The 72,089-nt window shown below is 43.7% G+C and overlaps 1 protein-coding gene across 2 annotated transcripts; it reads right to left on the bottom strand.

Moving 5' to 3' along the window:
* Positions 1-51,397: 51,397 nt before the first annotated feature.
* On the bottom strand, positions 51,398-63,914 carry LOC311120724 (1-acylglycerol-3-phosphate O-acyltransferase ABHD5-like). 2 transcript variants are annotated; one of them, XM_084195302.1, is made up of 8 exons: positions 63,700-63,914; positions 62,342-62,463; positions 61,402-61,481; positions 60,817-61,252; positions 59,996-60,150; positions 54,845-54,956; positions 54,597-54,777; positions 51,398-51,659 (listed from the first exon to the last, which is right to left on the bottom strand). In XM_084195302.1, exons 2-8 carry the CDS (start codon positions 62,380-62,382, stop codon positions 51,519-51,521), a joined length of 1,146 nt encoding a protein of 381 aa, XP_084051428.1. In that variant the 5' UTR covers positions 62,383-62,463; positions 63,700-63,914; the 3' UTR covers positions 51,398-51,518. The 2 variants fall into 2 exon arrangements, with proteins under 2 accessions (XP_084051428.1, XP_084051427.1); XM_084195301.1 differs by lacking the exon at positions 63,700-63,914 and having other exon boundaries at positions 62,342-62,573.
* Between the last annotated feature and the right edge of the window lie 8,175 nt (positions 63,915-72,089).

Here is a 72,089-nt window from a genome sequence, read left to right as displayed (position 1 = left end):
ACTTTGGGCTCCCGAGTGGCGCAGCGGTCTAAGGCACTGCATCTCAGTGCTTGAGGCGTCACTACAGACCACCTGGTTTTATTCCAGGCTGTATCACAACCGGCCGTGATTGGGAGTCCCATAGGGCAGCGCACAATCGGCCCAGCGTCGTCCGGGTTTGGCCGTCATTGTAAATAACAATTTGTTCTTAACTGACTTGCCTAGTTAAATAGAGAGAGAGAGAGAGAGAGAGAGAGATGGAGGAAGAGAGAGAGAGAGAGAGAGAGAGAGAGAGAGAGAGAGAGAGAGTTTAAAAGCCTTTATTGGGTCTGGGAACCCATAACACAATAAACATCAATTAAAAACACAACACCAAATCTTCCTCCACAGCAGCCTCTAAATACCCCATAACAACCCAATGTTATTAACCATTTTGTAATAAGCAAACTCAATCCTCAGTCTCGCTGCCAACATTCCCACCACATCCACAGACCCCTGTCAAATGTCTAAAACATCTCTTATTAGAAACAAGTTATCAACAATAGAGCGGTCAGGTACACAGTAATACTGGTCCTTGTGGACCAACAGCCCCAGATATTCTTTCAACCTGTTTGACAGACACTTACATATACTTTTATATTCTGCACACAGCAATGCAACAGGTCACCACTTTAAAAAAAATTGCCAAATCTCCCTTTTTTGGCAACAGTGAAAGCACATCACGTTGACAGGATACAGGAAGAGAACCCTCATGAAAAGATTCACACACCACTTCGTAAAAATCCCCCCCCCAAATAGACCCCCAAAAGTGATTATAGAAATCAGATGGTAAACCATTGATGCCAGGGGCTCGGCCTGATGAGAGCTGTATAACTGCAGTGGACAGCTCCTGCAGAGTAATGTCAGAGTCCAAAGCAGCTCTCTGCTCAGGGCCCAATTGAGGAAGTCCATGTAACAACTGTTCAGCACACAGAGGATCACAATCCTCCGCCTTGTAGAGGGCAGAGTAGAAATCCACGGCATGTTGGCGCATCTCACCGTCATCCGTGGTCAGCTTCCCATCAGGGAGACGAAGGCAGACCATCTGTTTGCGTTGCAATGTCGACTGCCCTAGGTTTAAAAAAAATAAAAAATAAAAGCACTAGGAGCATCCATATCCTTGGGGGTAGCAGCGAGACCTAATCAAGGCACCCTTCACTCTTCCCTGTAAAAACAACCTCAGTTCTTGTCCTGTAAGTTCATGACTCGTCCGGGGTCATTCTGAGTGAGCAACTTAAATTCAATAGATTTGATGTCCTGTTCAAGGGCCCTGATAGTCTCTTTAACTTCAATACTAGACAGAGCAGTATACTGTTGACAAAACATACGTATTTGGGCATGCCCAACCTCCCACCATTGTCTCAAGGACTCAGAATTCCATTTAATAACCCTAAATTTTTCCCAAAACAACAAAAACTTTTCACAAAACATGGCGTCATGTAATAACTTAAATCAAATCAAATTTTATTTGTCACATACACGTGTTTAGCAGATGTTATTGCGGGTGTAGCGAAATGCTTGTGCTTCTAGCTCCGACAGTGCAGTAATATCTAACAATTTCACAACATATACCCAATACACACAAATTTACATTTATATTTGGGTGGTCCTCTGTAGCTCAATTGGTAGAGCATGGCGCTTGTAACGCCAGGGTAGTGGGTTCGATCCCCGGGACCACCCATACGTAAAAATGTATGCACACATGACTGTAAGTCGCTTTGGATAAAAGCGTCTGCTAAATGGCATATTATATTATATACATTTCAGTCATTTAGCAGACACTCTTATCCAGAGTGACTTACAGTTAGTGAGTGCATACATTTTTTATTTTTTTCATACTGGCCCCCCGTGGGAATCGAACCCACAACCCTGGCGTTGCAAGCGCCATGCTCTACCAACTAGTAAGGAATGGAATTTAAGAATATATACATATATGGACAAGCAATGACAGAGCGGCATGGACTAAGATACAGTAGAATATTATACAGTATATACATACGAGATGAGTAGTGCAAGATATGTAAACATTATTAAAGTGACTAGTGTTCCATTTCATAAAAGTGGCCAGTGATTTCAATAGGCAGCAGCAGCCTCTAATGTGCTAGTGATGGCTATTTAACAGTCTGATGGCCTTGAGATAGAAGCTGTTTTTCATTCTCTCGGTCCCAGCTTTGATGCACCTGTACTGACCTCGCCTTCTGGATGATAGCGGGGTGAACAGGCAGTGGCTCGGGTGGTTGATGTCCTTGATGATCTTTTTGGCCTTCCTGTGACATCGGGTGCTGTAGGTGTCTTGGAGGGCGGGTAGTTTGCCCCCGGTAATGCGTTCGGCAGACCGCACCACCCTCTGGAGAGCCCTGCGGTTGCGGGCGGTGCAGTTGCCGTACCAGGCGGTGATACAGCCTGACAGGATGCTCTCAATTGTGCATCTGTAAAAGTTTGTGAGGGTTTTAGGTGCCAAGCCAAATTTCTTCAGCCTCCTGAGGTTGAAGAGGCTCTGTTGCGCCTTCTTCACCACACTGTCTGCGTGGGCGGACCATTTCAGTTTGTCAGTGATGTGTACGCCAAGGAACTTGAAGCTTTTCACCTTCTCCACTGCAGTCCCGTCGATGTGGATAGGAGGGTGCACCCTTTGCTGTTTCCTGAAGTCCACGATCTTCTCTTTTGTTTTGTTGATGTTGAGTGAGAGGTTATTTTCCTGGCACCACACTCCCAGAGCCCTTGACGTCCTCCCTGTAGGCTGTCTCGTCATTGTTGGTAATCAAGCCTACTACTGTTGTGTCGTCTCCAAACTTGATGATTGAGTTGGAGGTGTGCTTGGCCACGCAGTTATGGGTGAAAAGGGAGTACAGGAGGGGGCTGAGCATGCACCCTTGTGGGGCCCCAGTGTTGAGGATCAGTGAAGTGGAGGTGTTTCATTAACTTTTAGCCATGTGTACTGCCTAACTTTTGCATTCCTTACTCTCCACACATCAGAAAGCTCAAACTCAGTTCGTAGACCAGACAGACAAATTGCTGACCGCAGGTGAGGTTCTTCAGCAGTGCGATCAACAGTAAAATCCACTGTACAGTTCCAGTCCCCCCCTAAAACCATACACCCCATACGCTGAGTGGTGCAATGGTCTAAGGCACTGCATCGCAGTGCTAGCTGTGCCACTAGAGATCCTGGTTCGAGTCCAGGCTCTGTCGCAGCCGGCCGCAACCGGGAGACCCATGGGCGGCGCACAATTGGTCCAGCATCGTCCAAGGTAGGGGAGGGTTTGGCCGGCAGGGATGTGGGTTCGTTTCCCACGGGGGGCCAGCATGAAAAAATGAATAAAAAAATACGTATGCGTTCACTAACTGTAAGTCGCTCTGGATAAGAGCGTCTGCTAAATGACTAAAATGTAAATGTAAAATGTTGGTCACACTGTCTTAAGGTTTCTTTTATTTGATCAAATACAGCAATATGCTCTGTACCCTCATTAGGAGCATAATTTTATTTTTATTTTTTATTTAACATCCGCCTTGACCAATAAAACCTGACCCTTGACAATCTCTGTTGTAGATACCACAGTCACCCCAAAGCCTGAGGAAAACAAAATTGCCACCCCAGCACTGAAATTAGTACCATGACTGAGTATACGCTGCCCCTGCCACCACATACCCCAGTCAACCTCATTAGCCTCATCACTATGTATCTCCTGCAGAAAAACTACATTAAGCTTTTTCTGTTTTATTACTTCTAATACCCAAGCCCTCGGATTATTGTCCCTTTCTCCATTAACATTGAGAGAACCTACCCTTAGTACCTCCATATAGAAAAGAGAAAGGAAAAACAGAAGAAACCACAGAGAAACCAGACAAAGAGAAAGAAACACTGTATGAGGCATGATAATCATCATTGTTTTAATTTTATCTTAACCTTACCACGTTTCCCACCACCTTTTGCTGCCGTGACAGCAGTAACACATTTTCTGAAGCGGAAACGCTTCTTCACGCTCAACTGGTCTAACCCCACCGTCTTCTGTAACACCACAGCTGACCTCACAAACTTAATCAACATTTTTAAAAAATCAGCCAATTTAACATATTTCCCAAAAGTCTGATCCAGGAACCAATTTACCTCATCTAGATTGTAAATTGAGTCATCGCCAGCTGCTATCATATCAACAGAGATATCAGAAATGTCCATATCCTTCTCCTGATCCTCCTCAACTGAGGCCACAGACCCCTGACTCCCCTCTGCCACATCCCTCTCAACACTCCCCACTTGCACCCCATCACTCGTTCCGGGCATCTCCTCCACTACCTGGGAGACTAGCTCCACCTGAACCTCATTACTCGTAATGGACATCTCCTCCACTACCTGGGAGACTAGCTCCACCTGAACCCCCTCCTGTACTCCATCACTCATACTGGGCATCTTCTCACCAGTCTGGGGAAATGGCTCCCCAGATCCATCCTTACCTCCTACAACAATATTTTTCTGCTGCACATCAGATGCTATGTTCCCTCTGGTACAAGCTGCAACTCAGTACCCTCAACACAAACAACTTGTTCCTCAGCAACAGGTGCTTGTGGCTGCTCTACCACTGTCGGCCCACTTCTCCCTACAACAGCGGGCCCAGGCGTTACGAGGACCACCTGCGCCCCTCCCTCCGCCTTCTCCCTTTTCGGGCAAGCATGTCGATTATGGCCAACATCCCCACATTCAAAACACAGTTGACTACCGGTACTAGAATAAGCCATATACAGTCTGTTGTCATACTTGACTTTAAACGATAACTCTAAAGTCTGCTCCGGTGAGTCCAAAAACATAAACACGTGTCGCCGAAACGACATAACCTGTTTCAGAGCCAGGTGTTTGCAACCCAATGGGACAATCTTAATTGAACTTGCAAACTTCCCAAACCGCAATAACTCGCGCTCCAATAGCTCATTTGGAATAAACGGCGGTACATTCTAAATCGTTACCCTTGTTGACGGAGAAAAAAGCGGCGTAAGTTGAATAAACATAACTTTAAGAAGTACGCCATGCTCAACCACCCGATCGACAAGACGCTCTTCTTTAAGAAAAACCACCCCCGTATTATTCATCCGCGACGCATAAGCAACATTTTCATAGCCTACCTTCTCTCCTACGGCGACCAGAAACTCCTCCTCAGTGACAGTAGCTTCAGTAACACACTTAAAGCCGTGCCGAAGTGACAGGGACGGCGTCCCCATGTGGGTCGCCATCCCCACCAAAACCAGGGAAATTCCAACAAGAAATACAATATACCTAATTATTCTACTAAAATAAATAAATAACCTTAATCATGCATAGAAAAAGGAAAACCACCAAGAAAAGGAAACAAGAAAGAAAACACAGGCGATCTTAACTCCAGACAACACTCGCTCTCGCTCATCAATTCCCAGCATGCACCAAAACACTCCCAGCATGCAGAGAGAGATAGCAGGTGGAGAGCAGGATATTACAGTGAAAGATATGAAAGATGAGAAATTGGTAGATGCATGAATAACACAGGGTTGGAAGACGAACACTCCACACCTTCTCCACGCAGAACTAGGAGAAAATCAATTGAATGGTGAAGACATCATCCCAAACGTTCACCAATCCTCATATGGAAAGAATTCACGAGCCAACCAATGTATACTATTATGTCTGTTAATCCCTCTACTTGGCATGAACATTACTACCGAAGTTTAAGTTCTTAAACACCAGCAGGGGGTGTTCTTACACTAGCAGTACCTCACAGTGTTATCAATTTGGACTATACAGTAGCTACATGTATTTTTCCATTCCAAAAGTTTTTGCTACGGTGCGCCCCAATGAACAGCACCCAGGTGATTGTTGGGAGTAAGGGTTTTAAAGTTTTTGCTAAGGTGATCCCTAATGAAGAGGACCCAGGTGATGGTTAGAGGAGCCAGCCTAATGAACAGGACCAGGGACAAAAATTGCATTTTTGGTCCACCAGCCACTGTGGAAGGTAGATAACAACACATTATGGATGAGCATGCTTTGTGATGCTTTTGCGCCCTAATGAACAGCAAATGTATCACTAGTAAGAAGTAATGTGATATATTGCTCAATTTCAAATCATTTTTGTGACCCAAGTCTTTTAACCAATTAATGAATGTTAAAAAAAAAAATGATGGGATGTTCCAAAAAAAAAAAATGATGGGATGTTCCAAGTCCACAACAATGCTTAAACCACATCAGCAGACCACTTTTGAGGTCTGGGAAAAATCTAAGACATTTAGATTTTGGACTGTAGTAACCCTTTAATTCAAGTGCACAACAGTGCAAGATACTTGTGTTTGGCTAGTGGTGTTTCTGTAGCCTGCTGAACATGTGATGTCAGAGTTGGCAAAAACACTGATTGATGCAAATTAGGGTTGGGCGATATAACCATAGTATCGGATATCGAAGATGATTGACCGCCATCGTCGATGTTGACGACATCATGATGTGACAGACGATGTATGTATAGCCTATTTCAACTTGACTGGCACCACGCAGTAAAGAGCTGACCCGGCACGCCAAGTGGCCTGTTCCTTTGCTATAGTCTGCATAACCTATTTCAATAAATATGTTGTGAACAATTTACAGAACGCAAGAGAACAGTGTAGACAAAGCTAAGATTTTCACCAAAGCAGCGCTAAATGTCCCAGTCATAAAATATGTTTGGTGTTTTCTCTTTCAATGTCGGATGATCCGGGCCAAATAGCCGAATCCAATATATATATATATACATTTTTTTTATATATAGCGGACACTCTTGTGTCATTATTTTAAAAGCCTCATTATTTTTTTCTCTCCATTTGATATGAATGACTTCAGTTGTTATGCATGCTGGCTTTCTCCCGCCGCGCTACTTCATAACCAAACAATGAATTAATCGAACGAAGTTAACAAAAAGTGTTTTAATAATCTAAAAACATGATGGGCCTAATGTAATAACGAGAGGTAGAACAAGCAATAGCAATATAGAACAATCGAACGAGTAGTTTGAACAAACCTTACAGTTGAGCAGGGACGGCTTGTTCAATAGGGCGATATGGGCGACGCACTGCCAAACGGGAAAAGGAAGGGATTTTTTTTCTAATCAATTATAAAAAATAAAAAATAAATAAAAAAATATATTTTTTTTTTATAAATTTATAAAAAATTATATCACGGCAACAGCAGTTATCAGTGTTCACGTCTGATCTGACAGCCACTAAATGTCAAATCAGGCTAAAGTCGTGCTTCAAATGGCCCCGCCCGTTTTTTGGGCGATTTCAGTCAGGTTGAAAATCGCCCAGAAGTCTCTCATAGCCTGTCATGTAAAATCTATTTTTTTCACATTTCAAAGCTTTCAATACATTCTCTATGGGTGTCTGTGGGCTTGCACTTACGCGCTTTCGTCATACATAACGTAACCACGAATGAACGTAACTAAGAAAAGACCAGGTAGCAGCCTCAATCAATTCACTACTACTATCAAAATGGCTAGGCTTCAGTCCAACTCGATTGTGTCTTTGAAAGAAGTTCCTTTTTGTCGGCGAACAAATTAAGATAAATTGGCAACGAAACAATTAGGACCTCCCAGACCAAATTTAATAATTCAACAGGTTTCTACTAAAGGCGGAAAGTCCTACACCCGAGGATTTTCCAAAAATTGGTACGAACGAAAAAAGACATTGCCACTCACTCAACTGGATGACGAGGGATACAGGCTAGCTGTCCGCCGCCACAACGATGAGGTTAGTGTTGATAATCACAAGTTTACTGGATGTGGATATGGTGTAATAAAGGCAGTTTATTCAGAGGTAAATATATCTGGAATCGCGTTCACGGACCCGTTCGTCAAACTCTTAGGGAGCTATAAATTAAGCCCCATTACTTACCATATCAGATAAGAGAAATTGCTGCAGCTACATATATTTTACATCCTGGCCCTACATAGTTCACTATTTGCATCACTTACCAAAATATTACATGTGGTCATATATGCTTGGAAAGTGGAGATGCCATAGAACGTCAAAAAAGTAAACATTGCTGGAGACACATTGTCGTTTTGGAGAAGACATCGCGTTTGCTAGCGAAGAGATTTGTTGTGGCAAATGAACTTGGCCTGGGAATTGCCAGGAACCTCACGATAAGATATATGCATCAGCATTGCGAGTCTCATGATTCTATACGTATTGCGATTCGATACTGTGATTTTATTGCGCACCATATGTCTGTTGCAGAGGGATCAGAAAGCCATGAGAACGAGTTTTGATCAGTCATGGAAATAAAAGTGCTGAAAACTAATTGGCTCCCAATGTGAAAAGATTGAGAACAAGCTATGAAGGAACAATAATGGTGTTTTGGTGCAGGTACAGCCAACTAGCGCTAAAATATTGCGATATTGTCAATACAGTATATCGTAAAGTATCACTATGTAACTCGATTTCTTTCACCCCAATCCCTCAAATTAACGGTAAATAACTGAATTGTTTGCCCCACATTTAGCTAAGATGATTAGCTAGCCAGCTAAAATGTTTTATTTAGTTAGCAGTCGCATCTACAATAGTTTACTGTCAATAACATGTCTCCAAAAATGACGTGGTGTCTCCAATTGTGTTGACATTTTACAATTGCAATGCGCATCCATGAGTATCCACTTTCTGTAGCTCAGCTGGTAGAGCATGGTGCTTGTAACGCCAAGGTAGTGGGTTCGATCCCCGGGACCACCCATACACAAAAATGTATGCACGCATGACTGTAAGTCGCTTTGGATAAAAGCGTCTGCTAAATGGCATATTATTATTATTATTATTATTATCTGAAGAGAGCCCCGAAACATTGTGTGCAGACATTTTATGCAATAAATGAAGTAGGTTCAATCTAGTAGTTCTGATCTTCTGATTGGTCCTGATGAGTTGGGCGAGGTCACCTCCAGGCTACTGTCACTGTTGCATTGGCTCTGAGTCGGGTTCTCTGTCTTCAAATGTTCAGCCTAAGAGAGGGGATTTTTTTGTGTGTGTGTGTGTGTGTGTGTTTAACAGTGATGATGTGTGTGTGTGTGTGTGTGTTTAACAGTGATGATGTGTGTGTGTGTGTGTTTGTGTGTGTGTGTGTCCTCAGAGCAAGAACTCGTGAGTTGGAAGAACTGAGAGGCCTATGGCGTGGGTGTTGTCCTTGGCCACCTGCTGACAAGGCTGACAAGATAGGACCCTTTTGTCCATTGTTATTGGATAGGAACAGAACTTATAACCAGCTCCTGACCTAAATAGATCTTAGCACAACATTTTACTCAACATATCATATTCCATATTCACTATAACAAATATATTTACTACGACATTAGCAAGAACCGCCACATCCTCAGCCGGCTAATCCAGTGTGTGAAGTTTTGCGGAGTGTTTGAGTTAGCTTTGCAAGGCAAAGATGAAACTGAGGGCTCCACCAACCCTGGTAAGCCAACACTTTTGAGATCAGTCAATAAATGCTTCTGGTATTGACTTATATGCTGCCCCTGTCTTCATGTTGTTGCTGGACATATCTTTTTTTTAAATGTGTGTAGGTCACCTAAATCATCAGAAAAATTGCCCCTCCTGAGAATTTTTTCAGGAGCCGCCACTGCAGTTGAGCAAAGCTTAGTCTAAAATAAATGATGACGCATCCCCCCTCCTTGCCGTTGCAAACCAAACGGCAAAAAGCCAAATCCTACTTATTAAAATAGCCTATCAAAAGCATAAGGACAAGTTAAAGTAATGAAGAGCATTTCCCAAATAGGGTATTCTAATAAAGTGTTTAATGTCCTATAGTTGCAGCTTTCAAACTGGAACAATTGTGAAAGTAATTCTATAGGCGATTCTCTATCACAGCTTTATTTTGAATGACAAATATTACAGGCAACGAGAAGTGAAATTGAGCAAACAATATCAAGATGGAAAAATCGAATGAGAATTCAAAAGAAAAACTTACAGTTGAGCAAAGCTTACAGTATGAAAGAAACGATGTGTAGAGTAGGCCAAAATGTACCTGCATTTGACAGGTGGTAGATGTTTAATTTTAGGCCCTGAACAGGAACCAGGTGATGGTTAGAGGACACAGCAACTTACCTTTACAAGGTGCGATTTTGAAATGTTGTTATGCATAAGCAGTTTTTCTCCTTATGTCAGTCACTCACAGTCACTCAATTAGCCCACGCGGCTAATATTTTCTAGATTGGTAAATTAGTCTAGCGGCCAGCTATCTGAACTTGTAGCAATCATGGTTGAATTATCGACCACGGTCCAAAAAATTGATTTTGTTAGTCACTCAGACATCATACTAAAAACCACATTTCGCTTAGGGCCCCCAAAAAGGCAATGGCCTGTATGTGAGGGTATGGATGTGGGTAAGCAGACCCGCGAGTCACTGGGGCCCCTCATGATGCCTAGTTAAATAAAGGAAAAAAAATAAAAAATGAGCTCAGATATTTTTGTGGCTCTCACCCCCATCAAAGTTGAACCCATCCCTGTTCTAGTTAGTTAGCTAGCTAAGGAGTGGACCCGCTAATGCCACACTATCAAGAGCATATATAGGATGATAAAACGAAATGTTCCCCTGTAGCTCAGTTGGTAGAGCGTGGCGCTTGCAACGCCAGGGTTGTGGGTTCGTTTCTCGGGGGGGGGGCAGTATGAAAATGTATGCACTCACTAACTGTAAGTCGCTCTGGATAAGAGCATCTGCTAAATGACTAAAATGTAAATAAGATACAGTTTGAATGCTGAGGATTATTCCATACTCAAATGTTGTGGATGGATGCACGTTAAAGCACCAACCAGACACTCTCCTGGAGTTCTAACACCTCATATTGATGACATGGTATAAAGACAAAAATGGACACAGGACTATTACTACAATTCAGTACTTACTGTATTTATTGTCCATGAAAGGCAATTTACAAGACCATTGGAAAACAACAAGTAATACTTGGCCAGCAGTAGCTGACAATCAAAAGTATTTAGTAATTCAATTGTATTCCATTTCATTACATATAACCACAACATACATTACACAACACCAGAGGTCAGGGATAGGGAGAGCCCCTTGTGTTGGGAAGTAGCCGCCAGCCTCGTCAATGCGGAGGTAAGGAGGTCAGGGGTTAAAGTTGAGGGTCGTAGGTGAGATGTGAAGGAGAGACCCTGGTGTTGGGAAGTAGCCGGTCTCAACACCACAGCGGCCTGATTCACAACACCAGCTGCCCCGCCCTACCAGACCTGACCAGTAGATGGCGCTCCAGCGGCCCCGCCCTACCAGACCTGACCAGCAGATGGCGCTCCAGCTCCAAACACAGTGATCTTCTGTCCTGAGGAAGAGAGAGAAGAAAATAGGGAGAGGGATGAGTGGTGCTATGAGAGACAGAGAGACAGAGAGCCAGAGAGACAGAGAGACAGAGAGACACACAGAGAGAGACAGAGAGAGAGACAGAGAGAGAGAGACAGAGAGGGAGAGGGAGAGAGAGACAGAGAGAGGGAGAAAGACAGAGAGAGAGAGAGACAGAGACAGAGAGAGAGAGAGAGAGAGAGAGAGAGAGACAGAGAGAGACAGAGAGAGACAGATAGAGACAGATAGAGAGAGAGGGAGGGAGAGAGAGAGAGAGAGAGAGAGAGAGAGAGACAGACACAGAGAGAGAGAGAGAGAGAGACAGAGAGAGAGAGACAGAGAGAGACAGAGAGAGAGAGACAGAGAGAGAGAGACCAAGAGAGAGAGACAGAGAGAGACAGAGAGAGAGAGAGGGAGAGAGAGGGAGAGGTGAGATGCCCAACAACGCAGAGTGCCATGGCGCTGCTTGATTTGACCCAAATAATTACAGAGGAATTTGCGTTAACAGCAACTTGGGGAATATTCTCTGCAGTATCATAAACAGCAGACTACATAATTTCCTTGATGAACACAACGTCCTAAGCAGAAGCCAGATTGGATTTTTTTTTAAATAATCGTACAACAGACCACATTTACACCCTCCACACTCTAATTGACAAACAAGTAAACCAAAACAAAGGCAAAATCTACTTGTGTTTTGTAGACTTCAAGAAAGCATTTGATTCAATTTGGTTGTCTTTTGTACAAACTAATAGAAAGTGGCATTGGAGGGAAAACATATGTTGTCATTAAATCAATGTACACTAAAAACTAATGTGCGGTTAAAATCAGCAACAAACAAACAGACTTCTTCTCTCAGGGACGTGGAGTGAAACAGGGCTGCCCAATAAGTCCAACACTATTTACCATCTACATTAATGAATTGGCAAAAACATTAGAAAAATCGTCAGCACCTGGTCTCACCCTACACAATACTGAAATCAAGTGTCTGCTGTACGCAGATGACATGGTGTTACTGTCTCCCACTAAGGAGGGGTTACAGCAGCATCTAGATCATCTACACAGGTTCTGTCAGACCTGGGCTCTGACCGTTAATCTAATTTGGACACAGTTCTATTAGAACACACCAAAAATTACACGTATCTAGGACTAAATATCAGCAACACAGGTAGCTTTCACATGGCTGTGAATGAGCTGAGAGACAAAGCAAGAAGAGCATTCTATGCCATTAAAAGGAATATTAAAATCGAAATTCCAATTAGATTCTGGCTCAAAATGTTCCAATCTGTTATAGAACCAATTGCTCTATATGGCAGCGTTGGGCCAATACCCCCTCCTTATTCGAATAGAAAAAAGAGCTTTCAAATTTTACAACCATCTAAAAACAAGTGACCTCAAAACATTCCATCACAGAGCTCTACTGTGTCAAGAGATGAAACAAGAGAAGAGTCCCCTCAGCCAGCTGGTTCTGAGGCTCAGTTCACTAACCAAAACCAACCTCATAGAGCCTCAGGACAGCACTCAGAGAACCTGGCCCAACCAAATCATCACAAAGCAAAAAGCAAAATATATCACCTATTGGAAAGACACCACAAAATATCAAAGTAAACGTCAATGCTATTTGGCTCTAAACAGACAGTACATGGTGGCAGACTATCTGACCACTTTGACTGATAGAAAACTGAGGAAAACAACAATGACTATAGTCTGGCTATAGAGACCGGTCGTCACAGGCCAACCTAGCTGCCCAGAGAGGACAGGCTGTGCTCACTCTGCCCACCGGGGAGAGGTAGAGACAGAGCTGCATTTCCTATTACACTGTGACAAATACTCAGACCTAAGAGAATCTTTCTTTCCCAAACGTATCATTCAGTACAAAGAATTTGAAAACTATAAAAGAGGAAGAAAAAATCAAATATTTTATTGGGTGAAAAGCCAAATATGTGTCCTCCTGCCACATCCCCTTGCTCTAGTGCAATCAGACTCTGAGGCCTGACACGACACCCACCGCTGCCTATGCAGATTTTATAATCAGGGTACAGAGGTGTGTGTGTGTGTGTGTGTGTGGGAGAGGTTTATAGGGAAATATAAGCCTTTACTTTGCATTTCAAACGATTTGGGATTAGTAGGCTACTCGTATGAGATAAATGGGAAGAGAGTCAGCTCAAAGACACAAGTCAGTCAGTCAGTCACTCGTCTTTGTAGTTGACTTTCATGCACCATTTCATGTACCATTTCATGCACCATTTCTAATCTCATGACTTAAAGGAAAAGCAAAGCAGCACCCACTGGGCAAAAACTGGTTGAATTAACGTTGTTTCCGCTTCATTTCAACAAAAAATTCAATGTGATGACATTGAATCAACGTGGAAAACTGATTGGATTTGAAAAAGTCATCAACAAAAGGGAATTTCGTATTTCTTTCACCCAACTTTTCACCTAAATCCAATGACGACATTGTTTTGTTGATTTCACGTTGGATTCACGTTAGTTGACAACTCAACCAAATGTAAATCAAAACTAGATGTTGAACTCACGTCTGTTCCCAGTGGGCAGTTTTTGTCTGCTGGGGAGAAACTTAGTTAACGGGAGTTAAGTTCTCATAAGCCTCCATAAAATTCGTTTTTTTATGTTCCACCATCCTTACATTCTCTTCTTTCTGTCTCTCGCTTCCTCAAGCACTTCTCAAACTGTCTCTGTGTCCACAATGAGGTCCCTAACATTGTTGGATGTAAACTGATGGGTCTTGGTGCTTTATAAATGTTACAGTCTTAAAGGGGAGGCTGTCAAAGAACCTTCACATATAACAACTAGGGCCCAGAGGTTTTCATTTTCAGGTCAAGTGGCCCTAATTTAAAGAGCAACAGAGCTGCAGGGTATTGCAGAGTAGCACCATGTGAATGATGACTTGTGTTTCTATAAAGGGGACTATCACGTCTCTGCTCTCCTCTCAGGAAGCAGAATCAATCAGGGAACTTCCTGCTATTCCGTTTGTGTGTTGACAGTCTTTTCCTAAAATCAATCCAATCTGAACAACTCATATATTCTGATCCACACACGCAGGCTGTTTTCAGTGTGTAGGAAGCAAAATGACCAGTAATCTTGCCTAAGACCTGAGGACTGGGAAGCAACATGACCAGTAACCTTGCCTAAGACCTGAGGACTGGGAAGCAAAATGACCAGTAATCTTGCCTAAGACCTGAGGACTGGGAAGCAACATGACCAGTAACCTTGCCTAAGACCTGAGGTCTGAAACAAGAGAATGGTCATAAGACCAGAAGATTATAATAACAGAGAGTAGAAGACAGAATGATTAAATAGATACCGAAAAGGAAATCAAAATGAATCCAGAATAACACAATGTCAAGATGAAAGGGATGCTGCTGTCTGGTGATAGTAGCTGAGTAAAAAGAGAGGGAGGGACAGTTAGAAAGACAGAGTTGATAATTAGTCGTGTGTTAAACGGAGAGATGGAGATACAGGAGGTCAGATAACTGCAGTTGTCTCAGTGGGGAATGGACTGTAATGATCGCTCACACACCCTGTAACCAGGGAGAGAAACAGACATAGGAAATATTTTCCCTGCATTCCCTTTATTGTATTGTATCACATCATATTGCATACTGCATTCTATTTTATTGCATTCAGTTCAATTAAATGTCATTCAATTCAATTTGATTCGATTCTATACCTGGTCAGTGTAGAGTTGGAGAGAAATGGAACAGACAATGAACAGTTCTTGAATTCCATTCAATCACCCTGGATTCCACATTCTATGGTTGTTATAGAATTCCATTCAATCACCCTGGTTTCCACATTCTATGGTTGTTATAGAATTCCATTCAATCACCCTGGTTTCCACATTCTATGGTTGTTATAGAATTTCATTCAATCACACTGGATTCCACATTCTGTAGTTGTTATAGAATGTCATTCAATCACCCTGGATTCCACATTCTATGCTTGTTATAGAATTCCTTAAATAGCCCTGCCTTCCACATCCTATGGTTGCCATGGCATTCAGCCTCCAGCTTCAAGAGAATGTCCACAAGCTTTTAGAGATGTTGACCTGTACTGTATAGATTCACACCGGTGGTGATGATGGTTTAATGCATACATTTATGTTTTTGTCATTGTGTGTGTGTGTGTGTGTGTGTGTGTGTTTGTGTGAGTTCTCTCTCTCTCTCCCTCTTCTTCTGAAGAAGAGGTGAATAGGTGATGAACAATGTATAATTGCAGGGTGCATATAAACAAAGTTTGTCTGGACTGTGTGTGTTTCTCTCATGCCGAGTTTGTCCTGAATATCCCCTAATAACCTTCCTGCAATGCAGGACATTTTTAAACTTGTAGTGTTTTGAGGTTTGAAAAGGCTTCTGAAGTTTGTAATTTCCACACCAATTTCTTGATTTTCCCTTACAAAAAATGTATCAACTCCTACAAAAAGAATCCACATAATAATTCTAATTTCCTGTTGCTGCAAGATTATTTTCAAATTAACTGGCTCAAAATAAGAAATCCATTAGTGTGTGTGTGAGAGAGAGCAAGACAGAGATGTAAACATATGTTTCCCATTCCAATAAGCCCTTTGAATTTAATTTAATTGAGAGAGGGAGAGAGATCGAGAGAGAGCAACTTCCTGTTATAAAACTCTCCATATTCTTTCAGCTCTCATACCGACTGGGTTTGAACCAGCTGCACGAAATAAGAGTGCGTTAGCCCACTGAGCTAAAGCCCTCCGCATTGGGTCTAGGACCTTACACAAGTCTTCAGGTTTCAGGCATTGCGTGATACACAGGAGAGGTGAAAATAACAGTCAGAGACTTACTAGGACATTTCCTTTACCTATCTGGTATACATTCAGTCCTATCTGGTATACATTCAGTCCTATCTGGTATACATGCAGTCCTATCTGGTATACATGCAGTCCTATCTGGTATACATACAGTCCTATCTGGTATACATGCAGTCCTATCTGGAGTACATTCAGTCCTATCTGGAGTACATTCAGTCCTATCTGGAGTACATTCAGTCCTATCTGGTATACATTCAGTCCAGATGAAAAAGATGAGACGAGGAGAGGAAGGTACTTTATATTTTCCCTTCAAACACTCAGAGACAGACAGACATATATACAGACAGACAGACAGGGTGATTGTATTGGGCACGCCTCAACACTAATGCAACTGTAGATTGAGTTGGGAAAATAGAGATGTCAAAGCTGGGAGCGAGCTAGAGAGCCAAAAAAGCCTCTTTAATGGAGAAAGCAATCTCAAGTGTTCGGCGTGTGTCAGAGTAGAGGGGGGAGGGTGGTGACTGGATGTGGGTTTCACGCTCAGCTAAAGACACACACATGCATGCACGCCAAGGTTATTAAAGTATACGAAAATAAAAACTAAAATTGGAAAAACAATTTAGTAAACTGAAATAGTATTATTAAGAAAAACATTTGAAAAACAAAAACTACTGAAACTAGTATCTTTGACTGCAAAACTACTAAAAGAAAATAAAAAACCATATAAATTATGCTTTAGTTAATTAAGTTTGAGGTTTTTTTCCCCTTCTAAACTTTGGGCAAAAATCAAATGTGGTTCTAAAGCTTTTTTTCTAATGGGGTTTTCGAGCTTCTGAATCTGGCAGGTAAATGCTGCCAGTAGATGGCGATGTTTCAAATAGACCTAGCTTGTGCATCACTATCACCAGCTATCAGTAGCTAACAGGGAAGAATTCCGAGGGCGAGCGCAGAGCCCGAGCGGGAACCACAGGAGGCTGGAGGCACCTTCATTGAGGAGGACGGGCTCGAGGTAATGGCTGGAGCGGAATCAGTGGAATGGTATCCAATACATCAAACACATGGTTTGATGCCATTCCATTTTCTCAGTTCCAGCCGTCATTACGAGCCGTCCTCCCCCTCAGCAGCCTCCACTGCCGTGAACCATAGGGGTGAACAACGGCAGCAGCAAACCCAACACCAGCAGTGGTTGGTCACAAAAGGCAAAGCCCCTTATGGGATTCATTTGAGTACATTGCTGGAAAGGACAAAAGCAAACGTATTGTAGTGTCAGAAGATGGCGGCGTGTGTGGAACAGAGATACAAGGGAAAAACCCCAACCAACCTCAAAGTTCATCTGAACACAAACAATGTCAGGATAAAAGCAAGGTGAGACAGATATTAATTTATGTTTGGAATTCAGTCAGGATTCGACTACTGGTATCATATGAACACACATACGACATGTAACATTTTTTTTGAATTGCAGGACATGAGCTTTAAAATGGCTAAATGTTCTCTTCGTTCGATGGCATAATGTGTAGAATTGTAGAAAATGATATTTAAAACTGCACATTTTTCTCTTTGCCAAAAAGGGTGTGAACAGTGTGAACAGTTTGGGGTCGCGTGGGTTGTGAGGTGGCGGTTTGTTACTACGCCGATAAATGACAACATCCATCTGGTTCTTTGCCACCTAGGACATTTGTGTGACCGGAACATCTCAAATAGTACTTGAGTACCCCTGTTAGAGGACTACAACAAATACATGTATCCCAGCCTCCCATACATAAGGCTGCTTTCTGTCTCCAACACTAAAACTTAAATAAAATAATTTAAACAAAAAACTAATGTTTTCATCAAACTGAAACTGAATACCAACTAGTAAATCAAGTCTGAAAACTAACTGAAACTAAACTAAAAATCTAAAAACTAAAAACTAATAGAAATAAAAATTAATAGAATATAACAAAACTATAATAACCTTGATGTCCGCGCACTACACACGCACAGATTTATAGCTGCCTCATGACCCCTGTTGTCCTCATGACCCCTGTTGTCCTCATGACCCCTGCTGTCCTCATGACCCCTGTTGTCCTCATGACCCCTGTTGTCCTCATGACCCCTGCTGTCCTCATGACCCCTGTTGTCCTCATGACCCCTGCTGTCCTCATGACCCCTGCTGTCCTCATGACCCCTGTTGTCCTCATGACCCCTTCTGTCCTCATGACCCCTGCTGTCCTCATGACCCCTGCTGTCCTCATGACCCCTGCTGTTCTCATGACTCCTGTTGTCCTCATGACCCCTGCTGTCCTCATGACCCCTGCTGTTCTCATTACCCCTTCTGTTCTCATGACCCCTGTTGTCCTCATGACCCTTTCTGTCCTCATGACCCTTGCTGTTCTCATGACCCCTGCTGTTCTCATGACCCCTGTTGTCCTCATGACCCCTGCTGTTCTCATGACCCCTGTTGTCCTCATGACCCCTTCTGTCCTCATGACCCCTGTTGTCCTCATGACCCCTGTTGTCCTCATTACCCCTGTTGTCCTCATGACCCCTCCAGAGAAAACTGGAGAGAGAGAGAAAAAGACACAGAGGTCACATCTCCATAGGGAACCTGCTCTCTCTCTCTCTCTCTCTCTCTCTCTCTCTCTCTCTCTCTCTCTCTCTCTCTCTCTCTCTCTCTCTCTCTCTCTCTCTCTCTCTCTCTGAACTACTTAAGAAGTCACAGTATTTTCATTAATAGCAAAACACTGCGGCTTTGACTTAAATAGGGCTATTTTCATAATCTAAGCCAAGGCATGTGTGCGTGTGCGCGCGCGCTTTAGAGGTCTGTTCGGGGCAAGTCGAGCCCCACCCTCTATGATACTTTATATACAGTAACTGTCCTTGTGTGACAGTTTAGCTATAGAACTGTCTTTATACCTCCCTGCATGGCTGTACCATCTATACCTCCCTGCATGGCTGTATCATCTATACCTCCCTGCATGGCTGTACCATCTATACCTCCCTGCATGGCTGTATCATCTATACCTCCCTGCATGGCTGTACCATCTCTACCTCCCTGCCTTGCTGTACCATCTATACCTCCCTGCATGGCTGTACCATCTATACCTCACTGCATGGCTGTATCATCTATACCTCCCTGCATGGCTGTACCATCTATACCTCCCTGCATGGCTGTACCATCTATACCTCACTGCATGGCTGTACCATCTCTACCTCCCTGCATGGCTGTACCATCTATACCTCCCTGCATGGCTGTATCATCTATACCTCCCTGCATGACTGTACCATCTATACCTCCCTGCATGGCTGTACCATCTATACCTCCCTGCATGGCTGTACCATCTATACCTCCCTGCATGGCTGTATCATCTATACCTCCCTGCATGGCTGTATCATCTATACCTCCCTGTCTGGCTGTACCATCTATACCTCCCTGCATGGCTGTACCATCTATACCTCCCTGCATGGCTGTATCATCTATACCTCCCTGCATGACTGTACCATCTCTACCTCCCTGCATGGCTGTACCATCTATACCTCCCTGCATGGCTGTACCATCTATACCTCCATGCATGGCTGTACCATCTCTACCTCCCTGCATGGCTGTACCATCTCTACCTCCCTGCATGGCTGTATCATCTCTACCTCCCTGCCTTGCTGTACCATCTCTACCTCCCTGCATGGCTGTATCATCTCTACCTCCCTGCATGGCTGTATCATCTATACCTCCCTGCATGACTGTACCATCTCTACCTCCCTGCATGGCTGTACCATCTATACCTCCCTGCATGGCTGTACCATCTATACCTCCATGCATGGCTGTACCATCTCTACCTCCCTGCATGGCTGTACCATCTCTACCTCCCTGCATGGCTGTATCATCTCTACCTCCCTGCCTTGCTGTACCATCTCTACCTCCCTGCATGGCTGTATCATCTCTACCTCCCTGCATGGCTGTATCATCTATACCTCCCTGCATGGCTGTACCATCTATACCTCCCTGCATGGCTGTACCATCTATACCTCCCTGCATGGCTGTACCATCTCTACCTCCCTGCATGGCTGTATCATCTATACCTCCCTGCCTGGCTGTACCATCTATACCTCCCTGCATGGCTGTATCATCTATACCTCCCTGCATGGCTGTACCATCTATACCTCCCTGCATGGCTGTATCATCTATACCTCCCTGCATGGCTGTACCATCTATACCTCCCTGCCTTGCTGTACCATCTCTACCTCCCTGCCTGGCTGTATCATCTATACCTCCCTGCATGGCTGTACCATCTCTACCTCCCTGCATGGCTGTACCATCTATACCTCCCTGCATGGCTGTACCATCTATACCTCCCTGCATGGCTGTATCATCTATACCTCCCTGCATGGCTGTATCATCTCTACCTCCCTGCATGGCTGTATCATCTATACCTCCCTGCATGGCTGTATCATCTATACCTCCCTGCATGGCTGTACCATCTATACCTCCCTGCATGGCTGTACCATCTATACCTCCCTGCATGGCTGTACCATCTATACCTCCCTGTCTGGCTGTATCATCTATACCTCCCTGCATGGCTGTATCATCTATACCTCCCTGCATGGCTGTATCATCTATACCTCCCTGCATGGCTGTACCATCTATACCTCCCTGCATGGCTGTATCATCTATACCTCCCTGCATGGCTGTACCATCTATACCTCCCTGCATGGCTGTATCATCTATACCTCCCTGCATGGCTGTACCATCTATACCTCCATGCATGGCTGTACCATCTATACCTCCCTGCATGGCTGTATCATCTATACCTCCCTGCATGGCTGTACCATCTATACCTCCCTGCATGGCTGTACCATCTATACCTCCCTGCCTGGCTGTATCATCTATACCTCCCTGCATGGCTGTATCATCTATACCTCCCTGCATGGCTGTATCATCTATACCTCCCTGCATGGCTGTACCATCTATACCTCCCTGCATGGCTGTACCATCTCTACCTCCCTGCATGGCTGTATCATCTCTACCTCCCTGCCTTGCTGTACCATCTCTACCTCCCTGCATGGCTGTATCATCTATACCTCCCTGCATGGCTGTATCATCTATACCTCCCTGCATGGCTGTATCATCTATACCTCCCTGCATGGCTGTACCATCTATACCTCCCTGCCTTGCTGTATAATCTATACCTCCCTGCATGGCTGTATCATCTATACCTCCCTGCATGGCTGTACCATCTATACCTCCCTGCATGGCTGTACCATCTATACCTCCCTGCATGGCTGTATCATCTATACCTCCCTGCATGGCTGTACCATCTATACCTCCCTGCATGGCTGTACCATCTCTACCTCCCTGCATGGCTGTATCATCTCTACCTCCCTGCCTTGCTGTACCATCTCTACCTCCCTGCATGGCTGTACCATCTCTACCTCCCTGCATGGCTGTATCATCTATACCTCCCTGCATGGCTGTACCATCTCTACCTCCCTGCATGGCTGTACCATCTATACCTCCCTGCATGGCTGTACCATCTATACCTCCATGCATGGCTGTACCATCTATACCTCCCTGCATGGCTGTATCATCTATACCTCCCTGCCTTGCTGTACCATCTCTACCTCCCTGCCTTGCTGTACCATCTCTACCTCCCTGCATGGCTGTACCATCTCTACCTCCCTGCATGGCTGTATCATCTATACCTCCCTGCATGGCTGTATCATCTCTACCTCCCTGCATGGCTGTATCATCTATACCTCCCTGCATGGCTGTATCATCTCTACCTCCCTGCATGGCTGTATCATCTATACCTCCCTGCATGGCTGTATCATCTCTACCTCCCTGCATGGCTGTATCATCTCTACCTCCCTGCATGGCTGTATCATCTATACCTCCCTGCATGGCTGTACCATCTATACCTCCCTGCCTGGCTGTATCATCTATACCTCCCTGCATGGCTGTATCATCTATACCTCCCTGCATGGCTGTATCATCTATACCTCCCTGCATGGCTGTACCATCTCTACCTCCCTGCATGGCTGTACCATCTCTACCTCCCTGCATGGCTGTACCATCTATACCTCCCTGCATGGCTGTATCATCTCTACCTCCCTGCATGGCTGTACCATCTATACCTCCCTGCATGGCTGTACCATCTCTACCTCCCTGCATGGCTGTACCATCTCTACCTCCCTGCATGGCTGTATCATCTATACCTCCCTGCATGGCTGTACCATCTCTACCTCCCTGCATGGCTGTACCATCTATACCTCCCTGCATGGCTGTACCATCTATACCTCCCTGCATGGCTGTATCATCTATACCTCCCTGCATGGCTGTACCATCTCTACCTCCCTGCATGGCTGTATCATCTATACCTCCCTGTCTGGCTGTACCATCTATACCTCCCTGCCTTGCTGTACCATCTATACCTCCCTGCATGGCTGTACCATCTATACCTCCCTGCATGGCTGTACCATCTATACCTCCCTGCATGGCTGTACCATCTATACCTCCCTGCATGGCTGTATCATCTATACCTCCCTGCATGGCTGTACCATCTATACCTCCCTGCATGGCTGTATCATCTATACCTCCCTGCATGGCTGTACCATCTATACCTCCCTGTCTGGCTGTACCATCTATACCTCCCTGCATGGCTGTACCATCTATACCTCCCTGCATGGCTGTACCATCTATACCTCCCTGCATGGCTGTACCATCTATACCTCCCTGCATGGCTGTATCATCTATACCTCCCTGCATGGCTGTACCATCTATACCTCCCTGTCTGGCTGTACCATCTATACCTCCCTGCATGGCTGTACCATCTATACCTCCCTGCATGGCTGTACCATCTCTACCTCCCTGCATGGCTGTACCATCTATACCTCCCTGCATGGCTGTACCATCTATACCTCCCTGCATGGCTGTACCATCTCTACCTCCCTGCATGGCTGTACCATCTATACCTCCCTGCATGGCTGTACCATCTATACCTCCCTGCATGGCTGTATCATCTATACCTCCCTGCATGGCTGTATCATCTATACCTCCCTGCATGGCTGTATCATCTATACCTCCCTGCATGGCTGTACCATCTATACCTCCCTGCATGGCTGTACCATCTATACCTCCCTGCATGGCTTTACCATCTATACCTCCCTGCATGGCTGTACCATCTATACCTCCCTGCATGGCTGTACCATCTCTACCTCCCTGCATGGCTGTATCATCTATACTTCCTCCTCTCAAGTACCTTTCTGTACTGCATATCATCTAAAGCATCTATATACCCTTTGCCAAGAACTGCCAGATCCCTTCATTTGTTTTGTTAAATAGTTTTTTGTTTATTTTGTTTTTAAAGGGACTTTGAGATTCTATTTGTAATGAAAAGCGCCATATAAAATACATTGATGATGATTATTATTGTTATTATTACTGTCTAAATACACACAGTACAATAGTTAGGCTTTTTGTGATTCTATATAACTGCAATGCATTAATAACCTTTGTGTTGGGTAAAGACTGAGATCAGAGGAGTGTGCCAGAGGAGCACTAACCTTGATGACTTCTTCAGGTGCCAGCAGTGTGTGTGTGTGTGTGTGTGTGTGTGTGTGTGTGAGTGTGAGTGTGAGTGTGTGTAAAGCTGTAAAGAAACTACCAGGTCAGCTCTTTAACATAACCCAGTCAGCAGCATATGCCGTTTTCTGGAAACGTACATGGCACTTTTTGGCAAACAGTGACTATCTTATTCTCAAGAGATGGGCACTGGGAAAACATTGTATTTATACATAATATTGGGATAATGTATTTTAACATGGCAGTTATATTTTTGGTGAACAGCGGATCTGGCATTCATTGATAGAGAGGGAGATGAAGAGATAGACGGAGAGAAAGAGGAAGAAAGGAATACTGGAAACTTCCCGGCTGCCATCACAGACTGCGTGTCTGCACGGCGGCCATTTTACAGGGATGTTCCGGAATGTTTAATAGTGTAATTGTTGCTTACAACGACGGTTCTTAGTGTTCCAAGCATTATGTCCTAAACAACGTGTCAATTCACCCACACTGCTGCTAGATTGGTACGTAGGCCTATGGAACTCAGAGTAGATATGCACTTTCCATTCTTTCAGAACACAGACATGCACACACGGACACGCATGCATGAACACACGCTCACAGATATTTCTCTCTCTCTCTCTCTCTCTCTCTCTCTCTCTCTCTCTCTCTACAAAGCTTTGCTATGGATGAGGACATGGAGGGGAGAAAGCAATAATTAATATGAGAAAGAGAGGTAAGCGAGAGAGTGAGAGAGAAATAGAGGGAGAGATATAATCACAGCTTGTTCTTTTTGCCTACATCTTTAAACATAGACTAGGCCTTCTGTCTCTCTTTCCTCTCTCTCTCTCTCTCCCCGTCTCCCTCTTTGTCTCTCTCTCTCCCCCTCCCCTTCTCCCTCTCTCTCTCTCCCCCTCCCTTTCCCCGTCTCCCCCTCCCTCTCTGTCTCTCTCTCTCTCCCCGTCTCCCTCTGTCTCTCTCTCTCTCCCCCTCCCTCTCCCTGTTTCCCCCTCCCTCTCTGTCTCTCTCTCTCTCTTCCCCTCCCTCTCCCCGTCTCCCTCTCCCTCTCTATCTCTCTCTCTTTCTCCCCGTCTCCCTCTCTCTCTCTCTCCCCGTCTCCCTTTCCCCGTCTCCCCCTCCCTCTCTATCTCTCTCTCTCTCCCCGTCTCCCCCTCCCTCTGTCTCTCTCTCCCTCTCCCCGTCTCCCCCTCCTTCTCTCTATCTCTCTCTCTGCAGTTATCCTCAGTCTTCAGGTATAGAATAATATAAAAATAATACATTATATACAACCCGGGTTTGATGGCGTAATAATCACAGAGGTCATACACACACATACATACTAACACACATATGTCTCCTTCATGTTTTTCTGTACCCAGGTATCATGTTCATACAAACACTTCACATCATACCACCCCTACATATAGTACATCATACCTCCCCTACATATAATACATCATACCTCCCCTACATATATAACATTGTTCGTGACACTGCTACCCATATATCTATCCCTATATACATATACCCCATATATATGTACCCTGTATACCCCAATATATAACTTATATAACCCGACATCTACCCCTATATACATATACCCCTATACAGTGCCTACGGAAAGTATTCAGACCCCTTGACTTTTTCCACATTTTGTTACGTTACAGCCTTGTTCTAAAATTGATTAAATAAATACAAATCCTCATCAATCTACACACAATAACCCATAATGACAAAGCAAAGACAGGTTTTTAGAAATTTTTGCTAATTATTTATAATAAAAAACGGAAATATCACATTTACATAAGTATTCAGACCCTTTACTCATTACTTTATTGAAGAACCTTTGGCAGCGATTACAGCCTTGCGTCTTCTTGGGTATGACGCTACAAGCTTGGCACACCTGTATTTGGGCAGTTTCTCCCATTCTTCTCTGCAGATCCTCTCAAGTTCTGTCAGGTTGGATGGGGAGCATCGCTGCACATCTATTTTCAGGTCTCTCCAGAGATGTTAGATCGGGTTCAAATCCGGGCTCTGGCTGGGCCACTCAAGGACATTCAGAGACTTGTCCCGAAGCCACTCCTGCGTTGTCTTGGCTGTGTGCTTAGGGTCGTTGCCCTGTTGGAAGGTGAACCTTCACCCCAGTCTGAGGTCCTGAGCGCTCTGGAGCAGATTTTTATCAAGGATCTCTCTGTACTTTGCACCATTCATCTTTCATTTGACCTGACTAGTCTCCCAGTCCCTACCGCTGAAAAACATCCCCACAGCATGATGCTGCTACCACCATGCTTCACTGTAGGGATGGTGCCAGGTTTCCTCCAGACGTGACGTTTGGCATTCAGGCCAAAGAGTTCAATCTTGGTTTCATCAGACCAGAGAATCTTGTTTCTCATGGTCTGAGAGTCTTTAGGTGCCTTTTGGAAAACTCAAAGCAGGCTGTCATGTGCCTTTTACTGAGGAGTGGCTTCCATCTGGCCTCTCTACCATAAAGGCCTGATTGGTGGAGTGCTGCAAAGATGGTTGTCCTTCTGGAAGGTTCTCCCATCGCCACAGAGGAACTCTGGAGCTCTGTCAGAGTGACCATCGGGTTCCTGGTCACCTCCCTGACCAAGGCCCTTCTCCCCCGATTGCTCAGTTTGGCCGGGCGGCCAGCTCTAGGAAGAGTCTTGGTGGTTCCAAACTTCTTCCATTTAAGAATGATGGAGGCCTCTGTGTTCTTAGGGACCTTCAATGCTGCAGAATGTTTTTGGTACCCTTCCCCAGATCGACAAAATCCTGTCTAGGAGCTCTACAGACAATTCCTTCGACCTCATGGCTTGGTTTTTGCTCTGACATGCACTGTCAACTGTGGGACCTTATATAGACAGGTGTGTGCCTTTCCAAATCATGTCCAATCAATTTAATTTGCCACAGGTGGACTCCAATCAAGTTGTAGAAACATCTCAACGATGAGCAATGGAAACAGGATGCACCTGAGGTCAATTTCGAGTCTCATAGCAAAGGGTTTGAATACATATGTAAATAAGGTTTCTGTTTTTTATTTTAAAGAAATTTGCTAAACATTTCTAAAAACCTGTTTTCACTTTGTCATTATGGGGTATTGTGTGTAGATTGATGAGGATAAAATACATTTAATCCATTTTAGTATAAGGCTGTAACCTAACAAAATGTGGAAAAAGTAAAGGGAAAGGAATACTTTCCCGAATACAATCAATTTCCTGAATGGGCTGTCAACAGAGTTGGGTGGGGAAACATACAGTATTTGACTTAGAACCAAACTCAATGCGTGTGTGTGTGTCTCCTCAGACTCACCTGGTGATCCCTTGGAACTGGTTGCCGTGGCGATGCAGCCTCCTCTGGGGTTACACCTTATGTCTTCTCTCTCTCTCTCTCTCTCTCTCTCTCTCTCTCTCTCTCTCTTCTCTCTCTCTCTCTCTCTCTCTCTCTCTCTCTCTCTCTCTCTCTCTCTCTCTCTCTCTCTCTCTCTCTCTCTCTCTCTCTCTCTCTCTTCTCTCTCTCTCTCTCTCTCTCTCTCTCTCTCTCTCTCTCTCTCTCTCTCTCTCTCTCTCCTGTTGTATAATATTAGTAGTTACACCCTAGCTCAGAAAGAACTGAGAACTCTCTCTCTCCTCTCTCCTGTTGTATAATATTAGTAGTTACACCCTAGCTCAGAAAGAACTGAGAACTCTTTCTCTCTCTCTCTCTCTCTCTCTCTCTCTCTCTCTCTCTCTCTCTGCTGTTGTATATATTAGTAGTTACACCCTAGCTCAGAAAGAACTGAGAATTCTCTTTCTCTCTCTCTCTCCTCCCTCCTGCTCTCTCACCTGTCTCTATCTCCATCCCCCTCTCTCCCTTTCTCCATGTCCCTCTCATCTCTCTCTTTCCCTCTCACTCTCTCTCTCCATCTCTCTCAGACAAAACAGAAAGCGACATGGAGGAGAGGTCTTATGCAGGCTGAAGGGCCGTACCATGTTCTACCCTGAGACAGGGGTGTGTTAGCAAAGAAAGTCCTCAGTCCAAATTCAGAATAATACAAATGAAATAAATCTCTGTGGAACTATAATCTCAAATTATGTCCTAGTCTTCAGAAAGTGGGAAAGCACACACAGAAACACAACTGATTGACCTCTATGGATGAGTCTCTATGGATGAGTCTCTATGGATGAGTCTCCCTAACACCCGTCTGTCTGGTCTAACCCTGGTTCTGATTGGAGGACCAAGCTTCCTCCTTCATCAAAATGCATGATTTTGAGAGTTAAAGTGTGTGTGTGTGTGTTTGTGAGCCGTCAGGTGTGTATCGACATGCATGTGATGTTAGTAGTAGAAGAAAGACAAATACAGTCTGAATACGAGAGAGAGAGAAAGAGAGAGAGAGAGAGACAGAGACAGAGACAGAGACAGAGACAGAGAAGGGACATGCCAGTCAGTTTCTGTCACACTGAGTCTTACAATATGTTCCCTAGAGATAATATTTTTTATTTTTTATTTAACCTTTATTTAACTTGGCAAGTCAGTTAAGAACAAATTCTTATTTACAATAACGGCCTACACCGGCCAAACCCGGACGACGCTGCGCTAATTGTGCGCCGCCCTATGGGACTCCCAATCACGGCCGGTTGTGATACAGCCTGGAATCGAACCAGGGGGTCTGTAGTGACGCCTCAAGCACTGAGATGCAGTGCCTTAGACTCGGGAGAAATTTGCAAAACATTTCTAAAAACCTGTTTTCACTTTGTCATTATGGGGTATTGTGTGTAGATTGATGAGGAAAAAATACATTTAATCCATTTTAGAATAAGGCTGTAACATAACAAAATGTCATAACTGACAGTCTGACCCTCTCTAACAGAGATAGGAAACACACACACACACACACACACACACAGTGTTCTCTTTCTTTCTACTGACTTAATTGCGTTTCTATATTTATATTTATTTGAGCAGAATATGCTATTATAGGCCTGAAGCTCTCATGACTGAGTGGTGCAGTGGTCTAAGGCACTGCATCGCAGTGCTACTGTCCCACTAGAGATCCTGGTTCGAATCCAGGCTTTGTCGCAGCCGGCAGCGACCGGGAGACTCATGGGCGGCGCACAATTGGCCCAGGGTAGGGGAGGGAATGGCCGGCAGGGATGTAGCTCAGTTGATAGAGCATGGCGTTTGCAACGCCAGGGTTGTGGGTTCGTTTCCCAGGGGGGGGGGGCAGTATAAAATATATACAGTGGGGAGAACAAGTATTTGATACACTGCCAATTTTGCAGGTTTTCCTACTTACAAAGCATGTAGAGGTCTGTAATTTTTATCATAGGTACACTTCAACTGTGAGAGACGGAATCTTAAACAAAAATCCAGAAAATCACATTGTATGATTTTTAAGTAATTAATTTGCATTTTATTGCATGACATAAGTATTTGATCACCTACCAACCAGTAAGAATTCCGGCTCTCACAGACCTGTTAGTTTTTCTTTAAGAAGCCCTCCTGTTCTCCACTCATTACCTGTATTAACTGCACCTGTTTGAACTCGTTACCTGTATAAAAGACACCTGTCCACACACTCAATCAAACAGACTCCAACCTCTCCACAATGGCCAAGACCAGAGAGCTGTGTAAGGACATCAGGGATACAATTGTAGACCTGCACAAGGCTGGGATGGGCTACAGGACAATAGGCAAGCAGCTTGGTGAGAAGGCAACAACTGTTGGCACAATTATTAGAAAATGGAAGAAGTTCAAGATGACGGTCAATCACCCTCGGTCTGGGGCTCCATGCAAGATCTCACCTCGTGGGGCATCAATGATCATGATGAAGGTGAGGGATCAGCCCAGAACTACACGGCAGGACCTGGTCAATGACCTGAAGAGAGCTGGGACCACAGTCTCAAAGAAAACCATTAGTAACACACTACGCCGTCATGGATTAAAATCCTGCAGCGCATGCAAGGTCCCCCTGCTCAAGCCAGCGCATGTCCAGGCCCGTCTGAAGTTTGCCAATGACCATCTGGATGATCCAGAGGAGGAATGGGAGAAGGTCATGTGGTCTACTGAGAGAAAAATAGAGCTTTTTGGTCTAAACTCCACTCGCCATGTTTGGAGGAAGAAGAAGGATGAGTACAACCCCAAGAACACCATCCCAACCTTGAAGCATGGAGGTGGAAACATCATTCTTTGGGGATGCTTTTCTGCAAAGGGGACAGGATGACTGCACCGTATTGAGGGGAGGATGGATGGGGCCATGTATCGCGAGATCTTGGCCAACAACCTCCTTCCCTCAGTAAGAGCATTGAAGATGGGTCGTGGCTGGATCTTCCAGCATGACAACGACCTGAAACACACAACCAGGGCAACTAAGGAGTGGCTCCGTAAGAAGCATCTCAAGGTCCTGGAGTGGCCTAGCCAGTCTCCAGACCTGAACCCAATAGAAAATATTTTGAGGGAGCTGAAAGTCCGTATTGCCTAGCAACAGCCCCGAAACCTGAAGGATCTGGAGAAGGTCTGTATGGAGGAGTAGGCCAAAATCCCTACTGCAGTGAGTGCAAACCTGGTCAAGACCTACAGCAAACGTATGATCTCTGTAATTGCAAACAAAGGTTTCTGTACCAAATATTAAGTTCTGCTTTTCTGATGTATCAAATACTTATGTCATGCAATAAAATGCAAATGAATTACTTAAAAATCATACGATGTGATTTTCTGGATTTTTGTTTTAGATTCCGTCTCTCACAGTTGAAGTGTACCTATGATAAATATTACAGACCTCTACATGCTTTGTAAGTAGGAAAACCTGCAAAATCAGCAGTGTATCAAATACTTGTTCTCCCCACTGTATATATATGTATTCACTAACTGTAAGTCGCTCTGGATAAGAGCGTCTGCTAAATGACGTAAATGTAATAACAGAAAGCTACATTATTCAGTGTACCTGAAGCTCTTGTGTCTGATATCAGAAAGCTACATTATTAAGTGTGCCTGAAGATCTTGTGACTGATATCAGAAAGCTACATTATTCAGTGTGCCTGAAGATCTTGTGACTGATATCAGAAAGCTACATTATTCAGTGTGCCTGAAGATCTTGTGACTGATATCAGAAAGCTACATTATTCAGTGTGCCTGAAGATCTTGTGACTGATATCAGAAAGCTACATTATTCAGTGTGCCTGAAGATCTTGTGACTGATAACAGAAAGCTACATTATTCAGTTTCCTGATGCTCTTGTGACTGATATCAGAAAGCTACATTATTCAGTGTGCCTGAAGCTCTCGTGACTGATTTTAGAAAGCTACATTAATGAATGTGCCTTAATGTCTTGTTAGTGATATCAGAAAGCTACATTATCCAGTGTGCCTGAAGCTCTCGTGACTGATATCAGAAAGCTGCCTCTCTTTCTTTCTTTCCCTTTCTATCTCTAACCATGTGACCCAGACCCCTCTCACCTCCCCCTATATCCCACCAGCCCCCACTGTCCAGTCACTCACTGCTGATAGTGCTTCTTACTAACAAACACCAAACTGAATAATGTTATGTGCAGACTGCTGTTTGGATAATACATAGAAAAGGCCCAGAGTTACAGATCCAGAGGGAATGACAGGTTCTTACTAGATCCCAGTGTTAAGTTGATGTGATATACATATCTGTCCCAGTGTTAAGTTGATGTGATATACATACAGTGGGGAGAACAAGTATTTGATACACTGCCGATTTTGCAGGTTTTCCTACTTACAAAGCATGTAGAGGTCTGTAATTTTTATCATAGGTACACTTCAACTGTGAGAGACGGAATCTAAAACAAAAATCCTGAAAATCACATTGTATGATTTTTAAGTAATTAATTTGCATTTTATTGTATGACATAAGTATTTGATACATCAGAAAAGCAGATCATGTGACACTTAGATTGCACACAGGTGGACTTTATTTAACTAATTATGTGACTTCTGAAGGTAATTGGTTGCACCAGATCTTATTTAGGGGCTTCATAACAAAGGTGGTGAATACATATGCACGCACCACTTTTTCGTTATTTATTTTTTATAATTTTTTTAAACAAGTTATTTTTTTCATTTCACTTCACCAATTTGTCCATTACGTGAAATCCAAATAAGAATCCATTTAAATTACAGGTTGTAATGCAACAAAATAGGAAAAAAGCCAAGGGGGATGAATACTTTTGCAAGGCACTGTTCATGTCTGACCCAGGGTCGATTAGGTCCGTTGGGGCGTGGTATAGGGTTGGTTAGGGCCGTAGGGACGTGGTACAGTGCAGTATTGGTAGTGATTACTGTGTCCAGACTTCTGGATAGGGGGTGATCTGGTTGCTAGGATACATGGCTGGCGCCAACAGTAGATATGATTGATAATGGCTTGTCCCTGTCCCTCTGTCTTCTCCATTCCTTTTTCTCTCATTCCCTCTCTCCCTCCCTTTCACTCTCCTCCCATTGCATCTTTATTTTTTTTCACTCTTTATCCTACCACTTTTCTGGATTGTGTGTGTGTGTATTTGCATGTGTGTGTGTGTGGTGTGTGTGTGTGTGAGTGAGTGTGTGTGGTGAGAGAGAGAGAGAGAGAGAGTGTTTGTGTATCTTCACCCAGTTGAATGGATGATATTGATCTCCAGGGAACTTGATCTATTTCAGGTTGCAAAACCCCTCGGGGAGGAACAACAGAAAGAGTCAGAGAAAGAGTCAGAGAAAGAGTCAGAGAAAGAGAGAGAGAAAGAGAGAGAGAAAGAGTCAGAGAAAGAGTCAGAGAAAGAGAGAGAGAAAGAGACAGAGACAGAGAAAGAGTCAGAGAAAGAGTCAGAGAAAGAGAGAGAGAAAGAGAGAGAAAGAGTCAGAGAAAGAGTCAGAGAAAGAGAGAGAGAAAGAGTCAGAGAAAGAGTCAGAGAAAGAGAGAGAGAAAGAGACAGAAAGAGACAGATAAAGAGTCAGAGAAAGAGAGAGAGAAAGAGTCAGAGAAAGAGTCAGAGAAAGAGTCAGAGAAAGAGTCAGAGAAAGAGAGAGAGAAAGAGAGAGAGAAAGTCAGAGAAAGAGAGAGAGAAAGAGTCAGAGAAAGAGTCAGAGAAAGAGAGAGAGAAAGAGAGAGAGAAAGAGTCAGAGAAAGAGTCAGAGAAAGAGAGAGAGAGAAAGAGACAGAAAGAGACAGATAAAGAGTCAGAGAAAGAGAGAGAGAAAGAGTCAGAGAAAGAGTCAGAGAAAGAGTCAGAGAAAGAGTCAGAGAAAGAGAGAGAGAAAGAGAGAGAGAAAGTCAGAGAAAGAGAGAGAGAAAGAGTCAGAGAAAGAGAGAGAGAAAGAGTCAGAGAAAGAGAGAGAGAAAGAGTCAGAGAAAGGGGGTACACTCCTACTGTAACAGCAATACAAGCACAACTCAAGCATTACAGTAAACCAAACCCTAGAAGCACTAAACACACGCACACACACGCACGCGCGCGCACACACACACGCCACAAACCATATTAGCAGCTCTCTCTCTGCCTGGTGTCTTCCGGCAAATGGACGTTCATTTTAAAGTGATACAAAGACACACACACTAATAGACCTAAAGCTTCCTGAGGACTCAGCACTGCATTAGCTACAGATGTGTGATTGATTGAGAAGCAGAAATCCTGTTGCCATACCACTCACCCTGAATTTAATTCCTCTGCTCTATCGATCACTACACACATCCAGTCTGGATCTGACATCCTAGTCGAAATGAGGGGGCGTTGTACAAAACAAATTAATCAGGCGATTGGATCGACTCTAACAAATCTAACCAATCAGAGTATCACAGTTGATAAGGTCATCATGTAAGCTGGCTCTGGCCCAACCCATCGGTTTCTGGGACCAATCAGAAAGGTCAGAATGTGTTAGCGTTCTAGAAATCGTAAGGGAGGGAGGCAAATACAGACTCATTGTGGAGAAGAGAGGTCAGTTTGGCAGGAGCAATGTGGATAAGTAGCCAGGAAAGAAAGCAGGGCCGGCTCTAGCCTTTTGGGGGGCCCTAAGCAAGATTTGGTTGGGGGGCCTGTCATGCCAAATAGTGTCCCCCTGTCAAAAAGTGTCCCCCCACTGCGTCACATTGGGATTCGATGAGTTCTAGCTTCCGTTGCTAGGGCTGTTGCTAGAACTTGTAAAATTCTGACTGGCTTACGTAATGAACCAAAGCGTCCGTTGCTATGCTGGTAGCTTGGCTCTATTTTACCTCGTAGTGGTCGCGAAGGACGGAGGCAGTTTTAGTTATTTCACCTCATAAGCACTCGCTTAGTCTGCACAAAATGATTACCTCAGAATTGCTCTCCAAGGACAGTGTTTTTGACAGTGACTACCTGCTGACTACCTACTGCTTCAGAGGACCAAAAAGACTGGAAAGAGAACACTCTTTCTTTACCATACATTTGTCTTTATATAAGAAAATATTGTTAAATAGGAATAAATCATTTAAGCTGTTTTTAGATTGACATGGCTAGCTACTGTACTTATTTACCTCAGCCTGCCTAGTCAGCTAGCCAGGTAGCCAGCTAACTAGCTAGTTAGTTTTATTTAGCTAATGTTAGCTAGCTAGCTAGCTTCTGTAACTGTTATTGTAGCTTTCTGTTTCTGAATGCAGCTTGCACTTCAATGGCATCCCTCGAGGAGATTTTATTTTACCTTTCCAACCAGGCAAAGTACTATGAAGGCATCACTGATCTCGACAAGAGGCGCAACATTCAGAGTAACGTTAAGCAGTAAACTTCTATTAGATAACTGGACGGATTTAGCTATGTACAACCATCTTTCAACAACCATTTTCCATCTAACTAGTTGGTCATCTACATGTTGCTAGCTATACATATAGTTGTATGTCTGTCATATTGGAGGTATCTAGCTATAAGTTAAACCTGATTGATCTAATGGACAGGTGTAAGCAATTATGGTAATTCCAAATGCCCTTAACTAGATGTCTTTGCTAGACAGACACAGACAGAGAGAGGGGGGAGAAAGAGAAAGAAAGGATGAAAGTGAGAGAGGGAGAGAGAGGTGGGAAGAGAGAGGAAGACAGAGAGAGATATGGAGACTGAGAAACAGAGAGAGAAAGAAAGCAGTGCAAATTTACTTAGACCTGGGTATTTCAACAACTCGTCTCTTCCAACATGTTAAGCAATCACATGTACCTACGGGGGGAAGGATGGCCAGCCACACAGGAGGGGGATTTTTACTAAGGAAGAGAAGGAGGCCGTGCTGACCGAGAAAAGTACATATCTCCCATTTATAACACTGCACTAATGCATCACATTTTCTCACAGCAAAATGTAACCTGTGTGTTTGCTTGTTTAATTCTCGGTCTCCTATCCTGTTCCCTTTAACTCTGCTCCTGTTCTCCAGGACCTTGGGGTTCTGCCCAACACCCAGACGTGGATCCACCTTGATGTCCTCCATCGCCAACCACCCTCCAACTTTTCATTACATCATCTACAGCTACTGTTGTTGTCATTATCTGCTAAGAATGTTTTCTTGCTCTATCATACTGGGCCACATAATATGTGAGATACACAGATTAACTAAAAATACTAGCACTCAGAACAAAGAGAGCAGCAGTGCCTGGACGTTGCAGTCTCCCTCTTTAAGTCCTCCTTCCGAGACTGGCTGCCTGTTGAGAACAAATGACAGGCAGAACCTCCCGCCCACACAGCAACCACCTCCTCTATATTCCCCACACCAGAATTCAGCATTTTAGTCTATGATTGCCATGTGAGTGTACAAAAAAATCTGTGAAAATAAATGAATGACAACTGTACCAAAAAGATATCAAAGTTTATGTATTAAAATCGTAAATATTGACATGTTGGTTTTCACAGCTGTTTCACGTGTTCATTATTGTAAGTGGTAAGGTATCCTTTGATGGTATTTATTAGTTCCACATTATTCATTGTTGTATACTAGGACCTACAATAGATACATACATACATACATATATATATATATATACAGTGGGGAGAACAAGTATTTGATACAGATATGTATATCACATCAACTTAACACTGGGATCTAGTAAGAACCTGTCATTCCCTCTGGATCTGTAACTCTGGGCCTTTTCTATGTATTATCCAAACAGCAGTCTGCACATAACATTATTCAGTTTGGTGTTTGTTAGTAAGAAGCACTATCAGCAGTGAGTGACTGGACAGTGGGGGCTGGTGGGATATAGGGGGAGGTGAGAGGGGTCTGGGTCACATGGTTAGAGATAGAAAGGGAAAGAAAGAAAGAGAGGCAGCTTTCTGATATCAGTCACGAGAGCTTCAGGCACACTGGATAATGTAGCTTTCTGATATCACTAACAAGACATTAAGGCACATTCATTAATGTAGCTTTCTAAAATCAGTCACGAGAGCTTCAGGCACACTGAATAATGTAGCTTTCTGATATCAGTCACAAGAGCATCAGGAAACTGAATAATGTAGCTTTCTGTTATCAGTCACAAGATCTTCAGGCACACTGAATAATGTAGCTTTCTGATATCAGTCACAAGATCTTCAGGCACACTGAATAATGTAGCTTTCTGATATCAGTCACAAGATCTTCAGGCACACTGAATAATGTAGCTTTCTGATATCAGTCACAAGATCTTCAGGCACACTTAATAATGTAGCTTTCTGATATCAGACACAAGAGCTTCAGGTACACTGAATAATGTAGCTTTCTGTTATTACATTTACGTCATTTAGCAGACGCTCTTATCCAGAGCGACTTACAGTTAGTGAATACATATATATACAGTGGGGAGAACAAGTATTTGATACACTGCCGATTTTGCAGGTTTTCCTACTTACAAAGCATGTAGAGGTCTGTAATTTTTATCATAGGTACACTTCAACTGTGAGAGACGTAATCTAAAACAAAAATCCAGAAAATCACATTGTATGATTTTTAAGTAATTAATTTGCATTTTATTGCATGACATAAGTATTTGATACATCAGAAAAGCAGAACTTAATATTTGGTACAGAAACCTTTGTTTGCAATTACAGAGATCATACGTTTCCTGTAGGTCTTGACCAGGTTTGCACACACTGCAGCAGGGATTTTGGCCCACTCCTCCATACAGACCTTCTCCAGATCCTTCAGGTTTTGGGGCTGTCGCTGGGCAATACGGACTTTCAGCTCCCTCCAAAGATTTTCTATTGGGTTCAGGTCTGGAGACTGGCTAGGCCACTCCAGGACCTTGAGATGCTTCTTACGGAGTCACTCCTTAGTTGCCCTGGCTGTGTGTTTCAGGTCGTTGTCATGCTGGAAGACCCAGCCACGACCCATCTTCAATGCTCTTACTGAGGGAAGGAGGTTGTTGGCCAAGATCTCGCGATACATGACCCCATCCATCCTCCCCTCAATACGGTGCAGCCGTCCTGTCCCCTTTGCAGAAAAGCATCCCCAAAGAATGATGTTTTCACCTCCATGCTTCACGGTTGGGATGGTGTTCTTGGGGTTGTACTCATCCTTCTTCTTCCTCCAAACACGGCGAGTGGAGTTTAGACCAAAAAGCTCTATTTTTGTCTCATCAGACCACATGACCTTCTCCCATTTCTCCTCTGGATCATCCAGATGGTCATTGGCAAACTTCAGACGGGCCTGGACATGCGCTGGCTTGAGTAGGGGGACCTTGCGTGCGCTGCAGGATTTTAATCCATGACGGCGTAGTGTGTTACTAATGGTTTTCTTTGAGACTGTGGTCCCAGCTCTCTTCAGGTCATTGACCAGGTCCTGCCGTGTAGTTCTGGGCTGATCCCTCACCTTCCTCATTATCATTGATGCCCCACAGGGTGAGATCTTGCATGGAGCCCCAGACCGAGGGTGATTGACCGTCATCTTGAACTTCATCCATTTTCTAATAATTGCGCCAACAGTTGTTGCCTTCTCACCAAGCTGCTTGCCTATTGTCCTGTAGCCCATCCCAGCCTTGTGCAGGTCTACAATTTTATCCCTGATGTCCTTACACAGCTCTCTGGTCTTGGCCATTGTGGAGAGGTTGGAGTCTGTTTGATTGAGTGTGTGGACAGGTGTCTTTTATACAGGTAACGAGTTCAAACAGGTGCAGTTAATACAGGTAATGAGTGGAGAACAGGAGGGCTTCTTAAAGAAAAACTAACACGTCTGTGAGAGCCGGAATTCTTACCGGTTGGTAGGTGATCAAATACTTATGTCATGCAATAAAATGCAAATTAATTACTTAAAAATCATACAATGTGATTTTCTGGATTTTTGTTTTAGATTCCGTCTCTCACAGTTGAAGTGTACCTATAATACAAATTACAGACCTCTACATGCTTTGTAAGTAGGAAAACCTGCAAAATCGGCAGTGTATCAAATACTTGTTCTCCCCACTGTATATATATATATATATACACTGCTCAAAAAAATTAAGGGAACACTTAAACAACACATCCTAGATCTGAATGAATGAAATAATCTTATTAAATACTTTTTTCTTTACATAGTTGAATGTGCTGACAACAAAATCACACAAAAATTATCAATGGAAATCAAATTTATCAACCCATGGAGGTCTGTATTTGGAGTCACCCTCAAAATTAAAGTGGAAAACCACACTACAGGCTGATCCAACTTTGATGTAATGTCCTTAAAACAAGTCAAAATGAGGCTCAGTAGTGTGTGTGGCCTCCACGTGCCTGTATGACCTCCCTACAACGCCTGGGCATGCTCCTGATGAGGTGGCGGATGGTCTCCTGAGGGATCTCCTCCCAGACCTGGACTAAACTCCTGGACAGTCTGTGGTGCAACGTGGCGTTGGTGGATGGAGCGAGACATGATGTCCCAGATGTGCTCAATTGGATTCAGGTCTGGGGAATGGGCGGTCCATAGCATCAATGCCTTCCTCTTGCAGGAACTGCTGACACACTCCAGCCACATGAGGTCTAGCATTGTCTTGCATTAGGAGGAACCCAGGGCCAACCGCACCAGCATATGGTCTCACAAGGGGTCTGAGGATCTCATCTCGGTACCTAATGGCAGTCAGGCTACCTCTGGCGAGCACATGGAGGGCTGTGCGGCCCCCCAAAGAAATACCACCCCACACCATGACTGACCCACCGCCAAACCGGTCATGCTGGAGGATGTTGCAGGCAGCAGAACGTTCTCCACGGCGTCTCCAGACTCTGTCACGTCTGTCACATGTGCTCAGTGTGAACCTGCTTTCATCTGTGAAGAGCACAGGGCGCCAGTGGCGAATTTGCCAATCTTGGTGTTCTCTGGCAAATGCCAAACGTCCTGCACGGTGTTGGGCTGTAAGCACAACCCCACCTGTGGACGGCGGGCCCTCATACCACCCTCATGGAGTCTGTTTCTGACCGTTTGAGCAGGCACATGCACATTTGTTGCCTGCTGGAGGTCATTTTGCAGGGCTCTGGCAGTGCTCCTCCTGCTCCTCCTTGCACAAAGGCGGAGGTAGCGGTCGTGCTGCTGGGTTGTTGCCCTCCTACGGCCTCCTCCACGTCTCCTGATGTACTGGCCTTTCTCCTGGTAGTGCCTCCATGCTCTGGACACTACGCTGACAGACACAGCAAACCTTCTTGCCACAGCTCGCATTGATGTGCCATCCTGGATGAGCTGCACTACCTGAGCCACTTGTGTGGGTTGTAGACTCCGTCTCATGCTACCACTAGAGTGAAAGCACCGCCAGCATTCAAAAGTGACCAAAACATCAGCCAGGAAGCATAGGAACTGAGAAGTGGTCTGTGGTCACCACCTGCAGAACCACTTCTTTATTGGGGGTGTCTTGCTAATTGCCTATAATTTCCACCTATTGTCTATTCCATTTGCACAACAGCATGTGAAATGTATTGTCAATCAGTGTTGCTTCCTAAGTGGACAGTTTGATTTCACAGAAGTGTGATTGACTTGGAGTTACATTGTGTTGTTTAAGTGTTCCCTTTATTTTTTTGAGCAGTGTATATTCAACCACAAGGGTGTACTAACGAGCTATGCGAGACAGAAACAAAATGAATCATAATAGAGTACTACTGAAATTATATTATTTCAGTGTAGATAAGGGAAGGGCAGGTTAAAATAAAAACATGACAGCCGGACAAGCCAGTGTATGAATCAAACGGATTTGCATATGAATGGAGTGGAAACTAGCTGACTTTGTGATCTTTAAGGTAAGTAACATTAATGTGTCAAGCAGATTACACGTTTTCTTTGCTATTTCCGAAATGTAGCAATGTTTAAGACATGGATTTTGTAACGTTAACAAGGTACCCAAAAGTAGTTTGAAGTAATGTTTACATTTTATTAGCTAAACAAAACTTGTTTAAACAGCTAAATTGTCGTGGAAATCAGCCTTGCATAGCAGGGATGAAAAGAACGTCATTTAGGCTACGATCTCCAAAATTCTAATCATTAGGTCATCACATCGAATCCCATTGTGACGCGGGGGGGGGACACTTTTTGGCTGGGGGACATTATTTGGCATGACAGTTACTTTACTGCAGTTCTACACATTTTGTCATGGGGAAGAGAGAACATTTTACAATTTTATTTAAAAGACTCATGCAATTCTACCCATTTTGCCATGTGCGGAGAAAAATCTTTGCAATTTTATACAATTATTCTAATTTTGTCATGGGGTAGAGAGACATCTTTGCCATTGTTTTTATTTTATTATTTTTATTTTACCCCTTTTTCTCCCCAATTTCGATCTTGTCTCATCGCTGCAATGGGCTTGGGAGGCGAAGGTCGAGTCATGCGTCCTCTGAAACATACCGCACTTCTTAACACCCGCCCGCTTAACCCGGAAGCCAGCTGCACCAATGTGTCGGAGGAAAAACACCGTTCAACTGATGACCGAGTTCAGCCTGCAGGAACCCGGCCCACCACAAGGAGTCGCTAGAGCGCGATAAGCCAAGTAAAGCCCCCCCCCGGCCAAACCCTCCCCTAACCCAGACGACGCTGGGCCAATTGTGCGCCGCCCTATGGGACTCCCGATCACGGCCGGTTGTGATATCATCACTACAGACCCGGGATCGAACCCGGGTCTGTAGTGACGCCTCTAGCACTGCGATCCAGTGCCTTAGACCGCTGCGCCACTCGGGAGGCCCATCTTTGCAGTTTTAAAGCTAATTTCCTGCAGTTCTACACATTTTGCCATGACTTATGCCATGTTAATATGATATCTGAGTGAGAGTGACTAACAAAATCATTGGGGGCCCCTGGAGGTCAGGGCCCCTGGGCAAGTGCCCTGCGTACCCGGTCGGTATTCAGCCAGCTACAAGTTTAGATAACTGGCTAGACTAACTTCCCAATCTAGAAATTGTTAGCTGACATGGCTAATTGAGTGATTGTCAGTGACTGAAAAAAATCACTTAAAAAATGCTAGTGCACAACCAAATGTCGAACTTGCACTGTGTTTATTCTACTAATCTAACTCAACAGTAAAGTTGAGACCCCGACTGTGTGTGTGTGTGTGTGTCTGTGTGCGCGTCCGTGTGCGAGTGTGTGCTCAGCTAACAACAAACGTTCACACAACTTAAGAGAACGTTCCCTTAAAAGTCTCATTAGGTAATTAACTAACGTTTTCATAGGAATGTCCCTGTGATGTACAGGGAATGTTTCCAAGAGTCCATTCCCTTAATGTAAAATAGAACTTACCCTGAACGTGGTTACCATGTTCTCAGAACTTAAGATATGAATGTTCTAGACACGTTTCATGGGAACGTTGCAAGAACATTCATGTGTCCAGTTTTCTGTGAGTTAAGAGAATATTCCATCAACGTCCCACCAAACATACACAGAACATGGTTGCCATGTTCTCTGAACATAAGATATGAATGTTCTAGACACGTTTCATGGGAACATTGCAAGAACATTTATGTGTCCAAAAAAATGTCATTACATATCACGTTTTTGTTGCAATCAAGGCCCTGATTGGTGAACCGCTGATCCATTCATAGCTCTCTGTCTGTTGGCAAGGTTTGAAAAACTCACACACACGGCTTTTAACATACAGTGTTTTCAATTGACATATTTGACACACAATTACATTGTGCATGTTCTTTTATACAGTAATTATTATTCAACATGTCCTCACCTGGGATTTGAACTCACAACCTCTTGGTTCAAGGCACTCTGAACTTCCTGCTTTTTCCTAACCATGTCAGGAATCAGTTAATCTGACAATTTAAGGGCTTCCTGTATAGTGGTCTAATGTTGGTGGGGTATACTAACCTGTTTTAATGTCACTCCTGAATCACCACGGTCGATAAAACATTTTACTGAGTGTACTTTTAACAGAGCTGAGGTTTACTTCAAAGTGCATTCACACTATTGCTTATACTTGTTACGTTGTTTCAGATCTACACAAGTGATGGTGGCCGAGACCTGCTAGGGAAGTCACCCTACTCTCTCACATTTTTTTGCAATATATGTTAATGTCATTATTTATAATAACCTTGACCCTTCCTCTCTAGGCACTTGTGTGAATCTGACCTCTCCTATTATATATGAAAATAGGCAAATGCATGAAACAATATTTATTTCCAGTCAACGTAGCCTATGAGGAGTACACATTTTTTACATTTTTAGTCATTTAGCAGACGCTCTTATCCAGTGCGACTTACAGGAGCAATTAGGGTTAAGTGCCTTGCTCAAGGGCACATCGACAGATTTTTCAGCTAGTCAGCTCGGGGATTAGAACCAACAACCTTTCGGTTACTGGCACAACGCTCTTAACCACTAAGCTACCTGCCTACACCACATCAGTCACTGGCTTCATCAATAAGTGCATCGATGACGTCGTCCCTACAGTGACCATACGTACATACCCTAACCAGAAGCCATGGATTACAGGCAACATCCGCACTGAGCTAAAGGGTAGAGCTTCCGCTTTCAAGGAGCGGGACTCTAACCCGGACGCTTATAAGAAATCCTGCTATGCCCTCCGACTAACCATCAAACAGGCAAAGCGTCAATACAGGACTAAGATTTAATCGTACTACACCGGCTCCAACGCTCGTCGGATGTGGCAGGGCTTGCAAACTATTACAGACTACAAATGGGAAGCACAGCCGCGAGCTGCCCAGTGACACGAACCTACCAGACGAGCTAAATTACTTCTATGCTTGCTTCGAGGCAAGCAACACTGAAGCATGCATGAGAGCATCAGCTGTTCCGGACGATCACACTCTCCGTAGCCGATGTGAGTAAGACCTTTAAACAGGTCAACATTCACAAGGCCGCAGGGCCAGACAGATTACCAGGACGTGTACTCCGAGCATGCGCTGACCAACTGGAAAGTGTCTTCACTGACAATTTCAAACTGTCCCTGACTGAGTCTGTAATACCAACATGTTTCAAGCAGACCACCATAGTCCCTGTGCCCAAGAACACTAAGGTAACCTGCTTAAATGACTACCGACCTGTAGCACTCACGTCTGTAGCCATGAAGTGCTTTGAAAGGCTGGTCATGGCTCACATCAACACCATTATCCCAGAAACCCTAGACCCACTCCAATTTGCATACCGCCCTAACAGATCCACAGATTATGCAATCTATATTGCACTCCACACTGCCCTTTCCCACCTGGACAAAAGGAACACCTACGTGAGAATGCTATTCATCGACTACAGCTCAGCATTCAACACCATAGTGCCCTCAAAGCTCATCACTAAGCTAAGGACCCTGGGACTAAACACCTCCCTCTGCAACTGGATCCTGGACTTCCTGACAGGCCGCCCCCAGGTGGTAAGGGTAGGTAACAACACATCTGCCACACTGATCCTCAACACGGGGGCCCCTCAGGGGTGCGTACTCAGTCCCCTCCTGTACTCCCTGTTCACCCATGACTGCATGGCCAGGCACGACTCCAACACCATCATTAAGTATGCCGACGACACAACAGTGGTAGACCTGATCACCGACAACGATGAGAGGAGGTCAGAGACCTGGCCGTGTGGTGCCAGGATAACAACCTCTCCCTCAACGTGATCAAGACAAAGGAGATGATTGTGGACTACAGGAAGCAGAGGACCGAGCACGCCCCCATTCTCATCGACGGGGCTGTAGTGCAGCAGGTTGAGAGCTTCAAGTTCCTTGGTGTCCACATCACCAACAAACTATCATGGTCCAAACACACCAAGACAGTCGTGAAGAGGGCACGACAAAGCCTTTGCCCCCTCAGGAGACTGAAAAGATTTGGCATGGGTCCTCAGATCCTCAAAAAGTTATACAGCTGCACCATCTAGAGCATCCTGACTGGTTGCATCACCGCCTGGTATGGAAACTGCTCGGCCTCCGACCGCAAGGCACTACAGAGGGTAGTGCGTATGGCCCAGTACATCACTGGGGCCAAGCTTCCTGCCATCCAGGACCTCTATACCAGGCGGTGTCAGAGGAAGTCCCTAAAAATTGTCAAAGACTCCAGTCACCCTTTTCATAGACTGTTATGACGGTAGACGGTACCGGAGCGCCAAGTCTAGGTCCAAAAGGCTTCTTAACAGCTTCTACCCCAAAGCCATAAGACTCCTGAAGAGCTAATCAAATGGCTACCCATACTATTTGCATTGTTTACATTTTAGTTATTTTAGCAGATGCTCTTATCCAGAGCGACTTACAGTTAGTGAGTGCATAAATTTTTTCATACTGGTCCCCCGTGGAAATCGAACCCACAACCCTGGCGTTGCAAGCGCCATGCTCTACCAACTGAGCTCCCCCCCCTTTACGCTGCTGCTACTCTCTGTTTATTATCTATGCATAGTCACTTTAACTCTACCTACATATTACCTTTTTTAGTTATCTATTTTTTACTTAACACTTATTTTTCTTAAAACTGCATTGTTTGTTAAGGGCTTGTAAGTAAGAATTTCACTGTAAGGTCTACACCTGTTGTATTTGGTTCATGTGACAAATAACATTTCATTTGATCATTTGATATCATACAATGCGTTATAGGGGCACTTGATCTCCCGCTCCCAGCAGAGAATTGCACTCGGCTTGCATTTTGACTCATGAAGTGATCTCGATTTAGAAAAGGTTGGTGACTGCTGTTCCAGCCTATGACCTGTTATTATGTGTATTAGCATACTGTTAGGCTATAATTTACGTTTCCTTTGATGGTGTTTAGCATGCAGCGTGTAACCTAATGCAAACTTAATCTACTTTGATTGGCCTCCATGCCAGTGATTAACACTAGAATAGGCCTGGCCTCGTTGGACCCCCTTTCGTACCAATGACGTGTCTTTTAAAAAGTCAACATTCTAACAATGTAATAAATACATTTCAGATATGCTATCAGAAGAATCATCATTTGGTTGTGTTTAATAGGGTCTTAGGTAACATTAGAATACGAAATAAAATGTATTTCAAAGAACACAATAGCATTTTCATTAGTTTATGTAACTGTAGGCTATATGTACAAAATAAAAAAACACAAAAACACCACAATTCAAGTGTTACAATCTATTAAACAAGCACCATCACAACGATCATTTATTATTAATTTGTTAAGGGCAGTTCCAAAGGAATTAATTTATGAATTAAAGATAATGCATTTCAAAAGAACAGAATGTCATATTTTTATATGTGTGAAATTAGTTTTTATATAGTTTAGGTGTAGTTTTGGGGGGGGGGAATGACGTCTCCTCTTAAAATTGCTTATAAGACTAATTCTGTTTGTGATATTAAGATTCTAACAACGATAGCATGTTAGATAGACTTATTTAGGAAAAGTCAAGGACAGGCGGGACATAACTTTAAAAAATGGCAGTGTAATTAAAAAAGTAAATTTGTTTTGTGTCAATATGAAGCTCTCCTGCTCTCCTAGTGTTAAATGTTTACATTTGTGGCAGCCTAGCCTAGCTTAGCCTAGTTTATAGCCTAGCCTAGCTTAGCCTAGTTTATAGCCTAGCCTAGTTTATAGCCTAGCCTAGCCTAGCCTAGTTTATAGCCTAGCCTAGCTTAGCCTAGTTTATAGCCTAGCCTAGCTTAGCCTAGTTAATAGCCTAGCCTAGCCTAGTTTATAGCCTAGCCTAGTTTATAGCCTAGCCTAGCCTAGCCTAGTTTATAGCCTAGCCTAGCTTAGCCTAGTTTATAGCCTAGCCTAGCTTAGCCTAGTTTATAGCCTAGCCTAGCTTAGCCTAGTTTATAGCCTAGCCTAGCCTAGTTTAGCCTAGTTTATAGCCTAGCTTAGCCTAGTTTATAGCCTAGCCTAGCCTAGTTTATAGCCTAGCCTAGCCTAGTTTAGGCTAGTTTATAGCCTAGCTTAGCCTAGTTTATAGCCTAGCCTAGCTTAGCCTAGTTTACAGCCTAGCCTAGCTTAGCCTAGTTTATAGCCTAGCCTAGCTTAGCCTAGTTTATAGCCTAGCCTAGCTTAGCCTAGTTTATAGCCTAGCCTAGCCTAGTTTAGCCTAGTTTATAGCCTAGCTTAGCCTAGTTTATAGCCTAGCCTAGTTTATAGCCTAGCCTAGCCTAGTTTAGGCTAGTTTATAGCCTAGCTTAGCCTAGTTTATAGCCTAGCCTAGCCTAGTTTAGCCTAGTTTATAGCCTAGCCTAGCCTAGTTTAGCCTAGTTTATAGCCTAGCCTAGCTTAGCCAAGTTTATATTGATCGGAGAGGTTGAGAGTAGAAGAAGTTCAGGAGCAAAAATAAATAAAAAATAAAAAATATATATATATATATAATAGAATTATTGTAAAATTAACTCTGTCCATAAGGTGTAGATAGTAAGTATAGACCGGAAGTAGAGGCCTGGGCATTGTTGTTCACTAATTTACTCCAAGTAGGGAAAGGATGGTGGGGTTGAAAAGTAATAAAGGGGAGTATATATATAAAAAATAAAAAACATGGGGGATTGGAAGTGATGCAGTCAATTACATTGATAGAAGATACAATCTATCTGCAATATTAAGCTGATCCATTCCCCCCCCCAAAAAAAAATAATAAACAAAAAAAAATATATATATATATATATATATATATATATATATATTAAATATAATAAAAAATATTTTAAAAAAAAGTTTATAGCCTAGCTTAGCCTAGTTTATAGCCTAGCTTAGCCTACTATCTCCTGGTCGCCGAGCCAGTGAGAGGTTGCGAAGCCTATTGTGATTATTACTGTTATATCAGGGCATTATGTTCTAGTCTCATAGTCTATTAATTACAGGCCTATGGTTTATTATGTGTAGGTCCATGTGAGTCGCATGTTAAATGCAAGTCAGATTTACCAAGACTATTTGGTCTGTAATGTGAATTCACGTTTGGTTGTGTGCGATCAATTACAGTAGGGTATAGGGTAGGCTTTTATTATTTTACATTTACATTTTAGTCATTTAGCAGACGCTCTTATCCAGAGCGACTTACAGTTAGTGAATACCATTTTTATTTATACTGGCCCCCCCTGGGAATCGAACCCACAACCCTGGCGTTGCAAACGCCATGCTCTATCAACTGAGCTACATCCCTGCCGGCCATTCCCTCCCCTACCCTGGACGACGCTGGGCCAATTGTGCGCCGCCCATGAGTCTCCCGGTCGCGGCCGGCTGCGACAGAGCCTGGATTCGAACCAGGATCTCTAGTGGCACAGTTAGCACTGCGATGCAGTGCCTTAGACCACTGCGCCACTCAGGAGGCTATTATAATTTAATGATGATTTGAGAGGCCAAATTTTGGCCCACCTATATTTTTGCTGGCCCTGCCATCAACAGATTTCAGCCTACACCACTGACGTAAAGACGTCATGTCATGCTGTTGAATAGAGAAAAAGAAGTACCTCACTCTGTGGTGTTATTGTTCTCATCTCATAACATTGACGCTGCGCTACCCTGCCCCCTTGTGGCCTCAGCCCAACACTACCATTACTCCCCTACTGGTAAAAGCCTCTGCTTCCATCCAGGCTTCTTCAGCTGAGTGATAAACAAGACTTGGAAAGTATGGCAAGGCGAACAGTTTGAGATGTCATTTATATGGAAATAAGATATTATCCGAGAGATGAGAATCAATAAATTGAACAAATTGCTCACTCAATAATATGACCTCCATACCCATCCTCATATGAACTAGAACAGGGATGGTCAACATGCGGCCTGAAGGCCCTTGGAGCAATAAGAAAAAACACAAAAAAACTCAGTCGGGGTCTCAACTAACTGTTGCGAGTTAGAATAGTAGAATACACAAGGTGCAATTTCGAAATTTGGTTGTGTGTCAGTCATTGATAGTCACTCAATTAGCCCATATCAGCTATCTAAACTTCATGGTCGAATTACTGGCTGGGGGGCCCCCATTGATTTTGTTAGTCTGTCTCAGTCAGATATCACATTTCAAACTGCAAACATTTCTCTCTCCACCCTATGGAAAAATTAGTAGAATTGCAGGAAATTAGTTATAAAATTGCCCATCCCTGACATAGAACATTTGTTTAAATTAAAATGTCCTTCCTACTGTTGTGTGGTACATTTGAGGTAGTATGGAACGCCGTTTGGGTCTTTGCGTGTCAAAAAAGATACACGTCAAATAACACTATTTGACCCGTCAAATAAGCGGTTTAATTTGACACGTCAAATAACAAGATTCTATTATAAAATGTTGTGTGTTGTCAAGTTGCGTCAATTCAAATCTGGTATAGGAACAAAAAGAGGTCAATGCACGTCTTCTAAAATAGACTAGTATTTTAATTAATGCAAACACTTGAATGGTAAATATGATGTTCGTATATACGGGCCCACTGAAAAACCACGCAGGGCAGACAGAGAACTGAGCCATTGTTATAAGTTCTTCTTTAAATACTCTGACAGAGATAGTTCCCGCTCCCTGCTGGGCCTGTCAGAGTAGAGACTGAGCGTGGTTTAAACTTACCCAACCTATCGACGGCGCACAGGCTGGTCCCAGCCCCTTGGCGCTTGACTGTTGCCGGGCATTAGTTGTTATCTTTACAACTTGTCTCGAGTCAGCAACCTCAGACATAGTTTGTTCTTCTTTGCAGCAGAACACGTCCTTGAGCGGTTTAACAAAGAGGCAGTGTGTGTGTGAGTCACAAGTCTGTCTCAGCCTACCCCCTAACGGTTCCTCACATTAAATCACAGCTTGTTATGTTAAACAATCTATATCAGTACAGCACAAAACCTATTATGTTTAATCATTAATGTATTCTTTCTAAGCTAGGCATCACATCTAGTTATAAGAAAATAGATCCCCACCGTGCGCTGAATGTGCACGTGTAAGCCAAGAGCCACCACTATGATCAGTAGCACTGTCAAAGCTGTACAAAAAAAAACAAGTCTGAAAACAAGCACACACACCGGCCACGATGTGTGTCCAATACCGCGTCGGTAATAAGGCATTATTTGTTCGACCGAATGGGAAAACGTCTGTGTGAGCATTTGAAGTAAGAGCAGGATCAAAAAAAAGTTTGCAAATATCTTTGATACAGATGTTATTAGAAACTTTAGCTTGGTACCGTCCTTGCTAGCACCAATGCATCCAGCCTGAAATCAATGAACAGTAGAAACTACAGTCATTTTCAATATTCTTAGCAATGATTTAGGAATCCATGTGAGTAAGTATTAGCTAGGTAGCCACTTGTTGTTCTCCTATTGAAATCGACCTTCAGTTCATGAACATAACTAGCTAGCCAGAGCTAACGTTATAACAGGCAGCTAGCTTCATCTGGCTAGTGGCTAGTGAGGCTCGACCGGGACCGGGTTATGCCACAATAAGGACTAGCCACAATAGTGGAATTTGCGGGTTCGACCTTCAAAATAAAAGGACCTCTTTGAAAGTGACGCAAATGGTTACAATTTGGGTGAATCATGCCATATTTAGACTAGATAATGTTAAACAAGGTTGGAATGTTGGAATGTGGAGCAATGAAATGGAGCATCAGTCTACTCGGTTACACCCACAGAACACAGCTGTGAAGAGTTTAGACAAACATCAGCGTCTTAGTTCTTATTGCAGGACTTTGGCTGTGGGAAATCACCATCCCCAGTCAGCCTTTTGTGTGTATTGACATTAATATTGCACTGTACAGTCTTACCGAAGGATTGGGGATCAATGCAATGGGGTATCAGTCTGCTCGGTAGCTTACACGTTGTATCAAATGGCTACAATATATAATATACCCTATTACAGAATAAAAGAGAGGTGAACTATCAATTCATATAATTTATTTGCATAGATTAAACACGCTATCAAATCAATTGACCAACTAGTGAACATAAATCACTACTACATAGAACTGCAGTAAAAACAGCCTTTTATGTGGTGTATTAAAGTGCATCTCAATAAACTATAACTTAAATGCATTATTACCTCCAACTTGGCCCAATTCACATTTCCAATAGCCCACCCTGACATACCAAGCTAGAACGGGCCCTGCGCCTCAACCAATAGCCCACCCTGACATACCAAGCTAGAACGGGCCCTGCGCCTCAACCAATAGCCCACCCTGACACACCAAGCTAGAACGGGCCCTGCGCCTCAACCAATAGCCCACCCTGACACACCAAGCTAGAACGGGCCCTGCGCCTCAACCAATAGCCCACCCTGACATACCAAGCTAGAACGGGCCCTGCGCCTCAACCAATAGCCCACCCTGACACACCAAGCTAGAACGGGCCCTGCCCCTCAACCAATAGCCCACCCTGACATACCAAGCTAGAACGGGCCCTGCGCCTCAACCAATAGCCAATATAGGCTAAATATCCCACGCAGGGCTACAGCAACTTGCAGAGAGGGTCAGGCTCCTTGGGCTTTGCAGTGGCCACTCTGGTTTGGGTGTCCTCGGCAGAATGGTGTCGCCGTAACCAAGTGGTCACATATCATTCTGGGTTCCACTGCGCAAGAGGGGGGGTCCGTGGAGTTTTATTAACATTTTTTTTTTTTTGTGACTTTCTGATTGGCCAAAGTGGTCAAGCCCCAGACATGTAACCTATAGTTCTTCATCATTCACCGACAGAGAAAAGAAGAAAACACCATTTACCTCTAGGCTGCTATACATATTTATCTGGTTTGTCATTCTGTCCTTTCTTCATGGAATTTTAGTGGTAATTAAATATAATTGATTTAGAATTTATCAGAATACATTTTCCAGAAACAATGGTCCTTCTCCTCAGAGCCAATAAATTATTCCTGCCACAACTCCTCTACCTCTCTCTCCTCCTCCTTCTCTGCCTCTCTCCTCCTCCTTCTTCTCTGCCTCTCTCCCCTCCTCCTTCTCTGCCTCTCTCCCCTCCTCCTTCTCTGCCTCTCTCCCCTCCTCCTTCTCTGCCTCTCTCCCCTCCTCCTTCTCTGCCTCTCTCCCCTCCTCCTTCTCTGCCTCTCTCCCCTCCTCCTTCTCTGCCTCTTGCTCCTCCTCCTCCTCTGCCGCTCTCTCCTCCTCCTTCTCTGCCTCTCTCCCCTCCTCCTTCTCTGCCTCTCTCCCCTCCTCCTTCTCTGCCTCTCTCCCCTCCTCCTTCTCTGCCTCTCTCCCCTCCTCCTTCTCTGCCTCTCTCCCCTCCTCCTTCTCTGCCTCTCTCCCCTCCTCCTTCTCCTCTGCCTCTCTCCCCTCCTCCTTCTCTGCCTCTCCTCCTTCTCTGCCTCTCTCCCCTCCTCCTTCTCTGCCTCTCTCCCCTCCTCCTTCTCTGCCTCTCTCCCCTCCTCCTTCTCTGCCTCTTGCTCCTCCTCCTCCTCCTCTGCCTCTCTCCCCTCCTCCTTCTCTGCCTCTTGCTCCTCCTCCTCCTCTGCCTCTCTCCCCTCCTCCTCCTCCTCCTCTCCCTCTACTCATTCTGTCTTTTCTATCCATCTCCTATCCCTCTTTACTCACCCCACAATCTCCTCCTCTCAATTCTCTCCTCCTCCTCCTCCACATTTCCCTTCCTTCTTATCCACACCACTCCTCTTTATCACTCATCCTTCTCTCCCTCCTCTCATCCTTCTCTCCCTCCTCTCATCCTTCCCTCCCTCCATCCTGGCTAGGATGTGAAAAATGTTCTGATTGAAGTCATCTGGCTGGTCAGCAAACACATAGTGACCTCCTCCCCTTATCACCTGGAGAGAGAGAGAGAGAAAAATATGTATTTCCCCTTTTGTACTTTAACTATTTGCACATTGTTACAACACAGTACATAGCCATAATATAACATTTGAAATGTCTCTATTCCTTTGAAACATTTGTGAGTGTAATGTGTAATCATGAGGCATCAAAGCCGAACAGACTGCATACTATTAAGAAATTGCTATAGATGGAAGGAAAGTAGTGTGGAAACCTACCAGAAAACAATTAACCAACAACAAATTCAATACCTAAACAGTATATTTGACCTCTCAGCTTCCCTATAAAATCAAAACATTTCAACCAGACAACCTAAGAAGATGACAAATGTTTTGATGAAGAATGCAAAAACCTAAGAAAGGAACCTATCCAAACAAAAACACACAGAGACCCAGAAATCCACCTGTACTATGGTGAAACACTACAACTTAACAGAAATACACTAAGGAAAAAGAAAGAACAGCACGCCTGAAATCAGCTCAATGCAATTGAAGAATCCATAGAATCTAACCACTTCTGGGAAATCTGGAACACACAAAACAAACAACATTAATAGTAATCTATCCAAAACGGAGATGTATGGATAAACCACTTCTCCAATCGGTTTGGCTCTATAACAAACAACAAAAACATATACATGATCAATATAAAATCTTAGAATCAGCTATTAAAGACTACTAGAACCAAATGTATTCTTCAACTACATTGAATGAACTACAGGACAAAATACAAACCCTCCAACCCAAAAAGGCCTGTGGTGTTGATGGTAACCTAAATTAAATGATAAAATATACAGCCCACAAATTCCAATTAGCTATACTTAAACTCTTTAACATCATCCTCAGCTCTGGAACCTTCCCAAATACTTGGAACCAAGGACTGATCACCCCAATCCACAGAAGTGGAGACAAATTCAACCCCTATACCTACTGTGGGATATGCGTCAACAGCAACCTTGGGAAAATCCTCTGCATTATCATTAACAGCAGACTTCTACATTTGTGTGGTTAAAATTGGCAAAAAAACAAACAGAGGGCTGTGGGGTGAGACGGATTAAGCTTAAGCTCCACCCTCTTCAAAATATACAGCGCTTTCGGAAAGTATTCAGACCCCTTGACTATTTCCACATTTTGTTACGTTACAGCCTTATTCTAAAATTGATGAAAATGTTTTTTTCCCCATCAATCTACACATAATAACCCATAATTACAAAGCAAAAACAGGTTTTTATAAATGTTTGCTAATTTATTAAAAACTGAAATTATTACATTTACATAAGTATTCAGACCCTTTACTCAGTACTTTGTTGAAGCACCTTTGGCAGCGATTACATCCTTGAGTCTTCTTGGGTATGACGCTACAAGCTTGGCACACCTGTATTTTGGGAGTTTCTCCCATTCTTCTTGGCAGATCCTCTCAAGCTCTGTCAGGTTGGATGGGGAGCGTCGCTGCACAGCTATTTTCAGGTCTCTCCAGAGATGTTCGATCGGGTTCAAGTCCGGGCTCTGACTGGGCCACTCAAGGACATTCAGAGACTTGTCCCGAAGTCACTCCTGCATTGTCTTGGCTGTGTGCTTAGGGTCGTTGTCCTGTTGGAAGTTGAACCTTCACCCCAGTGTGAGGTCCTGAGCACTCTGGAGCAGGTTGTCATCAAGGATCTCTCTGTACTTTGCTCTGTTAATCTTTCCCTCGATCCTGACTAGTCTCCCAGTCCCTGCCGCTGAAAAACATCCCCACAGCATGATGCTGCCACCACCATGCTTCCCGGTAGGGATGGTGCCAGGTTTCCTCCAGCTGTGACTCTTGGCATTCAGGCCAAAGAGTTCAATCTTGGTTTCATCAGACCAGAGAATCTTGTTTCTCATGGTCTGAGAGTCCTTCAGGTGCCTTTTGGCAAACTCCAAGCGGGCTTTCATGTGCCTTTTACTGAGGAGTGGCTTCCGTCTGGCCACTCTACCATAAAGGCCTGATTGGTGGAATGCTGCAGAGATGGTTGTCCTTCTGTAAGGTTCTCCCATCTCCACAGAGGAACTCTGGCGCTCTGTCAGAGTGACCATCGGGTTCTTGGTCACATCCCTGACCAAGGCCCTTCTCCCCTGATTGCTCAGTTTGGCCGGGCGGCCAGCTCTAGGAAGAGTCTTGGTGGTTCTAAACTTCTTCCATGTAAGAATGATGGAGGCCACTGTGTTCTTAGGGACCTTCAATGCTGCAAAAATTATGAGGTATTGTGTGTAGATTGATGACGATTTTTATTTATTTAATCAATTTTAAAATAAGGCTGTTACATAACAAAATGTGGAAAAAGGGCAAAGGTCTGAACACTTTCCGAATGCACCGTATATCAATGAATTGGCACAGGCTTTAGAACAGTCTGCAGCACCCGGCCTCACCCTACTAGAATCTGAAGTCAAATGTTTACTGTTTGCAGATGATCTGGTGCTTCTGTCCCCAACCAAGGAGGGCCTACAGCAGCACCTAGATCTTCTGCACAGATTCTGTCAAACTTGGGCCCAGACAGTTAATCTCAGTAAGACAACAATAATGGTGTTCCAAAAAAAGTTTGATTTGTGACCTGTTGCCACAAGAAATGGGCAACCAGTGAAGAACAAACGCCATTGTAAATACAACCTATATTTATCTGTTTATTTATTTTCCCTTTCATACTTCATCTATTTTCTCATTGCTACAACACTGTAAATAGCCAATAATATAACATTTGAAATGTCGATATTCTTTTAACTTTTGTGAGTGTAATGTTTACTGTTAAACATACTGTATGTTTCCCATGCCATAAAGCCCTTTGAATTGAGAGCGAGAGAGAGAGAAAACGAACTAGGGAAGCGAGAGAGAGAGGGACTGTACACACTGTGCATGAATGACAGATCCATTTCATAACACATTTAGAAAACTTGCTACATGGATCATCAACTCACGATGATGTCCACATCCGGTCTGGTTTTCTGGAGAGTGTATCCCGAGTCACTGTCGATGCTGGATCGGGACCCGTAGATGATGGATATGGGAATGTCGGGTCGGATCTGTCCGATACGATCTAGCATTGGTCTCTTAGCCCAACCACATGGTACTGTCATGTTCCTAAACGCTGTTTCACCACTATGGAGCAAGAACGGATGTTAATGCGTGTGCGTGTGCGTGTGTGTACGTGTACGTGTGTACCTACCTGGGCGTCTGTGCATTGAGATGGTAGATGTAGTCTGATACAGTGTTGTCATCAAACACTGAAGAGTACTTCTGTTTAAAATCTGACCTGATGGTCTGGACCAACATAGGACCTGAGAGAGTAAGAGAGAAATGGAGAGAGGGATGGAGGAGGAAAGGAGAGAGGGATGGAGAGAGGGATGGAGAGAGGAATGGAGAGAGGAATGGATAGAGGAATGGATAGAGGAATGGAGAGAGGGATGGAGGAGGAAAGGAGAGAGGGATGGAGAGAGGAATGGAGAGAGGGATGGAGGAGGAAAGGAGAGAGGGATGGAGAGAGGAATGGAGGGAGGGATGAATGGAGGGATGGAGAGAGGGGTGGAGGGAGGGATGGAGGAGGAAAGGAGAGAGGGATGGAGAGAGGAATGGAGAGAGGAATGGAGAGAGGAATGGAGAGAGGGGTGGAGAGAGGAATGGAGAGAGGAATGGAGGAGGAAAGGAGAGAGGGATGGAGAGAGGAATGGAGGGAGGGATGAATGGAAGGATGAATGGAGAGAGGAAAGGAGAGAGAGATGGAGGAGGAAAGGAGAGAGGGATGGAGAGAGGGTTGGAGAGAGGGTTGGAGAGAGGAATGGAGAGAGGGATGGAGAGAGGGGTGGAGAGAGGAATGGAGAGAGGAATGGAGAGAGGGATGGAGGAGGAAAGGAGAGAGGGATGGAGGAGGAAAGGAGAGAGGGATGGAGAGAGGAATGGAGAGAGGAATGGAGAGAGGGATGGAGAGAGGGATGGAGAGAGGAATGGAGAGAGGGATGGAGGGGTGGAGGGAGGGATGAATGGAGAGAGGAAAGGAGAGAGAGATGGAGGGATGAATGGAGAGAGGAAAGGAGGGAGGGATGAATGGAGGGATGGAGAGAGGGATGAATGGAGGGATGGAGAGAGGGATGGAGGGAGGGAGGGAGGGAGGGAGGGAGGGAGGGAGGGAGGAGAAGAATGGAGAGAGGGATGCAGGAGGAATGGAGAGAGGGATGGAGGGAGGAATGCAGGAGGAATGGAGGGAGGGAGGGATGGAGAGAGGGATGAATGGAGAGAGGAAAGGAGGGAGGGAGGGACGAATGGAGAGAGGGATGAAGGGAGGGAGGGAGGAGGAATGGAGGGAGGAATGGAGAGAGGGGGTTGGAGGGAGGGAGAAGGGAATATCCCACCAATTAACACCTTTATGCTGTAACATCTTTCAACTTGTGTGTGTGGATGTAGTGTCCAGCCTGTCTTAGTATATATGCAGTTGAAGTCGGAAGCTTACATACACCTTAGCTAAATATATTAAAAAACTCAGTTTTTCACAATTACTGACATTTAATCCTAGTAAAGATTCCCTGTCTTAGGTCAGTTAGGATCACCACTTTATTTTAAGAATGTGAAATGTCAGAATAATAGTAGAGAGAATTATTTATTTCAGCTTTTATTTCTTTCATCACATTCCCAGTGGGTCAGAAGTTTACATACACTCAATTAGTATTTGGTAGCATTGCCTTCAAATTGTTTAACTTGGGTCAAACGTTTCGGGTAGCCTTCCACAAGCTTCGCACAATAATTTGGGTGAATTTTGGCCCATTCATCCTGACAGAGCTGGTGTAACTGAGTCAGGCTTGTAGGCCTCCTTGCTCGCACACGCTTTTTCAGTTCTGCCCACAAATTTTCTATAGGATTGAGGTCAGGGCTTTGTGATGGCCACTCCAATACCTTGACTTTGTTGTCCTTAAGCCATTTTGCCACAACTTTGGAAGTATGCTTGGGGGTCATTGTCCATTTGGAAGACCCATTTGCGACCAAGCTTTAACTTCCTGACTGATGTCTTGAGATGTTGCTTCAATATATCCACATCATTTTCCTTCCTCATGATGCCATCTATTTTGTGAAGTGCACCAGTCCCTCCTGCAGCAAAGCACCCCCACAGCATGATGCTGCCACCCCCGTGCTTCACGGTTGGGATGGTGTTCTTCGGCTTGCAAGCTACCCCCTTTTTTCCTCCAAACATAACGATGGTCATTATGGGCAAACAGTTCTATTTTTGTTTCATCAGACCAGAGAACATTTCTCCAAAAAGTACGATCTTTGTCCCCATGTGCAGTTGCAAACCGTAGTCTGGCTTTTTTATGGCGGTTTTGGAGCAGTGGCTTCTTCCTTGCTGAGCGGCCTTTCAGGTTATGTCGATATAGGACTTGTTTTACTGTGGATATAGATACTTTTGTACCTGTTTCCTCCAGCATCTTCACAAGGTCCTTTGCTGTTGTTCTGGGATTGATTTGCACTTTTCGCACCAAAGTATGTTCATCTTTAGGAGACAGAACGTGTCTCCTTCCTGAGCGGTATGACGGCTGTGTGTGTCCCATGGTGTTTATACTTGCATACTATTGTTTGTACAGATGAACGTGGTTCCTTCAGCCGTTTGGAAATTGCTCCCAAGGATGAACCAGACTTGTGGAGGTCTACAATTTTTCTTCTGAGGTCTTGGCTGATTTCTTTTTATTTTCCCATGATGTCAAGCAAAGAGGCACTGAGTTTGAAGGTAGGCCTTGAAATACATCCACAGGTACACCTCCAATTGACTCAAATTATGTCAATTAGCCTATCAGAAGCTTCTAAAGCCATGACATCATTTTCTGGAATTTTCCAAGCTGTTTAAAGGCACCGTCAACTTAGTGTATGTAAACTTCTGACCCACTGGAATTGTGATACAGTGCATTATAAGTTAAATAATCTGTCTGTAAACAATTGTTAGAAAAAGTACTTTTGTCATGCACAAAGTAGATGTCCTAACCGACTTGCCAAAACGATAGTTTGTTAACAAGAAATGTGTGGAGTGGTGGAAAAACGAGTTTTAATGACTCCAACCTAAATGTATGTAAACTTCCGACTTCAACTGTTTATCGTACCCAGTGGTCCAGCCAGTCTTAGTATATCTATCGTACCCAGTGGTGCAGCCAGTCTTAGTATATCTATCGTACCCAGTGGTCCAGCCAGTCTTAGTATATCTATCGTACCCAGTGGTCCAGCCAGTCTTAGTATATCTATATCGTACCCAGTGGTGCAGCCAGTCTTAGTATATCTATCGTACCCAGTGGTCCAGCCAGTCTTAGTATATCTATCGTACCCAGTGGTCCAGCCAGTCTTAGTATATATTTATCGTACCCAGTGGTCCAGCCAGTCTTAGTATATCTATCGTACCCAGTGGTGCAGCCAGTCTTAGTATATCTATCGTACCCAGTGGTCCAGCCAGTCTTAGTATATCTATCGTACCCAGTGGTCCAGCCAGTCTTAGTATATCTATATCGTACCCAGTGGTGCAGCCAGTCTTAGTATATCTATCGTACCCAGTGGTCCAGCCAGTCTTAGTATATCTATCGTACCCAGTGGTCCAGCCAGTCTTAGTATATATTTATCGTACCCAGTGGTCCAGCCAGTCTTAGTATATCTATCGTACCCAGTGGTGCAGCCAGTCTTAGTATATCTATCGTACCCAGTGGTCCAGCCAGTCTTAGTATATCTATCGTACCCAGTGGTCCAGCCAGTCTTAGTATATCTATATCGTACCCAGTGGTGCAGCCAGTCTTAGTATATCTATCGTACCCAGTGGTCCAGCCAGTCTTAGTATATCTATCGTACCCAGTGGTCCAGCCAGTCTTAGTATATATTTATCGTACCCAGTGGTCCAGCCAGTCTTAGTATATCTATCGTACCCAGTGGTGCAGCCAGTCTTAGTATATCTATCGTACCCAGTGGTCCAGCCAGTCTTAGTATATCTATCGTACCCAGTGGTCCAGCCAGTCTTAGTATATCTATATCGTACCCAGTGGTGCAGCCAGTCTTAGTATATCTATCGTACCCAGTGGTCCAGCCAGTCTTAGTATATCTATCGTACCCAGTGGTCCAGCCAGTCTTAGTATATATTTATCGTACCCAGTGGTCCAGCCAGTCTTAGTATATCTATCGTACCCAGTGGTGCAGCCAGTCTTAGTATATATATATATATATATCGTACCCAGTGGTCCAGCCAGTCTTAGTATATCTATCGTACCCAGTGGTGCAGCCAGTCTTAGTATATCTATCGTACCCAGTGGTCCAGCCAGTCTTAGTATATCTATCGTACCCAGTGGTCCAGCCAGTCTTAGTATATATTTATCGTACCCAGTGGTGCAGCCAGTCTTAGTATATATATATCGTACCCAGTGGTGCAGCCAGTCTTAGTATATATATATCGTACCCAGTGGTCCAGCCAGTCTTAGTATATATTTATCGTACCCAGTGGTCCAGCCAGTCTTAGTATATCTATCGTACCCAGTGGTGCAGCCAGTCTTAGTATATATATATATATCGTACCCAGTGGTGCAGCCAGTCTTAGTATATCTATCGTACCCAGTGGTCCAGCCAGTCTTAGTATATCTATCGTACCCAGTGGTCCAGCCAGTCTTAGTATATATATATCGTACCCAGTGGTGCAGCCAGTCTTAGTATATATATATCGTACCCAGTGGTGCAGCCAGTCTTAGTATATATTTATCGTACCCAGTGGTCCAGCCAGTCTTAGTATATATTTATCGTACCCAGTGGTCCAGCCAGTCTTAGTATATATTTATCGTACCCAGTGGTGCAGCCAGTCTTAGTATATATTTATCGTACCCAGTGGTCCAGCCAGTCTTAGTATATATCTATCGTACCCAGTGGTCCAGCCAGTCTTAGTATATATTTATCGTACCCAGTGGTCCAGCCAGTCTTAGTATATATTTATCGTACCCAGTGGTCCAGCCAGTCTTAGTATATATATATATCGTACCCAGTGGTGCAGCCAGTCTTAGTATATATTTATCGTACCCAGTGGTCCAGCCAGTCTTAGTATATATTTATCGTACCCAGTGGTCCAGCCAGTCTTAGTATATATTTATCGTACCCAGTGGTGCAGCCAGTCTTAGTATATATTTATCGTACCCAGTGGTCCAGCCAGTCTTAGTATATATTTATCGTACCCAGTGGTCCAGCCAGTCTTAGTATATATTTATCGTACCCAGTGGTCCAGCCAGTCTTAGTATATATTTATCGTACCCAGTGGTCCAGCCAGTCTTAGTATATATATATCGTACCCAGTGGTCCAGCCAGTCTTAGTATATATTTATCGTACCCAGTGGTCCAGCCAGTCTTAGTGTAGCCAGGAGGTTGAAGGGATTCATGACGACCCCCATGGCTCTGATCCACACTGGGATAGACTTCTCCTGATCCAGGCTCTCTGGGCGGGCCGGGAACCCCCAGGGCTCCACAAGGATCAGGTGTTTTACCCTGTAAACACACACAGTGTGAACACATACACTGAGTGTACACAACATTAAGGACACCTTCCTGATATTGAGTTGCACCCCACCCTTTTGACCTCAGAACAGCCTCAATTCCTCAGGGCATGGACTCTATAAGGTGTTGAAAGCGTTCGACAGGGATGCTGGCCCATGTTGTTTGAAATGGTTCCCACAGTTGTGCCAAGTTGGCTGGATGTCCTTTGGGAGGTGGACCATTCTTGATACACACGGGAAACTGCTGAGCGTGAAAAACCCAGCAGCGTTGCAGTTCTTGACACAAACTGGTGCACTTTGCACCTACTACCATACCCCGTTCAAAGGCTTTTAAATATTGTGTCTTGCCCATTCAACCTCCTAATGGCACACATACACAAGCCATGTCTCAATTGTCTCAAGGCTTAAAAATCCTTCTTTAACCTGTCTCCTCCCCTTCATCTACACTGATTGAAGTGGATTTAACAAGTGACATCAATAAGGGATCATAGCGTTCAACTGGATTCACCTGGTCAGTCTACAGTATGTCATGGAAAGAGCAGGTGTCCTTAATGTTTTGTACACTCAGTGTACGTATGAACACACAGTATGAACACAAACACACACACACCACACACACACACACACGACCCCCTCCTCCTCCACTCATCCCTCTAACCTGTGTGGGTGTGTGAGTGTGTATGCAGCAGCCAGGTATCCTCCCAGGTTGTGTCCCAGCAGGATAATCTCCTCCAGGCCCACCCTGTCTCTCCACTCCTCCAGGGCCCCTAGGAACTGCTCCTCTGCCCCCTGTGGGTCCATGCTGAACAGGGGCCTGCTGCTTCGACCGAAACCCAGCAGATCCAGGGCATACACTGCTCCACTGCCACACAGAGAGTCCAGGTTCTGAGCCCACAGACCCACACCACCCCCAAACCCATGGAGAAGCACCAGCGGAGGACGGGGATGGGGCTGGAGAGAGGGCTGGAGAGAGGTGGGATGAGGCTGAGACTGGGGCTGGGGGGAGGGATGTGCCTTGGCGTTGAAGGCTATGGTCCAGAGATAGTTGCCATTGGATATCGGGACATCTTGCCTGGAGAATGGGGTCTTCACAGCTGAGGAGAGAAATGGATGGACGAGAGAAATGGATGGAGGGATGGAGGAGAGAGATGGAGGGAACAGGGAGGGAGCGCAAAATAAGAGAGAGGAGATAAGATGTGCAAGTATGATGGGTAGGAGACAGGATGTAGGCACACACTCTTACCCTTGAGCATTTTGTCCTCTGCATCCTTCAGCTGAGAAGGGGAGGTGGGGCACCAAGATGGAAGCCAACTGGATATCCACCTGGACCAGCACACACAACATTGCGTAAAGGATCCTGCTGATGTTCTCGAAGTAAACTCATAAACCCAGTGACTCAGTGAACTTTGACGTCCAACGATCACGGAGTCAGACTTCTAAAACAACGACAGCCTTATAAACAAACTTCTACAATAACGTCCCCTTATCTACAGTAGTCTAGCTATGTTTAATTTAAAACAACATTACAACCAATGTGCAACAAGGTCTCCCTCTGGCTGACTAGTAAGATAGCGTAATGTACGATCTATTGGGTCTTCCTTTCAGTGTAACAAGGAACAAAACCCTTTGAGGAATCAATGATAAGAGTATTTTTAGCTACAGGTTTGAAACGCATTCGTAATGTCACAAAGTTATGTGGCTGGCTACAATGCCTGGTGGTTGTGTGTCTGTGTCTTGGTAGTGACAGACATATCCACGGTCGAATAATCTTATCTCCACTGAGCGATGTCATTGTGTAATAAATACTGTACATTCAAAGGTCCACGTGACGTAGCGGCACCAAGTTCACAGGAAGGAATATTTCCATTTGTCAAGGTAGATCATTTAATAAAAATAAAATGACATGCATCATTTTGTCCCAAAATCGGACATATTTTAGTGAATTCAAAGATTTCATGGAAGAGGCGCTATATGGCTATGCATTTGAATTCTAGTCGGGCCTACTAAAATCAAGTAATTGGGCTTTTAAAAAAAAGAACGTTTACATCAGTCATTAACGATGAGGCATATCGCGCAACGGGGTAGCCAATCATTCCTTAAATAGTCTGTAAATTGTGGATTTGGAACGGTTTAGAATAGCTCATCATAATAACTTCGTAAAAAGTATATTAAAATCCACTCACCCGTGCTCGGCTGGTTGCAGCTCCTCCGCCATCCTCCTCATAGTGAAATGTGATGATTATCTGTCATCCATGCAGAGAAACGAAGTAGGAGTGGTAATCGGGAACACCACCTCACACACCATCTTCAGGCGTGATAATAGCCAATAGGGGAGAGCGGGGGCAATTGTTAGGGACAGTTCGACTCTAGGTGTCCTAAAACAAAATGCACCCCCCTCCCCAAAATTAAAAATATTTTCACATGACCTTCCCCTTGTATTGTAAAAAACTAAAACAAAAAGGCACCCCCCCCCCCCCCTCAAAATAATATTTACGGCCACAAATACCAATAACTGTTGCGACCCTGTGTTCATAAACGTGGATATGATATGGACTTTGTCACTTCAGCATGCTTTTGTGGCACAATCGATTCCACGCAGGGCTACGGGCCAGAAGGTTGAAGGTTCGCCGACCACCACCGACGAGCTCACTCTCCCTGCCTGTTTCATTACACCTACACTATGATCAGAGCCGGTTGCAGACAATGATCAGGTAGGGGGAAATCAGATTTTCAACATTTTGATGCCATATTTATAATATATGCAACACATTTTCCACCAACATGTTTCTGTGCCAATGCACCACACAACCAATAAACAAAGCATACCGACTTCAGGCGCTTCACTATCATGGTTTGCGATTTTAACGCCACAATAAATACACTGTCAATCTCGACAAACAGAAAATACATCCCTCACTACCTTGTAGGTTTACCTAGTATCGAAGGCTTGGCTTGACAATTTACGAATGTCATTAAACTTTTTAGTGTTTTGTAACATATGTCTCTTTCCATTCATCAATTGGCCGCTGCACAGTTTGGATTGATTGATTTATTTTATTTGTAAGTTTAAAAAAATACATATATACACAGTACAAATATTTTTTTAAGTGACCGGGATCGCACGATAACATTTAAATTTTTGTCATTTAGCAGACACTCTTATCCAGAGCGATTTACATGAACAATTAGGGTTAAATGCCTTTCTTAAGGGAACATCGACAGATTTTTCAAATAGTCGGCTCAGGGATTAGAACCAGCGACCTTTCGGTTACTGGCACAACGCTCTTAACCACTAAGCTACCTGCGGTCTTAACAACGGGGACATATTTCCATTGTGGTTCCTATTTTTTTACATAAATACATTTACAATTAAATAGACGCAGACACATTACAGAGATACACACACAAAAAAGCTTATACTGTTCACACATTAGCCAGCTTTTGACATTCTTTTAAAAAGTGCTTATGGTTGGTAAGGCTTTGAGTTGCTGTGGTAGTTTGTTCCATTCAACAGCGCCGGTATATAAAAATAGGTTCTTACCTGATAGACTCTTATATTTAAAACAATCAATATTAGAGTCTCTGGTATTATGCTGGTGGACATCCCTAACAAATGAAAAATATTTGGATAGATACCTGGAGGGTGAGTCCGTTGTAATTCTGTGGACCAGACCGAGTTGAATTGATACTATTTCCACAGATAGCCGGCATAGCTGCTTAAAATGCTCCACCTCCAGATGAGTGTGATGGGGGACTATAAGTACAATTCTTACACGCTTGTTTTGGCTGGTCTGTGTGGTTGGGGCTGCTGGTGAACCAGGCATAATTTAAGAGACATTGGACTAGCACACTTGCCAGAGTCTTATGGGCAGGGTTTCCCCAAACTCGGTCCTCGGGACCCCATGGGGTGCACTTTTTGGTTTTTGCCCCGGCACTACACAGCTGATTCAAATGACCAACTAATCATCAAGCTTTGATAATTTTAATCAGCTGTGTAGTGTTAGGGCAAAAAACTAAACATGCACCCCTTCGGGTTCGAGGAACGAGTCTGGGAAACGCTGCTTTAGGGTGTCTATAGCTACGTTTCCATCCAATTGGCGACAGATTTCAATGGGAATATTCAACAATCTGCATAAAAACAATTGTCGCATTTTCCCCACCAGAGTTGAATTTCAATCAAATTGACTTGTTGCAGATAAAAGTCTGTGCGTAAATACATTGTGCGCACAAAAATAACTTTTGCGGTTACATTCCCATGTACCGAATAAAAAAATACAAGTTAAATGGGTTTCCATGGCATTTTCAACTCTAGGCCTACTGATGGTTTTGTCACAAAATATGTTGTGTAGGTATAGTTTTATATATAAACCACTCTGGTATTGGGCACGTGCGCTCTAGCCAACAGCTCCCAGATACAGTGCGGGTATAGCCTACATGATGAGATTATTATGGACAAAGGTGCAAGATTATTTTTATTTGTCAAATGGCAGCCAAGCATCGATCATCATGTCACCAGAATAAGACCCTCGATATCTATTGAAAGGAGCATCAAGCTCACCACCCTGCGATGTTCATCAGAATTTATTTTATCTGTAGCCGAATAAACTGCATTTCGTAAATCGTACTGGGAGGACCACACAACATATCATCATGTGACTCCCAAATTTACTTCAACGTGATGGTTATTATATCAATAGTTGCGCATAAAAACGTTCCCACCGCAATTTCTCACATAATAAACGTTACTGACACAAAATGATCCCACCAAAATGTACTTATTTTACCAGGTCAGTTGACTGACAACACGTTCTCATTTACTGCAACGACCTGGGGAATAGTTACAATGGAGAGGAGGGGGGCATGAATGAACCAATTGGAAGCTGGGGATGAATAGGTGTCCATTATGGTATGAGGGCCAGTCTGGGAATTTAGCCAGGACACCGGGGTTAACACCTCTACTCTTACGATAAGTTTACCTACAAATGTGCTGTTTCCATCAGGCCTGTCATGACACAGGCCGACATGTACTTTTCTCGCATAGAAAGGCTGGATTGAAACCTTTTTAATGTCAACCCATTTTGAGGATACTGGAATTACAGTTTGGACGAACGTGCGCGTGCCTACTGGACATTTTTGAAGTAGCCTAATCAGATGAAAACAATGTGACTGGTTGTGTTAATGCCACATAGAAAAAGGTAATTCATTTAAAAGTAAATTACAAATATTTAGTCTATATTGAAGCATTAGGTTCTAGGTGCACGAGGAATAGCTGCTCGGATTGGAGAGGAGGCAGAGCGCGTGTTAAACAGCCTTAATAAATGGCCGATTATAATCGGACGATTTGGGAGAATAATGATCTGCAACAGACAGTGCATCTCAGTATCAGAAGTAAAAATACAGCTAGACTGCCCTTCTACTGTGCCTTTCTAGACCTTATAAACTGTCCAGAGAGGACCCACAACTGATCCAAATGGAATGAAACATTCAAATCACAGGGCTTTTGCACCGTTATTCAAATGATATTTTCACTGCAGTCTACAGTAAAATGTTGCACTCACTTGAAAACAATAGTGCAACTATTCATTGCATTGTGGTGTTGTAGGCTAGTCTAGATAGGTCAATTGTATTGTCCCTAAACAAGATCAATAGGGGAGCTTTTTGAGCTGCGTGTCTGTCTTCTCTGTCATGCGCAATGATTCACCAGGCCTCTCCGCTGCCTATCAGCTATTCCTATTGGTTCTTCTGGATGCTTTTATGTGTGGTATGATTGCTAGTTGCCCTATTGCAGATCTGGACAAACAATCCACCTACCACTGTTGTCACTATGAATGGTGGATAGAGGGCAGGATAGACAGACTGGTAGACTATATTGACCTGTGGTATAGTTAAGCAATAAGGCCGAGGAGGTGTGGTATATGGCCAATATACCACGGCTAAGGGCTGTTCTTAGGCATGACTCAACGCTGTGGTATATTGGCCATATACCACAAACCCCCAAGGTGCCTTATTGCTATTATAAACTGGTTACCAACATAATTAGAGCAGTAAAAATAAATGTTTTGTCATACCCGTGGTATACGGTCTGATATACCACAGCTGTCTGCCAATCAGTACTCAGGGCTCGAACCATTCAGTTTATAATAAAAATTAGCGTGCTGAAAAGTGTAGTGCATAAGGGAAGTACCAAAACATCTTTATATAGGGGAGGTGGATGTAAACATATGAGGAAGTTTGGCTAGGATGGAAGAAATTACAGGGCCTTCAGAAAGTATTAACACCCCTTGACTTTTTCCACATTCATTGTGTTACAGCCTGAATTTAAAATTGATTAAATATAGATATTTTGTCACTGGCCTACGCACACAATACCCCATGATGTCAAAGTGGAATTACAGTGGGGGAAAAAAGTATTTAGTCAGCCACCAATTGTGCAAGTTCTCCCACTTAAAAAGATGAGAGAGGCCTGTAATTTTCATCATAGGTACACGTCAACTATGACAGACAAATTGAGAAAAAAAAATCCAGAAAATCACATTGTAGGATTTTTTATGAATTTATTTGCAAATTATGGTGGAAAATAAGTATTTGGTCACCTACAAACAAGCAAGATTTCTGGCTCTCACAGACCTGTAACTTCTTCTTTAAGAGGCTCCTCTGTCCTCCACTCATTACCTGTATTAATGGCACATGTTTGAACTTGTTATCAGTATAAAAGACACCTGTCCACAACCTCAAACAGTCACACTCCAAACTCCACTATGGCCAAGACCAAAGAGCTGTCAAAGGACACCAGAAACAAAATTGTAGACCTGCACCAGGCTGGGAAGACTGAATCTGCAATAGGTAAGCAGCTTGGTTTGAAGAAATCAACTGTGGGAGCAATTATTAGGAAATGGAAGACATACAAGATCACTGATAATCTCCCTCGATCTGGGGCTCCACGCAAGATCTCACCCCGTGGGGTCAAAATGATCACAAGAACGGTGAGCAAAAATCCCAGAACCACACGGGGGGACCTAGTGAATGACCTGCAGAGAGCTGAGACCAAAGTAACAAAGCCTACCATCAGTAACACACTATGCCGCCAGGGACTCAAATCCTGCAGTGCCAGACGTGTCCCTCTGCTTAAGCCAGTACATGTCCAGGCCCGTCTGATGTTTGCTAGAGTGCATTTGGATGATCCAGAAGAGGATTGGGAGAATGTCATATGGTCAGATGAAAACAAAATAGAACTTTTTGGGAAAAACTCAACTCGTCATGTTTGGAGGACAAAGAATGCTGAGTTGCATCCAAAGAACACCACACCTACTGTGAAGCATGGGGGTGGAAACATCATGCTTTGGGGCTGTTTTTCTGCAAAGGGACCAGGACGACTGCTCCGTGTAAAGGAAAGAATGAATGGGGCCATGTATCGTGAGATTTTGAGTGAAAACCTCCTTCCATCAGCAAGGGCATTGAAGATGAAACGTGGCTGGGTCTTTCAGCATGACAATGATCCCAAACACACCGCCCGGGCAACGAAGGAGTGGCTTCGTAAGAAGCATTTCAAGGTCCTGGAGTGGCCTAGCCAGTCTCCAGATCTCAACCCCATAGAAAATCTTTGGAGGGAGTTGAAAGTCTGTGTTGCCCAGCGACAGCCCCAAAACATCACTTCTCTAGAGGAGATCTGCATGGAGGAATGGGCCAAAATACCAGCAACAGTGTGTGAAAACCTTGTGAAGACTTACAGAAAACGTTTGACCTGTGTCATTGCCAACAAAGGGTATATAACAAAGTATTGAGAAACTTTTGTTATTGACCAAATACTTATTTTCCACCATAATTTGCAAATAAATTCATTAAAAATCCTACAATGTGATTTTCTGGAAAAAAAATTCTCATTTTGTCTGTCATAGTTCACCTATGATGAAAATTACAGGCCTCTCTCATCTTTTTAAGTGGGAGAACTTGCACAATTGGTGGCTGACTAATTACTTTTTTTCCCCACTGTATGTTTTTTCGAAATGCATACAAATTCATAAAAATTAAAATCTGAAATGTCTTTAGTCAATAAGTATTCAACCCCTTTGTTATGGCAAGCGTAAATAAGTTCAGGAGTAAAAATATGCTTAACATGTCACATAAGTTGCATGGACTCACTGTGTACAATAATAGTGTTTAACATAAATGTTTTTATGACTACCTCATCTCTGTACCCCATACATACAATTATCTGTAAGGTCCCTCAATCAAGCAGTGAATTTCAAACACAGATTCAACCACAAAGATCAGAGGGGTTTTCCAATGTCTTGCAAAGAAGGGATCTGAGATGGGAGTTTTTCAGTATAAAAAAGAAACAGAATGGAGCTAAGCACAGGCAAAATCCTAGAGAAAAACCTGGTTCAGTTTGCTTTCCACCAAACACTGGGAGATGAATTCACCTTTCAGCAGGACAAGAACCTAAAACACAAGGCCAAATATACACTGGAGTTGCTCACCAAGACGACATTGAATGTTCCTGAGTGGCCTAGTTACAGTTTTGACTTAAATCTTCTTGAAAATGGCAAGACTAGCAATGATCAACAACCAATTTGACAGCGCTTGAAGAGTTTTGAAAATAATAATGTGCAAATATTGTACAATACAGGTGTACAAAGCTCTTAGAGACTCACCCAGAAAGACTCGCCGCTGTAAATCGCTGACAAAGGTGATTTTAACATTTGTATTGACTCAGGGGGTGTGAATACTTATGTAAATGAGATATTTTTGTATTTCATTTTCAATAAATTTGCTAAACTTTCTAAAAACACGTTTTCAGTTTGTCATTATGGGGTATTGTGATTAGATGGGTGAGAAAAACCTCTATTTAATCCATATTCAATTCAGGATGTAACACAACAAAATGTGTATGAAGGCACTGTAAATTGTAAGAACTGCAAAAGAGCGAATGTAAACCAGGGAAAAAACGCAGTACCCTCCCTCCCCTGTGCCCAATAAAAAAAACACACATCCTCCCCAAAGCAAAAAAATACATTTCACAACCCTCCCCTATTTTGTACCGCCTCGGTAAACGTCGAGCTGTCCCTAACACCTTTCATATTTTGCTTTATTGCTGGACAACCGGAACTAGGCCAGTCATTTTTTATATATAAGAAACTTACATCCGTCTCCTAACCATTCATACTCTGTATATGTTTCTACATAAGACGGTCAGATCACAATATTGATTTTAATCCAAAAAGTCTGGATGTTACATTTGCCCTGGTGCCAGGGGCAATTTGAATAATAGCTGGGGTCAAATGTAACATCTAAAAAATAAACTTTACTTCAAACAATGTTTTATGAATCATCACATTATCATAGACAAATGTAATGATTTTGCATGAAATATATGTATTTTTATGTAAGTACCCAATACTTACATTAACACCTGTTTGTGCATGACCATTTGGTTCCTCTCAAACGTAACAGTGGGAAGATGTTTTGAGTTGGAGGTGCTGGGATAAAAATCCCCTTTATAATAAAGCATTGCATGCATCTATAATCACATTTGCGTGGAGGCATGCAATGTGATGCATTGGTGTTTTTCGGATTTCCACACATGGGGATGTTTTTTAGCAGGTTCTGGGATTTTGTTTCTTCTTTTATAAACACATTTCATGCAATTTTACGTCATTTACATGATAGAAGACAGCAGAACCTTTTTTATATTATTATTATTATTATTATTATTATTATTATTATTATTATTATTATTAATACCACACAAATGACCGAACTGAGTGGCTACTCTCACAGAGACAAACTGAGAGCAATACGTGGTCTTGAACGCAAACAACAGCCCAGGACAATGAAGAGACACACAGATTGTACAATATTAGGAGGAATATATGCTGTATATATTATAGGCTACTAAATAAACTTTCCAGTGGCACTGATTCACCCAATGATGAAGATGAAGATCAGCCTTCTCACCGATGATGGCTTATACAGTGGGGGAAAAAAAGTATTTAGTCAGCCACCAATTGTGCAAGTTCTCCCACTTAAAAAGATGAGAGAGGCCTGTAATTTTCATCATAGGTACACGTCAACTATGACAGACAAAATGAGAAAAAAAAATCCAGATGATCACATTGTAGGATTTTTAATGAATTTATTTGCAAATTATGGTGGAAAATAAGTATTTGGTCAATAACAAAAGTTTCTCAATACTTTGTTATATACCCTTTGTTGGCAATGACACAGGTCAAACATTTTCTGTAAGTCTTCACAAGGTTTTCACACACTGTTGCTGGTATTTTGGCCCATTCCTCCATGCAGATCTCCTCTAGAGCAGTAATGTTTTGGGGCTGTCGCTGGGCAACACGGACTTTCAACTCCCTCCAAAGATTTTCTATGGGGTTGAGATCTGGAGACTGGCTAGGCCACTCCAGGACCTTGAAATGCTTCTTACGAAGCCACTCCTTCGTTGCCCGGGCGGTGTGTTTGGGATCATTGTCATGCTGAAAGACCCAGCCACGTTTCATCTTCAATGCCCTTGCTGATGGAAGGAGGTTTTCACTCAAAATCTCACGATACATGGCCCCATTCATTTTTTCCTTTACACGGATCAGTCATCCTGGTCCCTTTGCAGAAAAACAGCCCCAAAGCATGATGTTTCCACCCCCATGCTTCACAGTAGGTATGGTGTTCTTTGGATGCAACTCAGCATTCTTTGTCCTCCAAACACGACGAGTTGAGTTTTTACCAAAAAGTTATATTTTGGTTTCATCTGACCATATGACATTCTCCCAATCCTCTTCTGGATCATCCAAATGCACTCTAGCAAACTTCAGACGGGCCTGGACATGTACTGGCTTAAGCAGGGGGACACGTCTGGCACTGCAGGATTTGAGTCCCTGGCGGCGTAGTGTGTTACTGATGGTAGGCTTTGTTACTTTGGTCCCAGTTCTCTGCAGGTCATTCACTAGGTCACCCCGTGTGGTTCTTGGATTTTTGCTCACCGTTCTTGTGATCATTTTGACCCCACGGGGTGAGATCTTGCGTGGAGCCCCAGATCGAGGGAGATTATCAGTGGTCTTGTATGTCTTCCATTTCCTAATAATTGCTCCCACAGTTGATTTCTTCAAACCAAGCTGCTTACCTATTGCAGATTCAGTCTTCCCAGCCTGGTGCAGGTCTACAATTGTGTTTCTGGTGTCCTTTGACAGCTCTTTGGTCTTGGCCATAGTGGAGTTTGGAGTGTGACTGTTAGAGGTTGTGGACAGGTGTCTTTTATACTGATAACAAGTTCAAACATGTGCCATTAATACAGGTAACGAGTGGAGGACAGAGGAGCCTCTTAAAGAAGAAGTTACAGGTCTGTGAGAGCCAGAAATCTTGCTTGTTTGTAGGTGACCAAATACTTATTTTCCACCATAATTTGCAAATAAATTCATTAAAAATCCTACAATGTGATTTTCTGGAAAAAAAAATCTCAATTTGTCTGTCATAGTTGACGTGTACCTATGATGAAAATTACAGGCCTCTCTCATCTTTTTAAGTGGGAGAACTTGCACAATTGGTGGCTGACTAAATACTTTTTTTCCCCACTGTACGCTCGTGCCAGTAGCATATCTCAAGATAAAGCTTATTTGAAAAACAGTGCTGTTCACTCAGAATCACTCAAAAGTTGAGAAAAAATGTGTTAGCTTCTAAAGACAGATTCATCTTCTCTTTTCAGCAGTAGGCATTTGCTTTCCAAACTGTATGTTTTTCTTGCGATAGTATTTTGAAATTTGCAAAAGGCAAATTGACAGCCGCAACCAACCATAGAAATATAATCCATAGATGGCAGTTCCCGTTCAAGTCAGGACCAAGTGCCCAGGGTTCCGGTCGAGAAGCACGGTTTCGACTGCTCCTACAGCTTTGCATCAGTACTGCAGTTTAACCGACGCCCGGCCCAGTACTGCA

This window comes from Coregonus lavaretus (genome assembly GCF_964263955.1).
Source record: "Coregonus lavaretus genome assembly, contig: HAP1_SCAFFOLD_563, whole genome shotgun sequence".
In the NCBI taxonomy this organism is placed as follows: Eukaryota; Metazoa; Chordata; class Actinopteri; order Salmoniformes; family Salmonidae; genus Coregonus; species Coregonus lavaretus.
This window is presented reverse-complemented; position numbering and strand designations above follow the sequence as displayed.

Bases quoted from the DNA above. Each gene is read 5' to 3' on its own strand.
- LOC311120724 (XM_084195302.1), bottom strand. From the start codon at position 62,382: ATGAGGAGGATGGCGGAGGAGCTGCAACCAGCCGAGCACGG. The intron at 54,957-59,995 runs GTACGATAAATA...TTACTCTCTCAG, and splicing joins AAGACTGGCTGGACCACTGG to GTCCTATGTTGGTCCAGACC. The intron at 51,660-54,596 runs GTGAGTTGATGA...CTCTCTCTCCAG, and splicing joins GACCGGATGTGGACATCATC to GTGATAAGGGGAGGAGGTCA.